This window comes from Platichthys flesus, chromosome 18, assembly GCF_949316205.1.
Source record: "Platichthys flesus chromosome 18, fPlaFle2.1, whole genome shotgun sequence".
NCBI lineage: Eukaryota > Metazoa > Chordata > Actinopteri > Pleuronectiformes > Pleuronectidae > Platichthys > Platichthys flesus.
Window position 1 is genome coordinate 1,009,856 of NC_084962.1, and position 71,650 is coordinate 1,081,505.

At 40.7% G+C, this 71,650-nt stretch overlaps 1 protein-coding gene across 1 annotated transcript; it reads right to left on the reverse strand.

Moving 5' to 3' along the window:
• Positions 1 to 29,074: 29,074 nt before the first annotated feature.
• On the reverse strand, positions 29,075 to 52,692 carry meis2b (Meis homeobox 2b). Its single transcript, XM_062410769.1, has 13 exons — positions 52,681 to 52,692; positions 52,140 to 52,366; positions 51,278 to 51,419; positions 51,086 to 51,136; positions 50,822 to 50,872; positions 50,577 to 50,723; positions 45,685 to 45,799; positions 37,969 to 38,108; positions 35,495 to 35,571; positions 33,860 to 33,918; positions 33,585 to 33,674; positions 32,715 to 32,811; positions 29,075 to 30,013 (listed from the first exon to the last, which is right to left on the reverse strand). The coding sequence occupies exons 1-12, from the start codon at positions 52,690 to 52,692 to the stop codon at positions 32,753 to 32,755; spliced, it is 1,170 nt and encodes a 389-aa protein (XP_062266753.1). The 3' UTR covers positions 29,075 to 30,013; positions 32,715 to 32,752.
• Positions 52,693 to 71,650: the final 18,958 nt, after the last annotated feature.

A 71,650-nucleotide genomic window follows, 5' to 3' on the forward strand; every position in this document is an offset into this window, starting at 1 on the left:
CCCACATTAGTGAGATGTCGGACCCCGATGGGTAGCACACAACTTATCTAACCTTGGATGGATGGAAGTTGTCAGGCTGAGGTTTAAATTAGCCTCTCAATGTGTTGGATGCATGTTAATGTGTATTTAAAGACATTTATATTTGTGTAAGAAAAAATTGGTTCGAAAAAAAATCAAAAATTATAAAAAATATAAAAAATTGTCTAATCAACCAAACATTTCAAGACCCCCCTGCAGTACCTCTGCGGACCCCATAGGGGTCGCGGACCCCCTGTTGAAGAACTCTGCTCTACACATTCTTTAAATCAATGTTCCTATTGGCCTTTTTGGAATTGGAATTCTATGCTGCTTAAGGATCAATGTTTCTACCCTCAACTGCCCTAGATATTGACATGTGACAATATCTGAAATATCCATTCAGCTCTCAACTGCAGCAAAATCAACCTGATGGTTTGACCGTAACTCATCTCCCTATTTCATTTTGACTTATTTTTTGCTCAAATGCACCAATACGAGAGTAAACCTAGCCTAATGGCCCTCAAACTTTTTACACCATCTATCAATCAATCAATCAAATTTTATTTGTATAGCCCATATTCACAAATTACAATTCATCTCATAGGGCTTTAACAGGGTGTGACATCCTCTGTCCTTAACCCTCAGCAAGAGTAAGGAAAAACTACAAAAAAACCTTTTAACAGGGTAAAAATATGTAGAAACCTCAGAGAGAGCCACATGTGAGGGATCCCTCTCCCAGGACGGACAGAAGTGCAATAGATGCCACGTGCAGGACAACATCATCAATAATCAAAGTCTCTAGCAGCATTGATGAAGCACAGTCCATGCTCAGCAACCATCTAGACCACAATCCACCATCCAGACCAGACGCCACTCCAGTCCTCAGTCACCGTCCACCGCCGCCCACCAGGAGGACCCATCACAAGCCACCACCGCGGTCCTGGTCCACCGCCCGTGCCCAATGCCAACGCGACACAGGGTCCGCCACCAGCACCACGATCAGCCCACATGACTCAGAATCCGCCACACTGGATTCAACACCGTGACCCCCGGTGCGCGATCCACAAACCGTAATCCATGGTGCGGCCACAGAGGCCCTGGATCTGCGGGTGATAAAGCAAAGGGATTCAGGGGAAGGGGGATAGGGATGGAGAAGAGGAAGGAGAAGCTGGAAAGAGAAGCTCCGTGTGTCATGTGTCATAAAATAGAACAAGTAACGTTCTGGTGCACTAATTAGCTCTAACTATAAGCTTTATCAAAAAGGAAGGTTTTGAGCCTACTTTTAAACGAACAGATGGTGACTGCCTCCCGAACTGAAAGTGGTAGATTATTCCACAGCCGAGGGGCTTGATGGCTAAAAGCTCTGGCTCCTACTCTACTTTAAGAGACTTTAGGGACGACAAGTAGGCTTGAATTCTGGGAGCGGAGTGCTCTAGTGGGTTTATAAGGTATTAACAGCTCTTTAAGGTATAAAGGCGTTATATTATTAAGGGCCTTGAATGTGAGGAGGAGAATTTTAAATTCTATTCTAGATTTAACTGGAAGCCAGTGTAGCGATGCTAATATTGGAGAAATGTGCTCTCTTCTCTTTGTTCTCGTCAGGACACATGCTGCGGCATTTTGGACAAGCTGTAGAGTCTTTAACGACTTCCTGCTGGAGCCTGATAATAATGAATTACAATAGTCCAGTCTCGATGTAACAAAGGCGTGGACTAGTTTTTCTGCATCTTTTTGTGAAAGGACATGTCTAATTTTTGAAATATTACGCAAGTGGAAAAAAGCGGTCCTAGAAATTTGTTTTAAGTGACTATTAAAGGATAAATCAGGATCGAAGATCACTCCCAAGTTCCTGACTGTTTCATTGGAAGCAAGGGCAATGTCGTCTAGCGCAGCTATATCATTAGATAATGCATCTCTAAGGTGTTTGGGGCCAAGTATTATAACCTCTGTTTTGTCTGAGTTTAATAAGAGAAAATTGCGGGTCATCCAGGTTTTTATGTCCTTGAGACATGTTCGAAGTTTAGTTAATTGATTGATTACTTTGTTACCACCTCAGAAAATATTAGTACCACCGGTGTGACCAACTTGAATTAAATACAGTAGCGTATAGGCCTAACCTATTCAGCTACAGACAGTTCATGCAAGAGGAAGGTTTATTCCTAATAAGACAATTATTTATTTTTGACTGTTGTGAGCCCGGCCACGCTGTACAAAGGTGTAGAACTAGAAATGGCAATTTTCCACACACACTACTCGGGTAAAGATATAGACACAGCTCTGTAAAATCTCAATAAACTTCAACTAAACTCTACTGTGGAAACTTCTTTTGATCACGTTTGTCCCGAGTTAAATTCATAAATATTGGCACGTTATAACATAAAAGAATTGTGAAGCTCAGAATGATCCCAGAACCTCCGGGTAACCTGAAGTATCAGCACAGATACACACACACACTGAATTTTCTGCTCTGGATGTGTGTGCGTGTCTCTCTCCCTCTCTCAGCTGACGTCTCAAGACTCGCCACAGTTAAGATGTTTATTTGTTTGTCGCCACAATATCAACACTGATCATCACATAATAATGAATAATTTTATTAATGAGTTAAATTGATAAGACGCCTCTGCAAAATATTATGATGGCCATCAGTGCCCTAGCATGAGAGGGATTATTTTTGCTTCTATCAATCCAAACATGCTAACACGAGTAGAAAAACGTGTTAAATATAGACGCAGTCACAACCACCGCAATTATTTTCAGGCTATGTAAATCACATTGCGTGTTACTTGAAGCATTTGCATCTACTCCTCCCAATATTTTGCGCAGTTGGGTAGAAATGCCCGATAGTATATATTCATTAAGTCATGGGTACTAAATGTAGAGCGCGTGTTATTCTGAACGAAATCCTCAGTGCACACTGTTAGTAGATCACTTGCATGTTTCTTTTGCTGGTGAAATCAAGTTTGCACACGTTTTTACACTCGCAAACATTTAGTAGAGATCAGGCCTCAAGAGTGTCAGAGACATTTGGGAAAGATATATTTAAAAGTTATTTTCTGACACACTTGATTGAATGAGCCGTTTCACATATGCATTTGGGCTTGACTGGGACTAATTGGGACTGCAGCCAGTCAATGCTTTTGATTGGGTGAATGGTAAATCTGCTACAAATTAAGCTCTTTTTTTTTTCCGACCATGCTCATACTCCAATCCACGTTTTTTTAATTGGATTTTATTTTATTCGATTATTCTTCACTACAAGAAGAGAGTTACGGTAAGGTGATATGATTATGTGTGGTACCTACACATTAGACATATCTGTCCATACAGATCTGTCCGTACAGACAGCAACTGCAACCGCGGAAGGCCACGCAGTTGCATCGACGGACTCATTTTGGTTTATGCTTCTCTAACGTGTTGCGCGTGTTGCAATGCAATTCACCGCCAGAACACTAGGCGGAGTAACGTTTTTTTTCGAAGCCAAAACACACAAAGAAGAGACGTCTTCTTCTTCTTCGACTGTTTATTTACATGGCCACTCCGGCTCGTCATAGCCTATTTCTGGCGGACAAATCGGCCAGTCAGTGACGGGTTATACAAGTGGTCATACTATAATTCGGCCTTAACGTACAACTCGCACGTGCACTTGTGAGAGAGCTTATGTGCAGTTTGTGTGGTGTTTCCAGTGTGTGCGTGCAAAGTGAACATTTAGGCTAAAACATGGTGTAAATTTACCTGTTTCCAGTCGAATTTGAATGTCTTGGCTTCCGGCAACAGCACCACACGAGCAGTATGGAGACATGTAATTGCGTCTAAAGGTGTGAGGGAGGTGATATGAGGTGAAGTTTAGTGAGTGCCATGATCTACAGCAGAGGTCTTCAACAGGGGGTCGGTGACCGCGGAGGTACTGCAGGGGTTGTGAAATCTTTGGTTGATTAGACAATTTTTTAAATTTTTTATTCTCTAACCAATTTTTTTTCCACAAATTTTCATTTCTTTAAATACACATTTACGTGCATCCAACATATTGTGAGGCTGATTTGACCCTCTGCCTGACAACCTCCATCCGTCCAAGATTAGATAAGTTGTGTGTTACCCATCAGGGTCCGACATCTCACTAATGTGGGAGCATGTGTGGCATCCACAGATGGCTTGAGGATTCACTGTCTCTTCTACATGCATGTTTAAAATAAACACATGAATCTGTGAATTACTTTAATAGCTCAGTGTTGTATGCAAGATGTATGTTTATAAATGGCAGTGGCATGGCCACCCTGTACCTTGCATATATGAATAAATGAACCCGTGTAATATTTGATAAGCTTAGTATTGATTGCACAATAACATGGTAGCTGTGATTATACATGGCACTAGGCCCATTTTAATATAAAACACAATTATATACAATATATATATATATATATAGTAGGGGGTCCCTGCTCCATCTCTCCACCAGTTTGGGGGTCCTTGGCCTGAAAAACGTTGAAGACCCCTGATCTACAGTTAGCCCAGGGGGGGAAAAATCTTTGTCTTTCAGTATTCAAGTGCAACTTATTTAGTGACAAGACACTTTTCAACAACACCACCAGATGGCAGTGTTATTTTGGGGTACCTCTGTGACTGCAGCAGAGATAGGGGTACAGCTGACTCAGAGAGGGGCAGCCATTTTGTTTTGCTGCAGTGGAGTGTGCGTTTTTTTCCACGACAATACCAGCTGTTATCTGAAGGTAAACATCCTGTAGTGTGACTTTTGTACTAAAAAGGAAGTGCTGGTTATTTGAAAGTGTTGGATACGATGATACTAAAAGGCCTTGTCCTGTCAGTTGCAATGTGGACTGCCCCGACCGTCCAATTTTTGTATTTTGTCGGTGGATTAATACCACCATTCTCTTGATTTCTCTGTACAGTTGTCATAAACAGTTTCTATATAATTTAGTTTTTTGGAGTAATAAAGATTAGTAGGCTGGAGAAGGCGTAAGTGTTGGAGGATCAATGCAACAGATCGTACTGATTCATTATTTAACTGGCAAAAATACCAGTATTCATACCTGATTCAGCTTCATAGTGCCTGCTGCTTAATATTTAGTTAGGATATTAAAGTAGAACAGCATATCATGTTAATCCACCGTTATAAGCAGACTTCAATCAATCAACCAATCACAACCCCTTAATCACAAATCACAATTTGTCTCTGAACAAGGTGCAACACTCTACACTAAGCCGTCAGGGTGTTCATTGATGATATATGTAAATGTACTCCTTTTACATATTAAGAAAGTAAAGAAATTGGTTTTTTGAAAGATTATGTTAAATCTTTAATGATCGATATTTATCATGTGTGTATTCTATCTAAATTGCTCACAAATTAAATACAGAAAATTTATTTCAAAGGGTTGGACAAAAGCTAGACTCTGAGCTGTTTTACAATTAACCTTACAAGGCAGGACTGGAATTACATACCCTCCCTTTTCTCCCATTATGGTCACACCACTAGCAAAAAGAAGAAAAAAAATATATACCAAAGATATACCAAAGATACGCATGGGTCCCTAAAATACATGTCTGTGTTTGTAAGATGAAATGACTGCGATGGGATTCCTTTGTTTGTACATCATAGGTGTTTGACAGCATGCAGCCCCCTCTCACACTCAACACAACAGATTTGTGATGTTCATGAGAGTTTGCTAAAAATTCTACAGGAAGAAACTCAAATATTTTTGTCTTGTCACAAATGGTAAGGAACCGTCAGGATGGAGCAGCAGTGATCTTCTTCTCTGAGAAATTTAAAGTGATATTTTGGTTTACAATGGAGGAAAAAAGATCCTTCCACACTCTCTGCAAACTGCCCTGGGACATGACAACTCCTGGACACATCACTGGCTACAGCTCCATCTCTGTGGAACGATGAAACTGATGACAAATTCCTTCATCCCTCATCACACGTGTGCAGCTAATCGGTGTAACACACAGGGATGTACACGCTTGGCACTTGGCTGAGGGAATGAGCTGCCTGAGTGAATCATTCAGAAGTGGCCTGTTATCAGAGTGCTGTCAGGCCGCTAAGCGCTTTCCTCTGGCCAGGGTCTACAATCACTTGTTTTCAGAAGAAGTGCTCTGCTGCTTACATTATTCCCATTTATCACAGGGTGAGCTTGTCAATTCCATTCAGATCCTACATGTGTCAATGTTTGGTAGAGGACTGTGCATTTCATATTTCTGTGGCTGGAAGATGTCTGATGGAAGATGTCACTTTTGTGTCCCTAACCCCCAAAATATCACTTTATTACTCCCATATCTATGTCTACATTGATGCTTTCATACCTCCTGTTATCATAATTACACCAGTCGACTTAAATTAATTTCATGACATTATTATTTTAACTTTGGAATAATTTGTCACGGTTCTTGTCTAGTTCAGTTTTGAATACTCCTGTAATCTTGTCACAGATAGTAACAAGCACAAACAGCTTTACAAATGCGAAGAGACCTAGAGTTCCTCCATCCTCAAATTTCTAAATGAAGCTGCTTATGACCAAGTAATAACATTATAGATGCTGTATTCAACACAGGAGCTTCACCTGGTAAATCGTGTTTAAATCATCACAGGTCCTCCAATTGAACTGATCATAGAGGTGTTCTTCTCTACCCTGTACGACAGACAGCATGAGATGTTGCAGATACACTGTTGAAAATCACTGGCGAGAAAAAAAAGTCCTTACCTTTTTTTTCTCGCCAGTGAACACCAGGTCAAAGGAAAAATCCCAGATGGGTCTTTCCTCAGACAGAGAATGTACACAACCTGGATCTCTGCTATGAACGGTCGGCTAAGTCAGAGGCAGTTACAGTCTTTCATACATACTGGTGTTCAGCTTGACCCAAAGCCCTTTCCTGCTCTATGGATCTAAAGCCATCAAACTAAAGACCTCCACAACATCTCCATTTAAAATGATATTATGTATCTCTTTGAGACTGCCTTGCTTAACATAGACAGTGCTAACCTGTAATTTTCAATAAATAATCACAAACAGAAATATTGCAACAGTGATTAACTTAACATTTTCAGCATAATCGCTCAGAGTAAATTCAAGAGTTATTCATGTATACTGGTCATGCATGTGCCAGTGTAAACAGGAAGTAGATGTGCTACTCTATTGGTTGCTTAGTTGCAGAAAATACTACAAATGAGGCACAGCAATGATGAAAAGTAAGAGCAGGGATTTTTTTTTTTGACTGACACCAAGGTGGAATTGACACATTAAGCAACAGTTTACATTCACCACTAAGTGAGTAGTGACAGAAGCAGACAAAACATCTCTGTTTCTGCAAAATCAGACTGAAATGCAACCCTGGAGTTTTCAAACTGAAATTAGGCTAGCAGCATTTTCAAAGTTCTCCATTGAATTAAATGTAGCAGCAGTGATGCATTTTATAAATAAAACATAATGATGTTGAAGTAGCCTTGGGGGCTTAACCAGGGGCGGAGCTAAGTGTGGAATTTTCTTGTTTTTATTAAAGCCAAAATTGTAAACAATACACACATACATATTACGCCAAAAGGCAAGACGAGAAGTCAAGACGAGAAGTCAACCTCAGAAGCTGCCATTCATTTCAGCAGCAACGGCCTGTGTACCACTGATAGATGTTGTTTCAGGTTTTCAGAATCCACATGGCCAGAAAAGCCTGCAGCTCACTTACAAAACAAGACATCAGAAGACATTCCATCCCTCGGTATGGGTTTGGTAACATAACTCGGTCTAATTAGCATAGCATAGCACAGCTGCACAGGCCAATTTAGGCTTTTTCCAGTATATCTCAAATTATTTGGATTTGATGTATTCACTGGGTTGTTAAAACATTGGTTCATAATTAAAATAAAAATAAATTGGAATGTTAACCCACATAATTGTTGTACAACCAGTACTCAGTATTCCACGTAACTAATCTGGCACCTTTATCCTACATGAATCATCTTAACTATAAAACCCTGAAACAATTTGGTCACATTGGCCATCTTGGAGTCTGTCATCTTTTACTTGCTCTATTTAATGAAATATATAGACAAACATTTTATATATTGACATCATGATGGTAGATTTGTTTTAAAATAACATCTAGAGAGCCAATTAGCAATATTTTTGTGTAATGGGTATAGGAGCTTTTGAGAGTCAGACATTCAGCAAAAGATTGAAAAGCTGATATACTGGAAATCTAGACTAATTTGTACACATTCCATTCTCTAACCATTAGTGATGGATTATATGAAAATTATTATTTAAATCAATATCATTTTATCTCTTGAATTAATTTCAATTATATGTGTATATATCAATGATTAATTCATTTGATATTCAGTAATACTGTAAATAGGCTATAGATTAATAGAAAAATATGACTTTGATAATTCTCACACTAACATGTGTCGTGGCGAGATTTCTCACCAGAGGGCAGTAGAATGTCACTGGGCGCTGCCTGGTCTAAATCCATCTTCAATAAATCCCACACAAAAACGTGTCATCGTTTAGGTTGGTGGAGTAGCAAAGCAAAAGTCTCAGTACTTTACTACCTGATATAAAGCCTAACTAGAAACATTTACATAATTTATTGTCCTATTAAAAAGATTTATGCCATTTACAAAAGGAATTAACAGTGACTATAAAACGTTTTTCACGATTGCTTTACTACCTTAAAAACATCCAAAACACTTCTCCACCCTATCACCTCTCTCTTGTCCTTCCAATTAATTCCTAGCCATGACTAGTCTCATCTCCTCCGACATGGCAGGACAGGGCCGGCCATGAGGGATGTGACATTAACGGGAAATGAAGCTGGGGAGATGCGACGCCCCAGTCCAATAGTGGCACATGTCACTGCCCTGGTCATGCAGATTGGGCCAGCCTTGCCCGCTGACTAAGATTAATGATAACGGTGGTCCTGTCTTTGTCTCCCTGTGTGGCTTCTCCAAGCACGGCACAGTCTCCAAACATGACCTGTCTCACATTAACCCCACACAGATCGGGGACACAACATGCACCCTAACATGTAAATATGGGTTCCTATCTCATTACTTTCTTTCATATTTATTGTTGCTGAATAGTGAAATGGATATGTTGGTTCTAATGAATTCATGATTGAATGAGGTAATTATGATATACTAAGAGTAAAACACTGGCAAATTATTTAAAGATGTTTGATGAAGTGGATTGTGAGTATTTGGACTGGTGTACAATATACTGGGAGGACCACATCCTGGCCTTTTAATAAAGAAATGGAATAACCTTAAGCATCATGCATGGCTGCACAGCAAATGTTTTTTCCCTGACAGATGAGGTAGCTGGGGCAGGCTCAGATGGATGGGGAATTGGTCTGGTTGTATAAGACTACAGGGATGCAGCACATTCCCCAGGTCATCCATCATTCGCTGACACATCCACTTATATCCGCACCACACATACATACAGATGTAATCCTCCGTTTGATCAGCAATCTGGCAATTCCTACACAGCACACGTTCAACCCTGGTCTATCCCTGCCTCTCTGTGTTCTTTGTGGGCATACATTGATGATTTCATAGAAATTAAAGCATTAAAACAGAACAACTTTAATAATAATAATAATAATAATAATAGACATTGATAAAATCAATCTTTCTGTATGGAGTTTGCAAGTTTTCCCTGTGTATGCGTGGGTTTTCTCAAGATACTTCAGCTTCCTCCCCAGTCCAAAGATGATAAAAAAAATGTTCAGACGATTGAACTCTTTCTGGGGGTTTTAGTTGGTTGCTATGCAATCAATCTTTGAAATGAATTTGTATATGCATATGTATGCCACAGGAAAACATAACCATATGTCTTGTATAGATTTAACGAGGGACTCTTGTTAATTATATTATTTAATTGTTTGCCAAGTCATAAATAAATTGATCAGCATGCGGTGCGAGTGTACAGACACATTACATTACATTACATTACATTTCATTTAGCTGACGCTTTTATCCAAAGCGACTTACAATAAGTGCATTCAAACCCGAGGGTACATACCAAGGACGACAAGAATCAAGAAAGTACAATTTCTTCAAATAAAGCAAAACTACAAAGTGCTATAAGTAAGTGCCATTTAAGTGCTACTAAAGTGTTAGTTTCAAAAAGTTGTTAGTGTTTTTTTTTTTGTTTTTTTTTTTTTTATTCAAGGTAAAGTCGGAAGAGGTATGTTTTTAGTTTTCGGCGGAAGATGTGTAGACTTTCTGATGTCCGGATGTCAATGGGGAGCTCATTCCACCATTTAGGAGCCAGGACGGAAAACAGTCGTGTTTTTGATGAGTGTTTAGCTCGCAGTGAGGGAGCAACGAGCTGATTGGCCGAAGCAACTTGGCCGACACTACTTGAGTTCAGAAACAATTCTCACAAGAAAGCATGTGTACACTGCATGCCGTATATACAGAGACAGTGATGGCCAGTATTTGTTATACATGTATTTAAAATGCATATTTGAAATACAAAATAGTATTTTGTCATTTGGATTCGATATTTCTGATGAAAATCTATTCATATTTTGTGTTATGTGAGGCATCTACGTGATGAAACTCACAAAAATGAAAATCTATGCACGCAGCCTGTTTGGTGTCTACTCAGTTATTTGTTCATGTTTGTTCAGATCAGAGCATTGAGGTTAAAAAAAAAAGTTTGATCCAACACAAAGCCAGACCTAAAGAAACAAGCACAAGATGAGAAATGTGTTGGTATCAGCTCCCCATAGATTTTTAACATAAATTGCTACAATTCTCAACAGTTACTGTTAGGTCTGGGTGTTTGTTTTAGTATCCATGACAAAATCAAATGTAGGTGTTCCAACTAAATATTTAAGCTACATAACGTTAGCAACCCTCACAGTTAATGTTAGCGTGCTCCTTCAGCCTATGTGAAGTTTTTGTCGATTGTGCACAGGAAAAGTGTTTAAGAGTTGTTCTACAACATTACTTTATAATGCCACGAGAAGGTTTAATCAAGGAAACACACACATGGGTTTTGGGCCTTATTGTCAGGCTACTTTGTGCTGCAAAGCCAAGAAACCACAGGTTGTTAACCTGATCACCACTGCCTTTTGTTGTTGCTCACAACTTCTCTTAGTCAAAGTGTGTAACTTAGTGTTTCGTGTTTCGTGAGAACTGGAATTTTAATAAATATTCTAACAAGAATAGGAGGAAATTCTGACCACTGAAGATCCAGTGGTCAGAATTTGGTTTGTTGGCTACTCCTTAATAAGGTCACTTACTACTTTCTGATTACATTTCGCAACCGATTGATCATGATAAGGTGCTCAAATGTTTGTTTACAACTTTCAAATAGGTTTCCAATGGTTGCTAACTTAATAATTGATTTCTAAATGACCATACCCTTATTTATTTGGATCATGCATATGCATAACATTGCATCATTATTGTTGTCGTTCATTTTGAAAAAATACAGTTGTATGTATATTTGCCCATCGATATATCACTGGGTGAGGGTCAAGAGCAGGATGGGTCGTAGCAGGGGGAGATAAGCTACTCTGGAGATCAATGATGTGATGGTTGAAATCAGCTCCCTTTCTATGCACAAATCAATGTGTTGTTTAATGTGTTATTGAGAAGAGTCATAAATGAACGTCATACTAACAGAAAAAAGCTAAATAAGCCATTTAGCTCTAAAAGCTCTGGAGTAATATGAGATATTTTTTTATCTTTATTAGTTTTCTCATAACCACACCTCACTCAAAAGTGCCATGTCAGCACTTAAAAATGGTTTGGCTGCACCCACCATAATTTTGCTAAATCCATTCATATTTCTATAACCAGTCCCCATCATTCCGAGGCACACCAAACCCATAATGCAGCGACTGATTAAGCCCATCATAGCAGATGCGGGTAGTCAGACCAATGTGTTGGCAGCATATAGACTTGCTGTTCCTCACAGCGGGGGATTTATGCAGGGCAGATGACGCCTCAGCATCTGGGATGTGGCTGGACACATGCATGAGAGGTTTGCCAATATGCATGAATGATAATAAGTTAGTCGTCAATGCAGCAGTAGTGAGGGCTCCACCCTCCTCTACATCACTGGAAAAAACTCTGAAAGTATCTTCTGTGAACATTGGTCCCGGAAAGACGAATATTTGGATGGAGAGATGGGAGATAATGTGTTCTTTGTAACAAAGTATATTTTCACAACATTTTGCATTGGCGAATACTTAATTTACTTAATACATTTTGATGCTGTGGATTTATTCAGTTTTTCATTTTTATTAATATAATTTATAAGAATATTTATAGGAAAAAGAAGAATACAGAGAAGAAAAAGAATCACCACACACAGGAAATGTTCAGACCATACTTTAGTAATGAATCATTTCATTTACTGTCTAGTTCTGTTTTGTCAATGTAATATTGTGTTTGCTTTAAAAAATATAACTGACATTTTCTATTATGTAATTTATTTCTAATATATATGTGGAGGGAATTTGTATTTAATTCCCTGGTGAGGAAATAAACAATCAGACTGAGTGATCAATTCAATGATATCAAAGTATTTAATTAATGGTTGAGAAACAATTTACAGAGAATAGATTTGAACACAAAAAGTTATAAAGCAACCACTTAGCGGGGACAGAATCCTCAAAACCACTGCAGGTTTCAAGGATCTGACAAATGGCAGGTGAGATGTGCCAGCTTTTATGCACAATTCAAGGGGCTCCACGTCATCCTTCGATATCATGCAGGCAGGACGTGTCCAGTGCTCAGACATTGGCAGAGAATGGGCAAAATGCCCTCCTCTCTCCTGACTGGGCAGAAAATCAAATAGTCACAGGGATGTTTAGGTTCAAACCAACTAACATTTCCTGGTACCAGGGAGATGCAAACATTAAGTAGAATTTATATAATGACGTTTTCAGGTCAATCCAACTGAACTTTGAGCATATCTATATCAGGACAGGAGGATTTGTTAATTTAAACAGGAAAGTTAGATTCAATAATTTCAATAATGACAATATACATATATTATACCAATTAAATGAATGTTTCCTTGTACATCACATTATTCCGTGTGTTGTATTCCATGTCACTAAAAACTATTCACTGAACCTATAAATAATACCCAAGTATCATCAGCTAAATGAGCACAAAGTACAATATAAAAAATATTCAAGCATCAAATGGCTCCTGTGAGTGACATATTGTACATTAAGGTTTGAGATTTTGTCATGGTCACATGAAATTGTACTGTTGGGTGTGTGGTTTGATTTGCAGCAGTGTCACATTGTAAATTCCAAGCTAATGTTCAAATTGCCACTGAAACATTGTGGAACAGTAGAAACTAGAAAATGAATGTGTTTTTAGGGCTAGACAAAATGCTGCAAAGCTTCTTAAGATTGGCTGTTGCCATGGTAATCACCCTGCAAAGTAGGATTTAAAAGTTGAATTTCTTCTTAGTTATTTTCTTGCTCACAAGTAACGCAAATGACTTGGGAGAATGGACCGTCCTCTCACTTATTTAGTTAGCAACCATTGGAAACCTATTTAAAAGTTGTAAACAAACATTTGCTAGGCAGAACGATCTTGAAGCCTAACTTTTTTATTATCGTGCAGTTATTTGAGAACAATTCTCATAAATCCCAAAACAGCCTCCATTAAGTTACACACTTAGACTTAGCAAAGTTGTGAGGCCACAACAAACACCAGTGGTGGATGGGATACAACTTGTTTTTTTATGGCTTTGCAGGACAAAGTTGTTTATGACAACATGTGTGTGTTTACTAAATTAAACCATCTTGTGGCATTATAAAGTAATGTTGTACAACAACTCTGAAACTCTTTATAGTTTTTTCTCCAAGCACAATCAACGACAACTTAACATAGGCTGAAAGTATAAAGCTAACATTATCAACGTTACTCTGGTTAATATTTAGTTGGATCATGTACATTTGATTTATCCTTTGATACTAAAAAGTACACCAAGACCTAACAGACATGGTAAGTTTTGTTTATTCTTTAGGTCTACAGCAAGTCATTTGATACAAAATATGAATCCATTTTCAGCAAACCTATCAAATACAAATTACAAAATAGTATTTTGTAGTTTAAAAAAAACATTTTTTAAATACATATATCATAAATACTTCCAATGTCTGGGGACGGATATGGTAGTGAGAGGAAGAGCCAAAAGAAGTCAGTCAGGGCTGTTGGTGTACTATTCCTGATCCCTTTGTGGCAGGTGGATCAATCTTTTGCTCCTCAACCAACATTCCCTTGTGCGGTTAATTTGGCCACACCATGTGCAGCGCAGGACCCACCATCTCCAGTGGAGTTTAGGCGAAGGTAAACAGTGACGCCTGCCAAGAGGGCCCAGGGGACGGATCAAATGTGGCCAGGGTGGTAGAGCAGTGAGTTCCTGCTCCATCCCCAGGGGATATGAATGTTGATTAAACATGTGCTCAGCCTTGGATATTGAGTAATTGGACGTAGATCAAATGTCAAGCGTTTGTTAATTTCAGCGTGATGTAGTGGTTTATAGTCTGTGATCAGTGGAGGGAGCCGGGCTAAGAGCTGATGAGGCGTGACCAGGAAGTTGAGGGTTGAGGGGGCTGACAAACACACCCTCGCCTTTAATAAGCAAATTGCTGTGTCCTTGGTCATTAAAAATGCAATATTAGTGCAACGATACTCTATGAATAAGAAGTACTTGGTGTGCCTCTATCCGCTGCACCTTCATGACCCAGCAGAACAGTTCAGAGAGGATCAATACCAATATCAATTTCAAGTCTGTCCATACTGTTGGACTTTTTTTTAATTTAAATTTGTACTTGAGGAAGAGACTTGATGAAAAGTCTGGCTGTCATTCATCCATCACCACCACTTGGTAATTAGGAAGGTATCGTGGTTGAGGTTTAAATAATTTAAATTTGACAGCCATATATGTTTGCCTTCAGTGTAATAGACACATGACGTTCTCTGTCTGTGGATCTGTAACATCGTAATATTTCGCTGATGTCACACAGTCCCTAGAGGTGCTGTTGTTTGCTCTTGAGAGGATATTTCCCCCTGGCTCTATTGTGAAACATATGTAAAACCAACAGCAAAAAAAGCTGCAAAACCAAACTATTCCTAAAACCACAATGACTCAATTTCAGCATCATTGGTAGTGTTGCTCTTGTGATGACAATATTTGTTCAAGACTATAATATCTCAGCCAATATTACAATTTAAGATATGCAATGTCTCTGTACACTTTGTACATTGCTGTCTGTGGAACAGGAGATAGAACGGGGCATCTACAAACCGTAAGGTTGGAGGTTCGATCCCCATCTCCTCCCTTCCGCATGCTGAAGTGTCCTTGGGCAGTGTATGATTAATGCATGATGAACAAAGTATGAATGAGTTTGTGAATGGGTGGATGTCAAGAGTGTACTGTAAAGAGGTCATCGCGACTAGCAAAGCGCTATATAAGTTCAGCTCATTAGGTATTTACTTTGTACACCCATCCATGTTGGTCAGACAGTGAATGTTAATAACTTTAGGAATCACTAATCTATCGAGCACTGTCAGCCACTCAGACTTTTCACTTATATCTAGCGAATGGATTTGCAGTACAAATGGTGCCGATTTAAATGATTCCCACATAATGAATCCGGAAGTGTCTTTCATTCTGTGTGTGTTAAAGACACAAGGTAAAAAGATGGCTTTGCACTTTATTTTCACTTTGTTTCATTCCGTTGAAAGTCAACCCTATATTGATCCTTTACCTTAAATCGAGGTGATCATATATCTGTCAAGTTCTGTCAATACTTCCCTCTGCTACAAAAGTTACATACAACAAGAAAATAAATGCTCTGCTCCTAACTTACAGAACTGCACAAACCTCACATGTCCATCCTTTGTATTGTTTGTGTGCTCTAAATGTGAACCCTGGGCTTGTTTTATTTCTCCCAGTCCAATCTAATGAGTATCATCTCTGTCTAGGGATTCTGGCTGAGGCTCTCCAGTCTTCTTTGTGTGGCTGGACAGGTGTCTAACCGGATGATGAATGACCCTGTTTCTCCCCACATAATTGGCTCCTCGCTGTTCGGCATCAAGCTACATGTCTGCTGGGCAGCCACCTCCATCTGTCAATCACCAACCTGCTGCTGCCTGGCTGGACCTCTGATAGCTATGCTAATGTACAGTCCTCGCACCCCATTGGCTTAACCTGCACTGGTCCAAGCTAATCCATTAAAGCTGTGACAGTAATAATCTCCCCCCAAACACAGGGTTCCAAGTGTGCTAAACGTTATTTGACCGTTCCTGTCATGTTGGCGCTGCCAGGCAAACCGGCAAGGTGATGGATGAGCCCGGCCCAAGCCTGCTCATTCATCACCTGCTGACTTCTGTTTCTGTGCTGTTTCAATAATTTAAAGCTTTCTGTGATTTTTGATTAGTTTCCATAAAGATGTGTCCTCCTGCCTTCATGGTAACTGTGAAGTAATTTTACTGGTGAAAGCCATTTCTTTCTTCAAAAAAAGGTAAGACTCATACATTGTAGGAACATTTTTTTTGATAGGAGGAGATGTTTATGTGATGCAATGATGCCAAGTGGACTGGCTGATGTGTTTATTTTTAGAAGTAATTGTGCTGGCTCACTGTGATAGATCTAATCAGCATCAAACAGCCTCATCTGACCAAATACACAGCCTGTGCACTCTGGAGCTCCCCCATTAACTCCACTGGTTTATTTTGCTTTAAATTTCAGCAGTTGTGGATGGGCAGTTACGCTCTTCTCTTCACAGATTTGAAGGCAGCCTCCCCTTTAAAGGAATCTCTATACTCACTTAGGGTGCCAGATAGAAAGCTTCTGAACTTGCTAGTTGCTTAATTTTTTTAAATGTACATTTAAAGTGGCTATAGATATTTTTTTGTTTGAACTCATCTTTATGAACTAAATGTTGATTGCACAATGTAAGCTTATGGCACCTTCATTATTTAAATTGGTTTCCTAGAAGCCTCAGTATCACACAATTCTGTCTTTCGTATTCGCAAAAGAATAAAGGCTGGATTTTGTACGGACTATCTGAAAGACAAGGCAGGGTTTTCAGGGCAAACAAAATCAGAACATGACATGAAGAAATAAAGCCCTCAAAAGCATGGTCTTAAATAAAGACAGGAGAGAAGCTAAAGTATTCAGAAGTGATTCTGAGTAACTAGTATATTTGTGTTATGTCAGATCACGTAAGATTTGGCACCTTGATTTAAGAGGTGAAAGCCTTATCAATAAAAAAACAGCATTTCCTTGCAATATTCTTTATTGCACAGATCCAAGTTGCTCATAAATACAATTCACTCACAGCTCAAAACAAAAACATGCCCATTTTTAACTCATGAATCACATTATAATTACCAATGAACCTACATTGTAACACAAGTAGGTTAGCCCTGTTACTTATTTTCTTTCATCTGTTCCTACTAAGACCAAAGTGTAAAAATGTAAAATCATGTTATCACTGCACTGGTTCTTCACACGTCCTCTGGAGCACTTGTAGTGCCCTGGGGAACCTTTTCTCAATAGAGAACCTTGTTTTGCTCTTTGTGATTCTTTGGGGATCTGAATTCAAAAGAAAAGTTCTTCAAAACACACCTAGGTGCACTTTTGGTATTTTGAAGAACCTTTCCATGTTAAACCATCTTTTTGTGGGGCAACAGGAATATAACGTTGCCATTAGGGTTTCCCGCCCCCTGGTCTGGAGCTGGAGATCTAGAGTCATGGTTAATTCAGTCAAACAATGTGATTACATTATCAATCTGTGGTGGAATCTTAGTTAATTGTGATCAAATTTCACACAGAATCACACTTTCACCTCTTTATAATGTTTTTTGTCCTACATCGTTTGGTTAAAGAGCGAACTAAGCATTAAGTTGCTAGTAAGTCTTAGCCGTGTTAGCTACAAATAATAAGTAATAAATAAGCAGCTCACACCAGATTTGTGGACAACAGGAGAAATATCACTAACCTCATCATTTGCACTATTGATCTATGTAGCTTTATAAAAAACTTCAATGTAAAATTGCATATGGAAAAAATAATACTGCGAATTTGAATGTCATTGTGCTCTTGGCTCAGATTCCATTTAGATACAAAACATCTGTGGCCTGGGACTCAGAATACAACACCATGAACAGAAATTGGTTGTGCCTCGGAATTTAACATGGAATTATTGCTCATGTAATTCCCATCGCAGGTATTTTCTGACAATTGGTATACTTCCAACTTGGCAGTAAATAAAAAATAAACATTCGTGCATCAAGTCGGCCAAAGACTGGATTCAAGGTCGTGAATTTAATGTTGACAGTGCTGCATTATTTTAACCCTCATGTGACCTACTTTGCAATTGTACAACAATCTTAAGCTGTTCAACAGTGTGAATCTTCATCTCTACCATAGGATTCATTCCCTGCTATGTGGAGGCAGCATTAACCCAGAAAACTGCCAGTTATATCATAGAACACCTGACCAAGGTGTAATAATGACTACAGCCAATTGTTTCTATCAGTAATGACAACACTGTACTCAAAATAAACTTGAAAAATTACTGCAAGAAGGTCTGATGGGTAAAAATTGTGTAATTATGTGTGTGAGATGTTACTTATACTGATTAACAGAGATCTGGTACCTTCATCAGGAAACAAGAATGACCAAATACTGTTAAAAAGCTGAAGGCAGAATGTGCTTTGTCAAAAGATTCCTGTCTTGTTTTGGTGAGTCGAACTACACCACATTTCTGTGACCAGTCTGTAAGACTTATGTGATGCAAGTGGTCAGGGCTCAAAACCTTCCTTTTTGATAAAGCTTATAGTTAGAGCTAATTAGTGCACCAGAACGTTACTTGTTCTATTTTATGACACATGACACACGGAGCTTCTCTTTCCAGCTTCTCCTTCCTCTTCTCCATCCCTATCCCCCTTCCCCGGAATCCCTTTGCTTTATCACCCGCAGATCCAGGGCCTCTGTGGCCGCACCATGGATTACGGTTTGTGGATCGCGCACCGGGGGTCGCGGTGTTGGATCCAGTGTGGCGGATTCTGAGTCATGTGGGCTGATCGTGGTGCTGGTGGCGGACCCTGTGTCGCGTTGGCATTGGGCACGGGCGGTGGACCAGGACCGCGGTGGTGGCTTGTGATGGGTCCTCCTGGTGGGCGGCGGTGGACGGTGACTGAGGACTGGAGTGGCGTCTGGTCTGGATGGTGGATCGTGGTCTAGATGGTTGCTGAGCATGGACTGTGCTTCATCAATGCTGCTAGAGACTTTGATTATTGATGATGTTCTCCTGCACGTGGCATCTATTGCACTTCTGTCCGTCCTGGGAGAGGGATCCCTCACATGTGGCTCTCTCTGAGGTTTCTACATATTTTTACCCTGTTAAAAGGTTTTTTTTTAGTTTTTCCTTACTCTTGCTGAGGGTTAAGGACAGAGGATGTCACACCCTGTTAAAGCCCTATGAGATGAATTGTAATTTGTGAATATGGGCTATACAAATAAAATTTGATTGATTGATTGACTTTCAGATGACTCTGTTAGGCCTCATCATAGGCAAAGTGCAGAGACATTTGCCATCAGTTAGAGATTCTCACTGAGGAAGTTCATTTATCGAGGGGCCTAATATTTTCCAGTACGACTCCTCCCTTGAATTCACAGGTCACGGCCTGAGCAGCTCTGAGCTGTTTTTCTAGCTGTTCTACATGTCAGACACCGCACATACACAAAAACACCACTAGTTGCACCAGAACCATCTAACATGAAATCTAATAAGATCTTAGGATTTGGTAACACTTCACTTCAGATGCTATCCCTCTTACACCACTGACATGCATGCTGGAAGGTTTTTGACTATAAAATGAACAGTGCAGCAAATGTGAGTATAACATATGAGGAGGTACAGCTGCAAAAAGGGCACAAGTTCCATGTATAAGATCTCTCTATCTATCTCACTCTGGTAAAAAGCATTCTTCAAAATAATAGGATAAAATCCTTGAAAGAGTGACTGGTGTCCTCCACCTTGAACCCTTGAAATATTCCACGGTCTGTTCATCATTGAGCAGGCGACAGTGTACCTAAACAACCCTCACGGTTGAGCCCCTTAGCCTCCCTGTGATTGGCCTGACAGCCTGACTGTTTGTGACACGTGCGGCCAAACACAGCCGTCTGCTAATCAAAGTCGCATGTGTGTTTAAAGAGTTTGGCTTCAACCCTGACCTTTAATTTCTCATTAATTTATGCTGACATACGATATCGCATTTGTCAGTGCTTATTCAGGGCATAGCATTCCACATATGGGATTAAGTAAGTAACATGTTAAATGCAAATTTTCAAACCAATTATAGTTGCAGATTGTATATATTCTTCAAAAGCAGCCTCGGCCACTGAAGTGAAATTGTCTTGTGTTTAAAATAGTATTTGTGAAGTTCAAAATTTGATGTTATTCTGAAATGAATAAGAGGTAGCACGCAGCATCACCAGTTATATGTTGAAATAGCATACTTATTATATCACATCAGAAAACATGGTACGGTGTGTATCAAGTTCTAGTAAAAATCACTGAGCACATGAGCCCCCTAGGTCAGGGGTCTCCTTGTTCAGGCTTAAGGATTCAGCTTCTTCTTATGATCATGTCGACTTAAAGAGTAGCACAAACCTCTAGATGCTGGCTGAGGAAGAACACAGTGTACATGGTCCAGGGTGGAACAGAGTAGATCATCATCACCACCACTGCTGGTGGGAGGCTGGGACTGTGGAGTGAAGATATTCCCTCAGTGGGGCGATTGAAAGCAGGTGGGTCTCGGCTTACCTCCACTCTGCTGTTTCTCTCTGTGTGCAGTCCTGGAGGGTTGGGCTTCCCTGGAGAAGTTCTAAGACTATTGGGCAAATACTGGCACCTCAGATTTACGGTTAAGATTAATATTAAGATGCATTTATTAGTCCCAAACACATGCACAGACATGCAAAGGCACACTCATGCAGGTAGGGAAATTTTATCTCTGCTTTTGACCCATTCTTCACCCATCTATCCTATCGTCTTTCCACTAACTTGGAACTGGTAAAGTTTGCATCACATTTCCATCCTGAAACCTATAGATAATGGGCTTGTAAAAATCAAAGACGGCAACACATGCATTATGGTCAATGGTTGTGACTCAGATTGGGCTGCCATCGAGTTTTTTACTGACTGAGGAACCTGCCACAGCAGGTCCTTGGACTTTCTTAACAAAGTTTTCTGCTGGTATAGTACCGCTCAGTGTTCCCCTACTTTTAAACACGCCTGTTGTTAGAGTAGCACAAGGCCCAGGTTTATCCAAACTTAATTTTATGTGAAGCAATAAAAGATATTTTGAAAATAAATTCTGAGATGTGGTCTTTGCTTTTTGATGACTTGATGTACATTTGACCTTAAAATAACATTAAATCACTGTATTTATTGGACTATATATTATATTAGCAACAAGACTGGCACTCAATAAAAGCTTACTTCAGAAGAAAGTCCGGTTTTGATAATTGTGTAATACTTTTGATTGTAGTGTTTATGCAAACGAAAAAAAACTGTAATAAATATGCTAAATTAAGGATGAAACATTTTGAAATTATTTATTTGGTTTTACTTCAGAACCTGATTAACTGATAATCACAGATTTTTTTTTACCTGTCCTTCTATTTGCCTTTCTCTGTGAGTAAATACATGGGCTGCTTCCTGCCTCTACAGAGCTAACCTGGGGGAAGAAAAGTGAACGGAAGGATGAAAGGATAAACACTTCCGAATTGGAATTCAATTTACATCTTTAGTTAGTTTGCAGACTGCCCAGTAAAGAAAACAACTATTTTTGAATTTCTTCACATGAGGAAGAAGGAGGTTTCAATTGGTGGGTAGGGGCAGCAGGGTCAGGGGTTGCAGAGATGTGCCTACTGTAGTGAGGGGCAGGCTGGACAGCAGTGGCAACAGAAATGTCAGGTGAAGGACTGGGTCAGACATGTGTCACTTTGATTCCAGAGCAGAGGCCAGTGGTGCAAGTTCAGTGTCCAGTGTGTCTGTCCAGATCCTCCTCTGCACCCACGTAATCTGAAGAAAAACACTTTCTATACATCTAGAGTCAGATGGAAAGAGCTGCAGGGGAATTGGGGCCTGGCTGACAGAAAACACTGATTTATTTTTACAACTAAGAGAGTGGGACACGGATGGACTATGTCTGGCAATAATAACTTCTACTGTGAGAGCATTGCTTCCGGAGATAACTATTCACTCCCAGTGCTTGAGACGGTTCAGAATGAACAGAGGAGACTGAAGGTCTGACTGTCTTTACTTACTTATTATTGCTTGAGAAAGGTCCTGTTGCCAATGGTCTAATCTAATCCCTTTGAGGGATGTTCAAAGATATATTGAAAAAAATTCAAGTAGAAATCCGACATCACAGCTGCTCCTTTGTTAAAAAAAACCCCATCTTTTAAACTTTAACTAACTAACTGGATACTCTCTGTGTGGGTATCTCCGATTCCAGAGCTGCTGGATATTACACTATCCAATTATAATAACAATTAGTTTGGTTTGGTCCTAACCATTTCCTGATCATATTCTCAGGAAATCTGGCTTCTAAATGGTCTACTATGTTTTCCACTGCTCTCGAACTGTGTCTGTCTGCAGTTTCCTTCTGAGCAGCGAGTGGAGAGTGGATCTTCTCTAAACAGCAGCTAAAGGCAGGTTTATAGGAAAATAATCTTCGGGTCAGAAAACCTGAACAAGTGAGAAAGCTAAGAGGATCTGTGGATGCAGTGATCTTCCTCTGCTCATTATTCAGACATATTATTTCATTCATTATTTCTATGTAAAAATATTTTATTAACAATTGATTATTAGTTAAACTGACTTGCCGATGAATGCAAGATGAAAGGTCAGGGTTTGGAGTAAGCAGGATTTATTGTCAGAGGGGTAAGTATATTAAGTAAAATGGTCAATGTGTCATAGGATAATCACATGATGATTTGTATGCACTGTCTCTGATTGAGGCCACACTGTGGTGGAAACATTTGCAATTACTAGTCAATAAAAACATAGGGCCTTATCTTTGCACACCATGAAGCACCGTGCAAAGTCTAGTTAAAGCCCAGTGCACAGAGCCTGACTGTGGGCATTTGGTAGTATTGTGGTGAGGGGATGTGCCTAGCGCATCTGGAAACAGGGAGACCTTCAGAAATATTCAAGATGTTTAGTGTTTTATGCTCTTCAAGTAAAATGATTGGATAGATGTGATCCAACTTGAGTGGTTGTGTGTTTTTAACCTTTTGGGGCCTGATGTGTGTTTTATTCTTGATCAATGTGTATCAGACTTCTAAATATTTTTTGAAGATTAGAATGTGTTTTGTTTACAGTTTGGCCAACAATGTGATTAGTTCGATAGAAGTTTTGCCAGTTGACAGTTTTGCTCCGGCGCTTGGCTGTTCACACCGGACGCTGAAGCGACGCTGAAGCGCTGGGCAGCACTAATACATTTTGATAAAGCTTATAGTTGGAGCTAATTAGTGCGGCAGAACGTTACTTGTTCTATTTATGACACATGACACATGGAGCTTCTCTTTCCAGCTTCTCCTTCCTCTTCTCCATCCCTATCCCCTTCCCCGGAATCCCTTTGCTTTATCACCCGCAGATCCAGGGCCTCTGTGGCCGCACCATGGATTGCCGTTTGTGGATCACACACCGGGGGTCGCGGTGTTGGATCCAGTGTGGCGGATTTTGAGTCATGTGGGCTGATCGTGGTGCTGGTGGCAGCCCTGTGTCGCGTTGGCATTTGGTACGGGCGGTGGACCAGGACTGTGTTGGTGGCTCGTGCTGGGTCCTGTTGGGCGGCGGTGGACGGTGACTGAGGTCTGGAGTGGCGTCTGGTCTGGATGGTGGATCGTGGTCTTGCTGGTTGCTGACCATGGACTGTGATTGCAGTGGGACTGTTTGGCATGTCATGTTGGGGTTGTCCTTCGGGATGTCTACCCTCATCAAATGCTGCTAGAGACTTTGATTATTGATGATGTTCTCCTACACGTGGCATCTATTGCACTTCTGTCTGTCCTGGGAGAGGGATCCCTCACATGTGGCTCTCTCTGAGGTTTCTACGTATTTTTACCCTGTTAAAAGGGTTTTTAGTAGTTTTTCCTTACTCTTGCTGAGGGTTAAGGACAGTGGATGTCACATCCTATTAAAGCCCTATGAGACAAATTGTAATTTGTGAATATGGGCTATACAAATAAAATTTGATTGATTGATTGATTGATAATAATATCACCCGTTGATCCAGTAGTATAAAAGTATATACTTACACATTTGTCTGTTTTGGTGTTGTCTTTATACAACATGTTCCGAGGATCATACAACTCACTGTACTTCTCCACTTCAATTATTAATTTAATGTCATCCATGTTGAAGAACTTCTCCGCTGTTTGCTCCGTTAAATTTTGGGTGTCGAGGGTAAATTACGTATTCTCCACTCAAGCCTATGTGGAGAATATGTAGCCCCCCCCCCACCCCCCCTCTCTTTTTATCTCTATGACTACTTGTGTGGCTGTAGGAGATGGGCAGAGGGGGACATTTATTAATGTCATTTGTAAAATTGGTAAAATTAAAACTCCAGGACAACAGAAGGTGAATTCAAAGTATGGGATGCATATTGCGTTACGTTGGCTTGAAAAACATCGGAGCCCAGCATGTCCCTCCACCATTTTTCAGTAGCCAGGATTCCGGGCTTCAGAAAAGGAGCTGGCAACGACCGCTGGTAATGTCCACCTCGTCGTGCACGCCGAGTTCCATCGCCGTGATGCCCATTTCTTTGGTGACGTGGTTGATTATGTTACTGTTGATCATCTGTCCATCATCGTATAAAGCCCACCCCCGACAATTTGATTGGTCCGAACAGCTTCTGTTCGGGCATAGTTTCTCCCCAACGGAGCAATGCCAGACCTAACTTCCCGACCTCAAATGTTGTGGGCGGGGCTTATTTCGTCTGGCATCCAGGCTAGGATTTAGTGTTAAGGCAATTCAGAAAAACTGAATGCCAAATCAGAAGTATTTTAGCAAGCACAACGAAAATGTATTTATTCATCAGACCCAAAGAATCCCATTTTGACATAGCTCACGTGTATCCCTATAACTCTCAGTAGGGACAACTTAATTTCGACCTTCTTCCTTCAACCATCTTTAAACACAGCCACCTAAGACAAAATTGTTCATCATCAACTTGTCTTTCAGACGTCATTACAACTAAGCTGCTCAAGAAAGTTTTACTCTTGGTCAGCAGCAATCTATCTTTATGTATCTTCGTCCTTTAGCTGGGATTAAACCTCTTTTTACTGTAAAAGGCAAAATGTTTACACCAGATATTTTAGCAGAGTGTTAACCAATCTCCAAATTTCCCATTCACTCTAAAGTCTTCTAGAAAGAAGCAAACTCTTTGTCATGGAAGGAAACTATACCAAATTGTACTGTAAATAAAGCAAGAGGGATTCACTTCGAGCTTATCTCAAGCACATAAAGACCTGAAGCTGGCCTGTAATATTCTGCCATTACAGTAAACTCAGACAAAATTGTAGTTATTAAAGTCGTTGCCCAAAACTGCTTAGCCATATTACAGGATCACTGTGATGTTGTATTATGTCTTCGCTCTCTGACTTGGCCTCCCTCTCTGAGTTTGGTTCTGTTCAAGGTTTGGTCCTGTCGCAGTAAAAGGGACTTTCTTATTTTCCCTCTCACATGTACTTGCTCATTGGAGAATGTTGGGTCTCTGTTACTGCCACCATAGTATTTGGTTTCATATTATCAAAAGTGACTTTAGTTTCTTTAGATTCATGTTTTGAATGCAAAAGTTTGGCTGTGAAACCTGGTAAACAGATGACAGGCAGCAGACTGACGTTAAAATTATAAATTGCTGTAATAGATTAAGTTGGAAATGGTTGTCTTTGTAAAGATGTTTTTGGAGGGTTGTACCGAGCTTAACGTATAAATTCTGACATGGTGGTTACAGATTGCATATACAGTGTTTTCATAGTATCTACTGTCAAAATGGTCATCTATGTGCAGAACCAAATTGGGGTTCAGTATCTTGCCCAAGGACACTTCGGCATGAGGACTTGGAAAGACTAGGTTTGAATCACTGACCCTCTAGTTACAGGATGATCACTCTAAACCTAGAACCCCACACCACTGAACCCCCCAGACGAGAAGAGAAGAGAAGAGAAGAGAAGAGAAGAGAAGAGAAGAGAAGAGAAGAGAAGAGAAGAGAAGAGAAGAGAAGAGAAGAGAAGAGAAGAGAAGAGGAGAGGAGAGGAGAGGAGAGGAGAAGTGGTGGTGGTGAACACACAGCATGTATTAGGTCATGTGTGGTGGTGATGTCAGCAGTTAATATCTGGGACAGGGGCTGTGCCCTGTTGACAAGATGAAGACAGGATGAAGACATGATTGAGAAGATGAGTGTTCTGTTGGAGGACTGACCAGCATCCCCATCAGTCTATCTCGCTGCCCCTCTGAGGACACCAGCTCTACATGGCTTGAATTGAAAGCAATGACTTGGGCTGTACATTCTACTATTTTATTTTAATATAAGCTGCTATCACTAATGAAATAATTATATCTATAAATATCTCTCTTATTATATAATATCTATAAATATCACTCTTATTAGTTTCATGACGATCTTAACTATGACAGTTACACAACTATGGAGTTTTTTTCTCTCTCCACAATCTTCAATGCTGCCGGAGAAGCAAATTGTCTAATGCATCGTGCAGTTCTATACACTAGATTATGAATTTTAGTTTGCATATTGTTGAGTATAAATTCACATTATTGTATCTGCATTACAATACTAATATCAATTCCTTATTGGATTTTTTATTTATTTTGATTGTTCTTTTTGATGTATGTCTAGGCTAGATGTGGGTTGTACGAAAGTGAATAATAACATTACAAATAATATTACCAATGTGAAATGAAAAATGAAACAAAATTTTCAGGACTCAAGCTATGTTGTTTTTCTGTGTTTGATCATTCATATCACAGTTGTATTTATGTTTAAGATTTCAAATATTCCGATGACGTGACTGTGGCCCTGTGACATTTTATTAATGTGGAGATTTTTTAGTGACTCAGTTTTTCATATTAGCCTGTCTCTGTAATATACTGCATGTTGTATTACAGTAGGCTTATGAGTTCACAGTGACCTACATCTACACATTGTCACGATGCCATCAGAGACCCAGTGTATTTTAATGCAGTGTGCTTTGTTTTTCTCTCTCTGCTGTACACCTTCTATCACACACTGCTGCTGTCGTTAGGCGGCACTGGGAGTAAAAAGCAGACTTTGTGCATCATGTAATGCAGCTTTCTGCAGGAGCTCTGACCCATATTTCATACGGATACGCGCCTGTTTCCGGCAGCCTTCAAAACGGATTTGTGTCCAGCGCAGGCGGCGGGGCTGAATGAATTAGGCCTGTTAGAGCTGAGGTCCAGAATCATCCCTCTCCCTCTGCAGTCGTCTTTGCTGCTACACGGGCTTCCTACTCAGGAGAGCAAACGTTCGTTATAGTTGCAACACAGTCTGTGAGTGTTTTATCCACAGGAATAAGAGAGAGTTTTGCAATAATTATAAAGTGGGAAACAGACCAACGTCAATCACACAACACTCTGTGATGGATTTAATTTTTTTTTTTAGACTAGAGTTGATTCACTGGTCAGTGCGCTGTTTTATTCGATTACATTAGTCTCGGCCTGTACGCTGTCACTTTTTTTAAATGATTTTCTATTTCTATTTATATTTCAATTAAAATAATCATATTGCACTTTTATGCGGAGCGAACATACCTGAGGCCAAAGGCCTCGCAGCAGGTCGCACTGATGTGGCTTGCGCGCTTCCCTTTAAGCAACAAAGATTTATATAATGGCATCAAATAACAGCTCGCTCCAGGTGATAAATACAAATAGGAGTTTGGAGGAAAAAAGGCTCTGTTTGTTTTATTTGAAGACAGTGAGACAGAGGGGGTCGGGAAAAACGGATTGATCCTCATCCTCTGTAAAACTCCGTTCACACTCATTAATAACAAGAAGAAGAACCTGATCATCATCATAATAATAATAATAATATTTATAACATTGATGATAATAACAATATCAACAACAACCGTAATAATGATAATAATAATAATAATAATAATGATAATAATGTTGATGATAATCATAATATAAACAATTAAAAGAAATAACAATAATGATAATAATAATGATGATAAATAAATAATGATAATAACGGTGTTATTGTTATAATTTGACCCCTATAGATCGTATTAATTGTCGGATTTTGAAGTAACGGAGCGCCTGTTGCTGCTGATGAAAATGAATATTCATCGATAGTAATGATGAAGGTTGGTTTCGACCTCGTCCAGCTCTGTGTGTACTGCCGCCGCTCGTCAATACATAGCGCAGAGGATCGTTACAGACTGACAGTGATAAATGAGCTCCTTGGGGCCTTATATTATTTATTTTTTTCTACATTCTGTGTTTATTTGGTTTAAAAATCATCTGTGTTCCAATGAGAACAAACAGGTGTATATAGCCTATATACACCTGTTTGTCTAAGGTGTATATAGACTATATATATGTATAGCCTATAGCCTATATACACCTGTTTCTCTCATATATATACGAGAGAATATATATAAACAGGCTTTATAGAATATATATATATATATATATTCTTTAATATTCTATAATATATATAGTCTATAATATATATATATAATCAACGGGACTTGAACACCGCTGTAACTTCTTTTTACTTCTGTACATTTCTGTACATTTCAGTACATTTCTGTCAGTCGCGCACACACACGCGCGCGCACCCCCCCCCCCCCCCCCCCCACAAACACACACACACACACACACACTGTACAGGCTTTATAAACAACAGCAGTGAGTAAAAGCTGCCGCCGTTGCAGACTGGGCTGATTTTGTAGAATTCGGCGCACGGTCATCCATCATCCCTGTCACCATCAATCCAATAACAGCAGACAACTGCAACCCCATCCCATATCGAACCAGAGCTGGATACGTGACCTGCTCCAGCAAACTGATGTTGCTGCTTAAACCACCGTGTCTGACGCCAACACACAGAAGCACATTCACATAAAAACACGCCGATGCTTCCTCAGTCAAGTCTTTATTTTGGTTTTAGTGCAGACTCCTTCTCCGTGTTTTTGTGCTATACGAAACTATGTAAAACATTGTCAAAAAATGACCAGAGTCCGTCGCCTGGTCCTGCTCTCACAGAAAAGTATTTTCAGTACCAGTTTTTAACACACGTGGGATGAGAACAGCAGGGATGCAGTGCATGGAGAACAGAAACTAAACATTCACATTTTTCTTTCCTTGGCCACAGTCTTTTTTCGTCTTTCTTTTTTTTTAACATGAAAGCTCACTCTATCTTCTAATGGTCACAAGCGCAAACATGGACAGAAATAAAGAGCACACATCTACACAGCACAACAGCGATTCCTCTTACATCGAAGAGTTATTCCACAGTGTTTCTCTCTTCTGGCCTTTGGAGGAGAGGGCGGGGATGATGGGCACGTTTAGGGGCAAAGCTTTACTTTAAGAAGGAGGAGAAACGTCGTCGTCCCGTGGTTGTAGAAAAATAAATAAATAATTTAAGAGGAGATGGACGAGTGTCACTCTGCTTCTCTGCACTGTGGAGTCCTCCCTCGTCTCTTTTTTTCCGTGCAGCAACGAAGCTCCTCGCCTCGCAAGAGTCTCTTCACTTTCAAGTCCAAATCTGTGAGGTGAGGCGTTTCCATGGTGATCCTGTACACGCGTGCACCGTGCGGGCTCCGGCAAGGTGAGGTGGGAGTGATCAGGTGGGTGTGAAGTGGCGACTGCGGCTGAGCTCCACTGCCAGATGGAGGAAGATCCCTGAGCCAACCATGGAGGCCTGGACACAGAGGGGACAGAGGGCAGAGGGTTAGAGGACGCACAAATCCAGGCTTACCCACCCACGCAACAACAATACCACTAAATTACATTTGGTTGGAAGAAAAGTGGACCCAGAGTTCAGGAATTAGTTAACAATGAGAATATATGTCAAATGACTTCACAACGTTCAGAGCTCACACACATGCGGCCAATGTCTAATAGCTGAACCCTGCTTAGATGTAGCGCCTCCTGTAAGCCCTGTTGTGGAATCCAGTCTGTTAAATCTCTCTTGTGTTCCAAAGACCTCCCCCCATTTTAACTATGGGCCTTTGTGAACGTCAGTTCTACAATCAATATGTAAAGGCAAAATATCTGGTCCTCATGAGCCCTTTGATATCTGTATATAGACCCCCGAACTCAAGGTCCACCATGCATGTGCGCAATCACATCTTGCCATCTTCTGTTCAAATGTAATCAGCTGACCTGCTGTAAAAATGTAACTTAAAATAGGAGTATAATGCAATAATTCTGCTGTTGAGATCATGCAGTTGAAATCTCTGCAATTTAAATTTTATAATTCAATGTTCCTCCTTTATCTCAGAATAGATTAATGTCAGGAACAATGTGGTTTTGGTCTCGCTGCACTTCCATCATATAGAATTCTGAAATTGACTCTTACACATCCTATTTGACAAAAATTTGAAGTCTAGATAATACAACATATGGTGGAGCAAGCTGTGCTGTGCAGCAGAGAGGGTAAAGTAGTACCGATTCAGTCATGTATTCGATAATGGCTAAATGTTATGGCTCGGGCTTTATCGGGCCTGTAGAAGCCTTGCATGACTCTAAACCTGGCCCACATCTATCCTGCAGTCCTGGGGGAGATTTACTGCCACTGTCAGCATACGCTCTCACCACAGATCAAATTAGGGGAGGCAAAAACACCCATCTCTACTGAGCTATCACTGTGACTAGTCAATGATCATTAAATGAGAAATAATTAGATTAAACACCCTGAAAAAACATATAGGCAGCTTGTATTCAGATTGAGAGCCTTGTTTGTCTGTGCAGATATACATGTATTTATTTTGTTATTTCTTAGATCAAGCATCACTATCTTCTCTTTGGACTTCCTTAGCAAAGCTGAGGGGATTATTAGACAGGGAGGAGGGGGTTACGTTACCTAAAATTGGCCCTGTTGAAAAAAAATGAAGCAAATGCGGCTCCTATTTACATATAAAGAGCTCTATTAATCAAGGTAAGTGTCATTACAGCGAGGCTCATTGAGCAGTGGAGAGTGGGTGTTAAATAAAATTCTCTGTGCTCTGGTGCCTCCGGCAGGCGATACGTCTTGATTTGAGAACTGTCAGCAGTGGTGGGGAGCTGATAGAGGCGGAGGTGGGGGTGGGGGGGAGTATTACCCGGATTCTTAATCAGATTGCAGGTGGAGAAGAGATGGAGGAGAAGAAAAATGGAGATAGAGGATGTAAGAGTGATGGAGAGGAAAAGAGGAGGTGGTATGAGAGATAAATATGTTGCCCACTCACTGACTTTGTTTAAGTCGACCGACACAGACAGATTTACCACCCACCTCACAGTTGCCTATAATCTTAACAAAAAACATCACATGTAAAGTGTGTTTTAGTGCCCTGGCCCATTTGGAGATCTGTGGTCTTGTTTTAGACATGGCGTCTTCTATATAGCTACTGCCAGACATGAACTCCACAGAATAAGATAAGATAAGATAATCCTTTATTGGTCCTGCTACGGGGAAATTTGCAATATCCCACAGCGAGAGTCAAAAATAGTATCCGTAAGAAATAATAAGTTACATACAATACTCAAGTGTAAGAATAATAATACTTAAGTGTAAGGAAATATAGAACATTTAAATAAATATAAATATAATAAAAACTAATATATACAGTGGGAAAAAAGAAAAGAAAATATGTAGTGTGAGAATATGAATAGGGAATGGATTGCACATGAACCATTGTATTGAACAGACAGAATTGATATTGCACAGTTAAGAGAGTTAAGCTAGAGTTCAAGTGCAGTCCATAATGGTGTTGTTCTACTGGGAGCAGAGCTGTTTGAACATGTGTTACAGCTGAATGTCCTGATAAACAATGCTTACATTATAGATTAAAACCCTCTCTGAATTCAGACTAAATATGTGTCGGGGCAATAATGAATCATTTACCTATTTCTCTAATTTGATGGCCACTTCTAAAAATCTTAAAAACCTTAAAAACCTAAAAATAAAGAAATGGTTTAGACCCTAGAACCTATCCAGGTTATGGTAAAACATCCAAAGTCCCAGAGAAAGAGGCAGAAAAGAGAAGAGAGGACAGAGAGGCCTCAGTGTCTCAGACTCCTGTGTCCAGATTTCTGTGACTTTGCTTTGTCAATTGCTCCCCTGCACCTAACATTACAGGAGATATCTAAAAACACAGCATTTACAAAACTTTCTATTTTAGCTTTTGAAGAAGTGGAGCCTCACTGTGTCCCAGTGATCTGACAAGTGGATATGCAAATCATTCTGCTTGTTTTAATCAATCAATCAATCAAATTGTATTTGTATAGCCCATATTCACAAATCACAATTTGTCTCATAGGGCTTTAACATGGTGTGACATCCTCTGTCCTTAACCATGTGAATGATTGGCTTGGTGAGAAGGAAAAGTACTGAGCAGAGGTTCTGAGAAAAGACTACTCACTTCAACCTGTTGTTCAGGCTTGCCTCAGTGGAGTGGTTTTACATGTAGTGCCACTGCCCGTCCATGCCCATGTTCATACCCATGCCACCCATGGGACCTGAGAATGAAGAGAACACACACTTTTAAACACCAACAACATGACAGACCACTTAGACAGCACTGCTCTTTGACATCACTGCTGTAGCTTCAGCTTTGATGTAAACACAACCAAAGGCCAGCCACACAAGTGTAAAGACGCAGAAGCACATTCTCATCGCAAAATATCACTGAAAAGATCATGTGAATCACAGTCCTCTCATCTGAGTCCAAGTCACACAGGTCCTTTGAATTGAGCTGTGGCGTCAGCGACAAGTAATACAGGTACAAAAAACACCCACTGAACTTATTTGACACAGTGTTTTTTGTTCTGCATTGTAATGTTCAACAAAATTCTAATGTTTATATAATACCATATTAATTAATTGATTAACATCAAATTGGAAGCTGCCATAGGACTAATACTGTATTATATTCCATGTAAGAGTATAATAATCATAATCAGCTTTCACAGAACATTTCATCGCTATATCATCATATTGACACAAGTAATTGACAAACGTAATATGTAATTTCCTGCAAATGTAATAGCTATTATTTTCAGGAAATTACATATTGCCTTTGTAATAGGCAGCTGATATTATGTATGTAGGATTATTACATTGAAAGCTGCAGATTTGCATTATGTTTTTGGCTTATTGTGCTTGTGGGCTGTTATTACATTGGCGCGTGTTATAGCGTTTACTTTTGGACTGGTTGGAGACTCAGCTAAACAAAAGCAGAAGGGCATACTGCACATTTTGTCCTTGGTGGTTTGATACATGTAGGTCTTACCTCCAGGTCGGAGACCCATGTGTTGCTGCCCATCAAGAACAAAGCCTCCCATTGGCTGGCCATCTGGACTGTAAGCTGTACCCTGATTCACTGAAAGAGGAGAAACCCGACTGTCAGACTTCCTTGATAACCAAACATTGTGCACACAAAGCTATCAACCTGCACATCCACTATGTAAAGTATCTTTCTCTTTTTGCACACGGTCTCTAGCTGCACCTGAACAGTAAAGAAATAATTATTTAGTACACTGAACAGTGAATGAAGTGTAGTTTTACCTGCTCTGTTGGACTGGTCAATCATAGGTTGGACTATTCTCCTCCTTGCATTAATAAACCTGGAAAAAAGAAAATATCATGTGAATTCGGAGTTAAGAAAAATAACTGTTAAAATAAAAATGTGTTTTTTTCGAACACTGGTACGTGATAAAGTCCAGGGTCTTATTATAGTTTATTTTCTAGGCTTTTCTCAGGTGCCACCATGTAACAGAGGATTTCCAGTGACAAGAAAACATTCATTCAAGAAGGCCATTAGAAATGGTCAAAAGCCTAAAGATCTAGTAAGTATACTTTAATTGTCTTGTTATTAGTTGTCTGGATGAGTGTAGATTTCTAAAGTCTTAAATCTATGTTGTCTAGGTCATGTTAAAAGGAATCAGTTCATTTCAAAAATAAGGAAAACAAATATTATGTTTGCCTTCTTAAAGTTGAAAAGTTTATTTTCAAATGTGTGACTTTGCTTTGTCAATTGCTCCCCTGCACCTAACATTACAGGAGTTATCTAAAAACACAACATTTACAAAACTTTCTATTTTAGCTTTTGAAGAAGTGGAGCCTCACTGTGTCCCCAGGGATCTGACAAATAATCTACTTTATTCCTATTGACATATTGTTGGGTATTAAGAGAAAGTCACATAGCTGGAAAAACCTATTGATCTGGGTTAAGCCATGTAGCCTCAGGCTGTGATGGGGCTAACTGCTCTGCCAATGCTTTGCCATTGATACATCTAGCAAACAGAACAGGGATTTAGCATGCTTTGATATCTTTATTGGATGGAGCCTTGACTAAAGACCTGCAAATGTTGGTCTGCATAAACAGGTAGGTGGTTATGGAAGTTGGTCTGTCGGAAACATGATACACTTACATCGTACTGGTGGATTTTATAGGAGGTTTATCAGCTGGAATGAATCTGATGGTCAACAGAGATGCATCCACTATTGATCAATACATATATTTTGTATTCATATTCAAGCTACACCATTGTGTGCTCTCATTGTGTTCGGCTATGCAACAGGAAATCCTCAACATACCAATTAAGTAACATTATCTCAAAGCATCCCAATTTGAGCAGCAGACACACAACGCTACATTGTTTCAAAATATCTCCAGAGTTTGTGATTTTTTTATTGGACCTGTCTCTAGCTAAGATGTTGAAAGATAAAATGGTTGTGAGGTAGACGAATTCCCTGTTTTAACAGGGCTATGGTCACTACATGTCTTAACCACTTCTGCCTGGACTATTATTTATTAATGTTTTCTAGACATGTTATGTGTATTTTAAATGGCATTATTTGGCATGTCAGTGGCACTGTACAGAGATAATGGATGTTGAGTTTAGGTTTTATACAATAAAAATTGCCAGCAATGGATGAATCGATGCCAAATCGATGCCAAACACTAACATCACTTTGATGAAAAAAATGCTGCATGTGATGATCATGAGCCAAAGTTATACTGAGCAGATCACATTGAATACAGCAAGATGAATGTGTTGTGTGTATTGGTTATGACTATATAAACTCTACAGTTAAGTCGCATATTTTTTTTTAAACTGTGTATGAATGTGTGACTGAATCTGATATTGAGATCAGTCGCATGTTATGTGACAATGCAGATGCTCAGATCTGACTTACCAGTTGTTCACTTGAAGGATGGTGAGGCCTGTGTCTTGTGCTAGCTGCTTTTTCTGTTCCTCTGAGGGGTACGGGTGCTGTGAGCCACAAAAACGTTACACAATCAAATAATACAACGAGAAAAATGTAAAAAAAAATGTCATTCATTTTGAGGTCTCCACATGTAGGATGTCAGGAATCTTCACACTCAGGAGGTGCATGTCCCTTCCACGAGCAGTAATTCCTACAAGTGAGTGAACAAGTCAACTCTGGAAAATGGAAGCTGACCACAGTTGAGCCCCAAACACTACAGGGTGAAAGCGCGTGCCATTGTGTGACAGTATTTGACATTGGTTGACAAACGATCGGGTGGGATATAAAAAGGCACAATGGTGGCTATTGTTTTGGGCCCCAATAAGGCCAGGCCCCATGTCACCTACAACCCCTCCCCACCTTGCTCCATCCCTGTCTCTGTCCTGGTCCCTGCGCTTACTCTGTGTATGAGACAGTGGGAAGGGGTGGCAGATGGCAAACAGAGGTGACCTGTACACTGAGAGCAGGGTCGTGCGCCAGTCCCCATTCTACTGCTGTCAGATCAGCAGCCGCCTCCTGTGGTCATCAGTGAAGGATGAGCTTCAAAGCACTTCATTGTTATATTCAAACACACACACACACACACACACACACACACACACACACACACACACACACACACACACACACACACACACACACACACACACACACACACACACACACACACACACACACACACACACACACACACACACACACACAGACGTCTCATAAACACTGAGATATTTATATTCTTTAATTTTTTCCCTTCTATAATTTTTGCATAATCAACACACCCACTCGCTCATGGTGAATCCTGAGGAAGATCTCCTGCTATGTTCTCACATGGGCTCATTCGAACATTGTGCTTACAAGGGGGCTGACGGGAAAAACAATTAACCATTAGTAGCTATTAATATGAATGGACAGAGACCACAATGTTCCTGCCAGGAATAAAAGGACCACACTGTATTGTTGGCAAATGTATTGATATATAAATGGTTAAATGTTTTCTTTTGGAATGAAAAACGTTTTTGGGTGGAGTGCATAGTTTTGTTAGGCAAATAAGATGAATGCATAATTTTTACATGATTAAGGCTTTATAGATGCACAAACATCACTATATCTCCACTCAGAGAACAATCAAAATCCAGCTGACTCTGCCAGGATACTTGTGACCTTTAGTGGATTCCAGGTTTCCTAAAACTCAAACTTTGGCATCAGTCTTTCAGTGTGGGTTGCATGGAAACCAACAGTTGCGACCAGGCTAATGGGCCAATAATGAATAATATAATGAATTGAAACCTTTCACAGCTGCCTTCTTTGTAGCTTCCTCAGAAGGGGATATTTTAAGGGTTTTCAGAATAGACGACAAAAGCAGGAGGCTACAGCTAGCTGCCCCCCCCCCCACACACACACACATACACACACACTACACACGCACACATGGCCCCCCATAGAATAACAAAGTGCTGCGATTAGATGCACTGTATGAATGTGTGTGTGAATGGGTGAATGTAAAACTGTACTGTAAAGCGCTTTGAGTGGTCATCAAGACTAGAAAAGCGCTATATAAATACAAAACCATTTACCATTTACATACAGACCCCCCAACACACACAGCCCACTGCGGGCCTCACGCTGAAATATCTGACAAAACATAATCCCGCTCCTTTCACACCGTTAACGCCTGATGAATGCTTGATCGCCTGGGTGTTGCAACAGGCCTTTCAGAGGCCAAAGTCCCCATGCACACTTTTCATAGGTACATCCTGCCTTGGCAAACACTTGTGCTGAACAAATGAAGCCTGTAAGGGGATGAGGAACAGCGAGGGGATAATTCAATTATCCTCCTTTTTTATCTGGAAAATCTAAAGGTGGCCTTTGGAAAGGAAGGAATTACCCCAAGTACAGGACCTGTGTGGGCCTTTTACAAACCAAACATCTCAGCGGTTATACGACATCTAAGAGCAGCAGAGAAAAGCTGAGGAGGAAGCAGTGGTGGCATCTTTTGGACCTTGGATAATAGGTAGAGCTCTCATCATATTCTTGTATTGAGCTCCAACACACTGCTTCTGCTTCTGAAATGGAATGCTTCTGATGTGGATTTCAGTATAAACGCTGTACGAGCCCCAGACTGGTATTTCAGAAAGCCTTTACAGTTCCTCTTTGCTTTGGTCTCTTACAATGGAACAAAGACAAAGCTTATTATTGGCCAAAGAGGCATAATTTCAAACAAATGTTGCTTGATGTAGGGCCTAGGGTTAGACAACATCGATTTCTATCATTATGTGAAATTGGCGTTGAGTTTTGTTAGACAGAAGACAACAAATCCTGTGTTTTGAATCTACAAAAGGCGACAGCTGGATTTGGTTTGTGTGGAAAAGGAACTCATCAGGATTCAGAATAGATTTCCTTACCGTAAGGTGCTGGAAGAGCCATGCTCTCATAATATTTGTGGCCACTTTGGGGAAGATGCCTCGTTTCTTCTGCCTCTTCTTGTCCTGGTCATCCTCATCTCCTGTGCCTGGGGATGCCAGGCTGTTGTCGAGGCCGTCTCCTGCGATCAGAGACAACAGTAGACACGTTACGAGAAAGCATTAATTTGGTCCTGTCGCATTCTTCCTCCTCCGCAAAATTGTGCAGTGAAAAGGCAGACAGAGGAAAATTGCACTCCTCTGTATCACGGCACCACAAGATTTTTTATCTCTCACCTCTGCCTGACTCCCTGGCCACTGGGTAATGAGGAGGAGTTTGGAGTGTGCAAGCTCAATAAAACCAAGAGCTATTAATTCAATCTGAGCCATGCGTTTGACATGAGGTAATGACTGCAGGAGCTGTGTGCCTGTCATGAAATAATGAACGTTCAAACTGCAGTCAGACTCACTAATATGTAGTCTACACTTATTCATATGTGACCTCTGTTTGAGATAAGACTAATGATATCATTATACACAAAGGGAGGAAAAAACAACAAAAGTATAGCCTGTGAATGGAGTATAAACCCAGGAACATCAAACTCAGTGTTGTTTGAAGTTGGAAGCTAGATTTTCGATTGGGGTACTGAAGCAGAATGAGGGGGGTGTGGGAGGCTGAGTCTGTAGGACATGAAGCCATCACCCTTGTGTTCTAACGTCTCCACTGACCGACCCTCTCCAACCCCTACACTCACGACAGCGTCCGTGTTGGATTGTCTGCAGCGCTGCATCCTCTGGATCCTGCCATTAGTAGCAGCCCTGTTTGCTTTCAGAAGAAAGCAGGCTTCCTTTAAGCTGGGATTTCCGCCCCTGCTAGCTAACTCACTCCAATTCGTAACACAAGGGGCACACCACTCCTTCTCCCCCTCTGCCATTAATTGTGCATCAGCCGAGATGATTTACTTTTAACAGTGGTGGTTATTTTTCTTGCCCTCGGGGCAGAGAAGCCTTGAAAGCCTGCCTGGAGGGCATGTGAATAATGCATCTGAGAGACTCCTCCCCCAAGGCAGGACAGGAACCCTACTTTTCTTAAGATTTGCCCTGGCATGTCTTTTTGTTTTTAGAGATGCATCAATCAAGCGCGCCTATATGAACCATATTCATACATGAATATTTCAGCTAATGAATATTGACATTAAAAAGGATGTGATCTGGATTCGGCGGCTGTGGGGGTTGTGGGAGTTTTGACTGATGGTGTCCAGCTCTGAGACACAGACAGGGTATAGAGTTCACACTGCCCCTGCCTTCCACCTCTTTCACAGCTTGTTGGTTAAGTTATGTCCTTAAGAGCGCAGGTTCCCTCAGGTGCTGCTGGGGGTGTGAGTGAGTTTTCCTTTTTTCTTTTAATAAAATCATCTAATTCCACACTTGTTCCAGCTTTCAGTGAGAGCTACTGTATATGATCACAGAGTGAAAAATTCTAACTCAAGATTGCGGCTTGTATCTTTACTGACTGGGATCTCAAAAGGTACCAACTACAAAGTTTAGCTTTACTTACAACTGTTACCAGAAGTGGACGGTTTGAGCACTGCGATCAGTATGTTTAAGTGGTGTCATTCGACATAAAAAGTATACATATATATATATATATGATCAGAAAGAATAAATATCTTTCTTTCTGCTCATATATGGGGGTGTGAGCTAACAATATTCTCATCATCTCTGCACTGCCCACATCAATGTAATATATTGCAACGGGATAATGGATGAGGGGTGTTGGGCAAAGTAGAAGAGAACAAAAAAATGAAATAGCAGTTAAGTCTGAGGCTTCTTGCAAAATTAACACATAAAAGTCAGAGGACATTTAATTTTTTCCAAATATATTCTTCAAGACCTGCTTGATGTAACTGATCAGAATGGTGTTGAAGAAGAAATGAAGTTTATTCAGCATAGCTATAATTGCATATATCAAAGAGTGGATGCAATAATATATAGTGTGCTAATGATGGCTTGCATGGTACTGTAGTGTGATTCATCATCAGATCACAAAGCTATACTCTGTGCAAAGAAAGAAAGAAAGAAAGAAAGAAAGAAAGAAAGAAAGACGTGCACAGCCTAATTTTATTTAAGGAATAGAATATGTCTAAGGAAAGCATGTTGTTCTCCATCTCTACCCCCCACCCTCAACACCCCATCCTGGTCCACCTCCTCTCCTCATCCCTCTTTCTTCTGCACCAGAGAGAGAGAGCCGCAGGGCACATCCTCTGCTACACTAATCGCTTCTGACTGTTCCCCGGCAACTCGGCCAATCTAACCAGTGTGTGACGGTGCAGTCTCAAAGTCATACACCCATGCAACTCTCTCATGCCCCCTTCACCTCCGCCTGCTCTTCTCTCTCCACATCCCCCTCTCCTGCTCCACCCTGCCTGCCAGTGTCTGCACGCAGGACAGTGGAGGGGGTGTGGTGGAGGGTGGGGAGGTGGGCATTACCGCAGGGATGGCAAGAGTATTGCCCTGGGGCTAAGAGCAAAGCCTACAACTATCTCTTACTCAAAAGAAATGACTGATAAACAAATGAGAAATTATTGTTCTATCTCTTCTATGTCCAATGTTTCTATTTCTTTATTAAGTAATCTATTACATGCTTATTGATGTACTTTTTGTTTTTCAATGAATTTGGCACAAATAAACAATCGTTTTATGTCTTGCTCTTCAATGAAGATGTTATGTCAGTTTAAATGGATTAGAAATGGGTCGATTAACCTGAGGTCTATTTGCAATTGGATGTGTACAGTTTCTCAACATGTTATTGTATTAAATTCATGTAAACTCTTGTGTGACAAGGTTTTTAAAGATAAAATAAAGAGATATTCATTGTAAGTATGCAAGGTCTGCTTGCTCAGTGAGATCATTTCAACTGAGTCTTAGAAGACTCTTATTCGTTTGAATAAAGTTTGTGAAGCAAATTTTCTTGAATTCAGTAATAGTAGGGGCTCAGTAATATAATCTATTATTAGACAGGATTTTAAAAAGTTTTCAGTTTAAATTGTGGTTATTTTTCATCAGCAAACTGCTTCATCTTCTTTTTTGTTTTCTTGTTATAGTTTAAAACCACGACATGCAAGATCATGAATATATTTCCAAATGTACTATTTTCTTATCAGTCGCTGGGCCAGGCAGTCAGTGGATGACGTATAAAGCGTCTGGCAAAAACTGATTGCCGCACCCCCATCTGCAGCAGTGATGCAAAGCTGTTGCTGCTTAATGAGCTCAGAGGGGCCCTGATCCATCATCAGTGACACCTTGTGGCTCCTCCCATTATTAGACATGATACAAGACTCTAAATGTAGTGGTCCTAAAAACTTCCAAAACATGGGGAATCCTCTGTGTGAAAAGGTGAACGTAATGAATAGAAGCTGTTGATGGGGAAATGCAACAGTGTGTGTGTGTGTGTGTGTGTGTGTGTAGAAATAACATTGCTATGCAAATTACAACTAGAAAATAAAACACAATTTCCACTTAAATCTGAACTTTGTTTATGCACTGAAAATCTAATCCAAAATAGTGTCCATTCATATGCATTGTTGCTATAGTTTTATACTATGGACAAAAGGATAATCTGGAACTGGATGCACTTATAAATAATTTTGCACGCCATTTGGTGCCACTCAAAAATCTGATTTTATTTAGAAATGTAGGTCCCAAGTTAAAGGTAACACCTAAAAAGCAGTATCAAGATATTTTTTTTCCTGTTGTGTGTGTTTACCAAATGAACACAACCTCAAAGTAAAACCCAGAGAATTGGGTCCGGAGTTTACCCAGAGTCCCCCTTTCACACATGCCCAACGCAGCGGGAGGTTTTTCTGCACAGACTTGCTCACAACAGCATCAAATCCTCCACATTATTCAATTGAGAGGTGAGGTAGTCAGATGCAGCAGTGGCAGAAAAGTTACGTATTAACTCTACTGTATAAATCATGTAATTTTGTTCCCTCAATCAATCAATCAATCAATCAAATGTTATTTGTTTAGCCCATATTCACAAATCACAATTTGTCTCATAGGGCTTTAACAAGGTGTGACATCCTCTGCACTTAACCTTCAACACGAGTAAGAACTAATACTACCAAAAAAAAGCTTTTGACAGGGCAAAAAGAACATAGAAACCTCAGAGAGAGCCACATGTGCCACAGCACCCCAACACTGTCCTCAGCTCTTATCACCACAAACTCTCTTGACATCTTTGTCTGTGTCTTCTACATGTGTGTCAGTTCAACTCAATTATGGTGGGGGTGAAACCAAATATGCTTTTTGTGATTTGGGGGAAACTTACCCTTTACTAGTAAGTATGCAGTTCTAAAAAAAATCTTCTTTTCTCTGAGAATGAACGCAACTATTTGCTCTACACAGCCAGCACTGATCTCTATTACCCCAGCTTCTCCCTCCCTTTTTAAGTCTGAGATCAACAGCATGACAGATGCTATAGCCACATGAGCCTGCACTCTGTATGATGCTGTGATGTCATTGGCATGTCAGCACCTACACTGGGCCTCATTCCTTCCCCCTTACTGCAGCCTCGGGAGGTGACAAAAAAGATGCAACACATCCTGCTCCTCACATTCCATTTCTACACACCAGTGTTCAGGATCTTTTTTGAGTCATTCCCATTGCCTTTTGTTTTATTTGGCCCTTTGTGATGGACATTTCAAGCCTTCCCCTCGTCCTCCCCCAGACCCCTTCCAAGCATTCCTGGGAGAGCTCAGCCCCTGTAGCTGTGGTCACCAGCAGTCACCCTGGGGGTTGAGCTATCAAAGAAAAACCTCTCTGCATATCACACAGCTTACAAGGCAACAACCAGAACCCAAGAGCTCACAGGGGAGTAGGCAGCCATGAGTCAAACCACCAGCCACATACTAGATGGATCATCTAGCTGTGGTAAGCCTGGCCTGGAAGCCACAGCACCACCATGTTATCGCTCTTAAATGACAGTGGATTTAAAAAGGTTTCCTCAGACCATAGAAGCATGACAAATTCAACCTACTATAGCAAAATGTCATTACATTTTCAAACATTCATAATCATTCTGCCGAAAGACAAACCTATAATTCAGTTTGATCCCTTCGACAGTTCCCCAACTTGTTTTTCCTACAATGATTGGGTCTGTGGCTTTAAAGTTGGATGTGGTACACTTTCATTCCCGTCTTCGCTTTACATTACATTACATTTCATTTTAGCTGACGCTCTTCTCAAAGGCGACTTACATTTTTAGTACACTCAACATTTATGAGGGGCCATTTAGGGGTTCAGTATCTTGCCAAGGACACCTCGGCATGCAGATGGGTAAGAGTGAGGATTGAAACGGCAACCTTCATGTAGGAGAACACCCACTCTACCCCCTTGCCCCCCCAGGCTTTACATGCCTTGCTACATACCAGCTACATCCAATACCGCCGCTGAACGATGCAATCTGGTCCAACTTCAGTGTAATTCCTTTCATTGCTGACTTAGAGCATGAGCATTCGACTTACACCACAGTCTTTCGTTAACGTCGACCAAAGGTTTCAGTCGAAAAAATACAGTATTCTGACCATCAGTCCAGTATAACAGTTTTCATGACCTCCAGAGGATTTTGTCCCTACTTTCTACAGAGACTCTGCTCAGACTTGTTCCCAACAACAAAGAAATCAGGTGAGGTGTGGTGCAGCAGGCAGAGGTTGTAACGTGTTAATGCGGCTGAAGAGATCACGTGTCTTTCTTTACAACACATCAATACCAGCTCTCTTTATCTCATCATCAGTGTCTTCTACATGTATGGTATCCTGAGATATATTTTTTTTTCACATCCGCTCCTTCGGCCATTATGTGGACATTCGATGGACATTCGATGGACATTCTGCAGTCTTATTACTAGGGGGCTGGTCACATAAATTACAAAGCGAATTCTCAATCGTACATTTGCAATCAACATCAAATATCCTGAAAAAAAAAACACTGCTGGGGGTATATCCAGGAAGCAATTGTGCTTTCTGCAACAGGTTTTAGCCTGGTAGATGATACAACAAGTATGAAGGCAGTGCATCTGTGCATAAAATGACAAGGAAGTGACACCAACCTGGCAAGCTAGTGCTGAAAGTAAATCTTAAGGCCATCTATTCATTATCTGTAAACACTGATGCAGAATGGGTAGTGACTAGATGTGATGTTTCCAGATAAAATTACGAAAATATGCTCACATGAGCATACACCATTGAATAAGGTGAGCGTCTAGTTCTGAACCCACCATAAATGTCATGATATCTGTAGGCCAACAAAATGCAACTCTGTGTAGGCCATCTACAAGCTCCAAATGAGATTAGCATGATATGCCTGTGACTGTCCTTTTAGGTTGTGAGTTTGACTTTACCCTAGCATGAGAATAGGGTGGAAACAAGGCGGTGAGGCCCAGGGAGAAGCAGCAGGAAGCATGCAGCAGATCCTGCTGCAGCAACCGAAGCTCTGATCATTCTGCCCTCATCTCTCCTTTTGTTCCTGATACATAAAGTGCTCTGTCCTTACATCCCTACAGGGGGCATTCTGCACCCCCATCCTCTATGCATTCTCTCCCAGGTCAAAAGGGCATGGACCTTGGGTTTTCCCCCCACTGTTGTTTAAAAAAAGCCTAAAGGAAAGAAGCTATTCACACTTTGGTCATTCTTGGCTTCAATATAGACTTTGGGGCCAAATAAAAAAGTATACATCACATTCAGTTTTTTCTTAGGTGAAGTTGATAAGCTAAGATGAGTTTGAAAAGCAGATCCAGATCACTAGGTCTGTTTCTGATAGTCTCTTAATCTCTTGTCTTGCAAAGCATCCTCCTATTGTTCTTGTCAATGTTCTGCTCACTGATGCCTGATGGGCAGAGGGTGGAAAGTTGCTTTAAAGTCCATGCTATTTTTACTGTGGCCAGAGGGGAGAAAAACAAAAACAAGCCATAAAACCCTTATAGCCTCTAATTATCACATCAGAATTCACATTAAGTGCAGGAACACCACAACAACACAAGAAGGAGCAGGGCTGGAGAACATGAGAAGGAAAAGAGAATACTGAGATAGGACTGAGTGCACACATTGACTGCTAAAGTGAGGTAGTAACAGTTACTTGTGCGCGTGTGATCTTCTTACTTGAAGTCAAAGATTGGATCATTCACATCTGTGTAATTTCCCCCAAAAAATGGCATCCATGCATAAATCAGCACAGTTATGAACAAATCTATTGGATACATATTGTGTATCTTGTAAATTTGTCTCACTATACTGAGTATATAAATACAATCTTGGGTTATTATGTTTTCTGTAAACAAATAACATTGACAAAAATCGAAACACTCTTTCAACAGCTGCTCTGCACTTTGCCAGCACTAAATTCAGGCTAGAAAGATGTGAATCCTTTTTCTGTTTCTGAATCCTTCATCATTTAACATGTCAGGCAGTCGGTACACTGTACGTAAAATAACTTAATACTTTTTAAATATAAAACAGAGTTAAAATAAAAGCAGGACAAAACTTGTGTTTATGTGTTTAGATCAGTGTAGATAAAAGGAAGATGATTCCTCTGATAAGATGTGGTAAGCACATACACTTTCCTGAAAGGATCCCCCAGCAGCCAGGCCACCAGGCAGCAGGGCGCAGAAAGAGGTCATAGGAAAGTCAAAGCTTTGATATGGACACAGGAGGCTCTTACCGAGTTCACTTGTGTTATCTCCACTCTGGGAAACATGTCCCCCACTGGACGGTCCCGGGGTGCCCACGGAGGGCGTGGAGTGGGCGTCATCCAGGTCTCTCCAGGATGCAGGATTCTGTGAGGTCAGGGAGAGGTCCACACACCAGGGGACAGGAGATAAGGAAACAGAGGAGAGAAGAGAGGAAAGGGGAGAAATAGTTGAGGAAGGTCCAGTAAGTCCAGTATGAGGTCCATAGCAGTTTTCCAAAGAAAACAAAGAAAGCAACATTGCAAGTTTTGCATAGTAAGGCAGGAACTATAGGTTTAGAAGAACAACATTACCATTCTTTTCAACGGGGACGTTTCAGTCTAGTTGCAGAAGGAACTCAGAAGTTTACAGTCAAGCAGCCCTGCAGCATGTGGACCCTCCTGTATCTGTGCTGTGTCTGTGACCAGTGTTGGGAAGGAAGCCTGTTTTTATCAGGCCGACTGGGCTGGCCACTCAGACTTTTATAAACCCAAAGCAAACAGCAGATCTCCCTCTTCAGCCTCTTGGCGTCAGCTGTTTGCCGGATGGTGATCAGATGAAGAGCTCGGCAGATGACAACAAGGAGTTTGGGGACAAAGGCGCAGCGTGAATGAGGGCCCCTCTCACTGATGGCCCCTCTTTTCTTATCCAGCCACACAATAATTACAACTCCTCAGTACACACAGCTACTCAAAGAGGCACCATGTGTTTGTATGTTTATCAGGCAAATGAAGGTCTTACTTCCTCACAGCCCATCTGTTCAAACCAAGTAAACAGGAATGTATGTGTTTAATTCTACCAAACATTAATGCTCATTGCATATTTTTCCTAACACTGTTATCCAGATGACCCAAGCTGCCTTCAGACATGGACTGAACTCCAGAGATCCTCCTGAGTTTTTCTGCAGGGGCTGTGTGTTTGAACGCAAACGTCAGACTGAGAGTTTCCAGAGTTGCTGCATACTGTCACCCTCCGGCCCCTTAGTTTAAAGTCTGTAGAAAACCCAAATGAATCGATGTGAGAACTCAGCAGGAAATCCTCTTCAGGTTTCACTGCGAGTGAGTGGGAGGGGTTGATGACGTTTCTAAAAAGTGACAGGTGAAAAAATAAAAAACAAATATCTCTGGATTAAAAAAGGGAAGCCAAACAAGGGAAGAAGCCGACGAAGATGTCAACAGAGCTGTTGGTGATAAGGGCCGACACTTGTGTCGATGTGTTGTACAAAAACACCTGATCCCTGCAGCGGAACTAATATGTTACGTCCTCCCTCACCTGAATCCTGCGGAGGATTTGCTGTTGTTGTGAATCCATCGGAAAAGGGAATCTCTGGCTGTGTTGGTCATGTGTGAACGGAAACCTCTAGAGAGGGTCCAAACCCAATTCTCTGGAGTTCCTCCACAGGTCATGTCTGAAAACAGCTCTACAGGCATATTATATAACTGCTGCAGTGAACGGTCAACATATGCACACGCTCTATGTTTTTAATGGCAAAGAATGGGAATGAGGGGGTGTTTGTTCAGCACAATCAGGTGAAACTGGGCTGTATTACATTCAATTATTAATCTGCCAGTTGTGGTACTGTAACAAATGTGACACGAATGTCCTACAGACCTGTAACTCACCTCAAGGTTTGAAACTAAATCTTACAGGCAGATTTTCTTGTTATGAGAATATGAATTACCAGCGGTCAACAGAGACAATTTTCAAACTGGGATTTTTATTTGCAATAAGTTGTATCAGGCCTCCCAGTCTGAGGTTTCATCCATACTACTATGTTTTTATTTAAAAAATGCTTCAACTCTACCTGCAACCATATACAGTAAGTCTGACATTTTAGAGCCACTAAAAATGTGAAGTTTGGAAACGAGACATTTCAGTGTGAAAAAAAAGGAAGCGGCATTAACAAGCTCACAACACAGTAAGTTCACTTAATTTCTGCTCATGGATCAAAAGTGAGCAGTGGATACCACTTCAATGCATGGAAGTGGATGCCACTTACACTTAACACAAAACGGTTAACACCATTAAGTGGACAATTCACAAAATAAAAGTTTTTACATCTACCTAAAACAGGACACTAGCACAGCTGACCAACACAAAAGTGGGGTGCAACAGCCCAAAACTAAAAGGGTCACAAGTAGACCACCTACAAAGTTGCTGCCAAGTACAAACAGCAGATCACAAAGAACCAACAATTATTTTCAGTCATGACGTAGCTTTTGCTGATTTGTCAGGATCCAATCACATGACCCTCTGCTAGAAGAAAACAACCGGTTAGCCTCAGCTACCTATGTAGAATGGAACATGAAAAAAAAACATTTCTATGAGCTCAGACGCTGTAGCCTGACAAAGACCCCCCCTCCTCTCAAGTTGTATTAATCCTGTTGGTTGAGAAACAGCTGACTGAGAGAGCTGAAGCTCAACAGCAAACACAACGCTAGCAGCTGCACTCTGGAGAGGATCATCATCATACTTTACTTACAAAATTACTGATCAGATGGCATTTGCTAGAGTTAATGTAAATACACATGTATTTGTGGCTGTAGTTCACCAGTAACCATAGTATGCATGTTTTAGCCAGGAAACAACAATGGTTAACATTTGCAAGTCATAGGAAGTGCTCTGAGACGTCTGAGTATTCATGTAGGTTGATGTAAGTATCTTTAACCATTAACTGATAATTGTGTGTGAATGCCGACAGCAGACATTATAATAAGAATAAATAGTTTTCATTCTTTTTCTATATGATTTTCCATCACCAATCACCTCCACATACATCAAACCTTTTAAAGATTCTAATGACAATAAACAATAAAAAATGTTCGGCTTTTATTTGATATCTTCCCCTAAGTTACCTGGTATGAGAGCTGATATTCTAAATGCCCAAGGTGGCTCACTGAGTGTTGACACCATTGCCATCCAGGACCACAGTGATGGAAAAGTCCCCCATCACTTTGATGCCCTGAGCGTGAAACCCCTCAGCAATTGGAGGCTGTTGAGCCACAAGCTTGAGGTGGTGGAGCTCGCCCTGGACCAGTGTGACCCATCCGCCGAGAGGAATAATGCCTTTAATTACAAGAACGATGACCTTTACTTGACTTCTGTGTGTCATCTTGGACAACATCCCCAAATCTGCTAAATTGGCAGCCTGGTCCAGGGTAAGGCATTGAATGATACCGCTAACATCCTGTGTTGGATCCAAGACGAGCAGATCACAGTGTGGAACGTAAGTGTTGTCTTCACTAACAAGGAGCTGCTGCCAAAAACAATGGCCCTGTACACACAATGGCCCTGTTCACACCTGTTATTAACACATTTTTGTGATCCGATCACAAGTGGACAGCTGTAAGTACAGGAAGTAACCGGTGTGAAGGCACACAGTTCAGATGGTGATCTGATCACGCCAGAACACATTCGGAGGTGGGCCCCATGTGTCCAAATTTCTTTTAGCAGTGTTCACGAAAATCTGTCCTGGGCCACATATGTAGGACCTCCTACTCAACTGAGGTCCTCCGACCTGCTGCCCTATGAATCGTACAGATATTTTCTCTTTTCATGAATGGTCACCACAAAATGATTGATACTTTCATTAAATTGGTAAAATCTTTCTTCACAGCTGCAGGAGATTCATTCAGCCTCTCCTGACTCGTCTCTCTACCTTTCTTTCCCTTGCTCACCCCGAAACACACACACACACAGTGACATTGGTCTCATCTTTAAACTCAGACATGGTTTGGTCTTCACTAACACAAATCTCGTATGTGATCATTTGTATGTAGAGCAGGCAAGTGAGATCCAATCAAAAGTGGTCACAGGAGAACAATTCAGGACACACTTTAATGCCAGGTGTGAACACACATACTTAATGCTGGTCTCTTGTGATCTGATCTCTCAGGACAAATGTTGACATCAGGTGTGTATGCGGCGAATGTATACAAAGGACTGCAGTGAGTTCAGCCAAGCCTAAAAAATTCTGAGCTACGTTGACACCGAAGGTGACATTACACCAAGGAGACAGTTCACTGGTGTATAGTTGTTTACCACCTAGCCTTTCTCCAAAAATACAGTGCCTCTTGACCCATGTTTGTGGGCATGTCTGGCAAACATGGGGCTTACGACAGCAGAGATAGCCAATGCTGCCATTGGAGATTAACAAGGATATTCCTGCAGTATGCTGGAGGTTAGTAGATGTAATCTGGTAAAAAATTCAGACATAAATATAAATTTTCCAATGAAAGAGAGAAAGCTGCGAGGAGCAGTGTGGGTGCTCAACGCTAATGTCTCTCTCTCTCTCTCTCTCTTTGCTCTTAATGCTTAATGATATTTAAATGGCAAATAAAGAAAGTTACAAACTACGATTTAAACAACAAATATCCTCTTTCCACAGTGGGGACATTTTCCTCAGTATAAATGACAGACTCACTACCTCCTAGGAAAGAGTAGCAGCCCTCCCGCCAAAAAATCACAAAACTCAACAAACTGCTTTATAGGTTTAATCGATGAAATCCTAAAGGAAGCCAACTCTAACATCCTGTCGGATTCAGTAAAAACAGAGAGCACCCGAAGAGATGGGCTGCTGGTGTATTGTCTTCAATGGTGGTTCATGAACTCTCATAAGGCAGCTATGTCTTCTTGTGTCTCCAATCACACTTTACAAATATTTATAAATTGTGAGAATATTCCCTATTCTGGATTATTACTCTATTATTTTTAGAAACATGAGTGTGTGTGTGTGTGTGTGTGTGTGTGTGTGTGTGTGTGTGTGTGTGTGTGTGTGTGTGTCTGTGCATGTATGTCTGTGTGTTGGTAATAGCAGTAAACGCCGCTCTACGACGAAGATCTGCGCAAGGCTGCGCTTTGCTTTGGATTCGGTTGTTTGACTCACATGATCGGCGAGGTTGGTAGAGGATCCTGAGAGGTCGTCGAAGTCCGACTTGCACACATCTCGATCCTCTATGACCAGGTCGATGGGCATTTTGCCTTTCAGACAGCTGATGTACCGGTGGCAGAAGTTATCACAGAGCTCGTGAACCTGCGGAATTGAGAATGTCATATAGTTTAAGTCCCAGAAAAAAAAACGATGTGATTGGTGTCACTAGTGGACTGAGTTCATCAGAGAGAACATTTTACCTTCTCTAATTCCAGGAGGTGAAATCGAAGGACTTGAATCGCTTGAATCATCTGAAAATATAACACTTACAAATTAGTGTCATCCTTACTATGTCAAGTGCCTCGATATGTATGTATGTATGATTTGATGCTAAACAAATAGAATAGACTCAAATTAATTTAAAAAGCTTAACATTTTTCCTTTATAACAAACAAAAATGTGTCCTGAATATCCGCTGCGCGCACAAAACACAGTCAGCCACCGAAAGAGTACGAAGCGCTCACCAAGTTATCAAGCTCCGGGTTGGACGAAAATAAAGGTTTCTCTGCGCGGATCTGAACAGAGACAAGGAACAAGTGGTGCTTTAGTTTGTGTTCCACAGAATAAGCCACAAGCCTTCACCTGGCCCCAGGAAACATAGAGCTGGAATTTGAGTCTTCCATCCCTGACCAACGGAGCACCTGAGTCGATCCTACCTGTTTGGCAAACACGGCGATGTCTTCATTGAAGGAGTCGGAGGAGCAGACGTCTCCTCCGGCCACCCCGGGTTCTCTGGGCGTGCAGGTCGCCAGCTCACACTTCTCGAACACCAGAGCCAGCAGAGGGAAGAGAGGGTGTCTGCAACACAGCGGAGAGTGGCCCGTGGATTACGGTCATTGTTGGGCCTGGACAAAAACTACAGCCCGGTGGATAACATGTCACATGAGGCAAAGCGACTTCATCAACGAAAACACAATAAAAGTAAAAATAAATCGTCCCTTCAAACGGACGCATAAACAATGCAATCCTCCTTAAGTAATAGCATCATTGCGCCTATAATCTTGTTGCAGCAAAGCAGCACAATTTAAATCAAATTAGAAATGCATGGGAAATTATGGCCTATAATTCATAATTTTCATGGTCAGAATATATCATTAATTATAATGTAAAAGGATAAAATATATGTAATTTATGTGAAATGTATTTCACCTCTTTGCTTCACATATGAAATTAAATGCGTTTTGTGACTGTTAAATAATGACAACAACCAAAGACGTGTAAAACAACGATAGATTATGACAACAGCTACTGCAACAACAATAACAAATAATAATAATCATTATTATTATTATTATATGAAAGACTCAAATGTGTATATATAAATATATATATATTTTATGTAGATATATATGTATATAATATCCTATTAATACATTGCTTGAAATGTAATATTTGATTTATCTATTTTTATTACGAATTATGTTTATTTACTTGTTTGTGCAATTAAATTGTTATACAGGTTATTGTTGTTGCTATATGGCTGTTAGTGATTTTATCGGGATGCTATTGATTCCACACCCATAGATTTGGTCCTTGTCTCTCTTCAGTGCGTCGTTGACGGCGCTGCCCATGCTACTGGGCATGATGTTGTGAGGTGCATGGGCTCCGTAGTGCTGGGCCGGGGGCGGCCCGTGGTTCAGGTGGTGGACCTGGGGCAGGGGCCGGGGGGCGTGCGGGTCTCCATACATGGAGGTGGGGACTCCGACTCCGTCCATCGCGCCACCGTAATGAGCCAGCTCATCGTACTGGGGTGAGAGTTGCAGATGACATTCAGACATGAACAGGTGGCGGGAAACAAACGTCTCCTTCGTAATAAATAAGAGCAGAACGTGGGTTTAGCCACAGGATCAAGAGTATTCCTACGTTTACTGGATTCACTAAAGGCATCACACCTGGATCCCATACAGACATAGAGGGTTACAGTATAAATCACTGTCTGAAATTTGTATTTGTCAAACATGTTTTTATACTTAATGCTACTTGAATCATTTTTAAAGATGTTGGACTAAATCGCGGAAATTTGGGGAATTAAATAAAATCTGAATGAAAGAAGACGTACCCTCTGCGCCATCTCCGCGCGCGGTTTCCAGCAGGAGAAGTTCAGTGATGATGAGAAGCGAAGTTGATCAATTGGAGCCAGTTAAATCCAAGAGGGATTATAATCCGCTCCTATATTGTGTGGCTGGAGCAAATCAATGCAAAGGGATGTAACGCGGGTCCTTGCGCTCGTGAGCCTAAACGCGCACTGTTGACTGAGTTCCTTAAACGAGAGGATCAGTTGTAATCTGCCTCGTGAGAATGTGTGATGTCAGTAACACCGCGCGTACTCTCACTGCGTCCCCGTGTGCATGCCTGTGCGCGCCGACACGCTCACTGTTCGCAGGTCTGCTGTGATGCCACTTATAGGAGCTGCGGGACGCGCTGATGACGGAGGGTGGAGGGGTTCTTTTGGGTGGGGGGTTGTCCAGCCCCTGACTGCTGACACGTTACCGTGTTTTGATAATCGGGGGTTCGGTCATTGCTTTAAAAACAAACCCACACCATTCTGCCTCTCTTGCTCCTTTTGCGAAATATGGATAATTTCTGCAAGACATTGCATGTGTAAATAACATTATACAAATGATTTTTAAATGGAAGCAGGTCCAGTGTTTGAATATTCAATAGGTCATAGGGTTAGGGTTATAGCCGGGATCTCAGCCCACTTCCTGACAACTTTTCAACTGTCGGTGTTGTGTAAACGGAAAATACAGGAATATTTTGGAAACTTTTGCAGTTGAATGGGAGGCACATTTATAATTTTCATTTTTAGAAAAGGGGATGTGTTTAAATGAGCACTATGGAAACCTGTACAGTTAAACTAGATCTGTCAATGGTAAGATTTCCCAAACTTCCCATGCCTTATTTTAGCTCAGAGGAAGTGTGTGTGTGTGTGTGTGTGTGTGTGTGTGTGTGTGTGTACGAGCTTGAGCTGAGCTGGCCATGTTGCTCCACATGAGGTTCCCCACAGTTTGATAGATGTTTATGTAGAGGCTAGAAAGAAACTCAAATGCTTCCAAGTGTTTTCATGTAGTGTCATTGAGAATTATTGTCTGTTCTTTCTATTTCTGGAAAGTGTGGTTAGCAGCACTGATGTAGCCTGTTTATTTTATTCTCAAATTGCAAACAAAATAGAGAATACAACTGTTTTTACATCTGAATGAGGTGAAAAGCCTAAAAAAGCTGCAAATTATGCAATGACTATATGATTAATGACCATGCATATATTCATACTATTTATTTATATATGTGTTAATTTACAGCTATTGCTGCTTTTGGATGTAAGCTGTGACAGTCCCTGTCTGAAGTCAGTGTTCCCTCGGAATATACTAACGGACATTCATCTAGTCTTCCTGCCTGAATACTGATAGTGTTTATTGTGTTATAGTTTCTGTCACTGAAGTGCATGTATGATGTTTGTCTGTCTGAGGTGTTGCTTACAAACAAGAGGGAGATTACATTATTTTAATCAGTGCTTGAATTTGGATAAGAAAAGAAAATCACTGTAATGACATTATTAGGGCCCCTGTACATAGTGTGTAGGCCTACATTTGGAAAAAAGCCTTCATCTGAAGTGTGTATTTTATCTGAAAATGAAATTTAAGGGTATTAATTATGGTAATTATTGGTATGGTTGTGTAAATGAAGGGTTATATGTCAGTGAACATCATGATAAACATCCTGCTGACTGCTTCAAGGACCAGATCTTAGGTTTACCATGAATGTGTAACAAGCGGTTAAGTTAAGCTGTGTGTGTGCATGTGTGTATGTGTGTGAGTGACCATGTAGATGAAAGAGGGTCCGGAAACTGTGATGAACCAAAGGCTTGCTTCTCAGTTCTCATTGGCTAAGACGCTATGTGATGCAGGAGAAACTGACGAAATATGTGAATGTAATAAATAAATAATGGGAAAGCTTAGAGTCTAACTTGTTTGTGTTTATTACTGTTTGCATGGTGGTGGTGCTCAGTTTTTTGTACAGACAGTGCCCACAGGAAACTTTTGCTTCTGCGATTTGTTTTCTATTTTCTTTTCTTTTGACATCCATGAAATTACATTTTACTTGAATAGCTATACAGTTCATATTGTTTATGCGCATTGACATCATTGACCTATGATGTACCTGAGTGCTGCATAGTTAATGACTGCTGCCTCCAATGTATTCATCCCTCACAGATGAAAGTCTCGGTTTAGGAAGATTGGTAAGAGGTTTTGTTCATATAGTAAGTGTGCTTACGAAGAACCAACTAGTGGAGAGAAAACTATGCTTGATATCAAGGGTATGAAATAAATGCATCTCTTTTCGTTGTAAATGTTCAGTGTGTAAGATGTACACACTGTATGTACATCCTTTTTAATGTAACAAATTTATGAACTTAAGAATTCTTTAAATCTTATGAGTGAGGTGTAAGACAAGTCTCAACTCTAAAGCTCTCAATAAACACAATAGCCAACAGCTTTACATTTTTTACCGAATACTTTATTTCTCCAGCAAATTATATATTGTCTAATCTTCAATAATGATATGAATAAGCCCCATTTTTATTTATATTTATTTGGTCATTATTAAACAAGAATAATTAAAAAAGGCTAAACTCCTGGTTAGGACTACTGTAAACACATGTATTTCTACTTGAACAAAAGAGAGAATGAAGTTGTAATTTACCCAGATAAAAGTTTCTTCACGATCGACAAAGGTTCTTACTAAATCTTTTCAAAGTTTTAATAGTTATGATAATGCAATATGTCAAAACATTGTATGTCATCTGTGCATATCTGTGAAACTAATACTAAAGTGTAACTTGATGAGATGCTCCGCATTCCTCATTCAAACGCAGGGAGCCGGCTGATTTAAAAATCAATTCAGACCTAATTCGTGAAATCTTAGATATTTGCTATTCCTTTAAAGGACCCTAATACTCGTAGTATTTTTTTCACACAGCATTTTCTTGCATAAAATATTAACGTGGGAAAAAAAATCATTAATAAAATCATCCAGTTATGTTAATTATGTAAATTATTTGATTCTCAGTCCAGTGACAGCGTCACGGTTGGCTCCTCTTTTCATCCAACCCCTCTCCCTAATCTTGGGTCCTTCCTTTACCTCTTCAAATCGGCCATTTTCAATCCCTCTACCAGATGTCTCCAGACTTTATAGACTCTCTTATACCCAGATACTCACTCGGTTACACTTAACAATCACCTGAGGTTTGCATCCCACTCACATACCTTTCCTCTGGTTTAGAATGTATAATAAACCTGGTTTCCCAAGTGCTACTGCCAGATTATCTGTTTCTGTTCCTGTTTTTCCTGTGTATTGGCCAGTGTTCTTGCATCCTGTTATTCCATTCCTGTTTGCTTGTACTGGTCTGTTTGCATGCTCATCCACAAATCTGCCAACCAGTTGCAGATTAGTTACTGTAAACTTCCTTCACAGCATCATTCGTTTCTTGTTATTCTGAGTTTGGCTCCTCCCTGTCTGCCATCATACCCGTCATAAGTGTCTTGATCACCTGTCTCTTTTTCTTCCTTAGTCACACTGATGAAGCATCTGCATGAAGCGTGAAATTTCTCCATCAGGTTACGTTTTTGATCAGAAATATCATATGCACTTTCCTTTCATATATCTCATATTGAATTATTAAAGGCATATATTTGAATTATAAATACACTAACTATAGGGAAACAGGCAAAACATGCACCATGCCCCAGGCTACATCTCTCAGTAATGCATATCATTTCCATGTAGTCTCCCTCTGTTTCCTTCTCTCCTTGCCTTCTCCTCCTTTGTGTTTACCCCTACCCCTCACCCCCACCCCTCCTGAGCACACACCCGAGCACACACCCTCCCACCACTCCGGCTAGCCAATGTGATCTGAATGGAGGCTGATTTAGGCTGTCAGGCCCTGTCTTAAATGTAATAAATTACCATCCAGCCAAGGAACGGTGCATCCCTCCTGACACATTACCAGGGAAGGGGCCTGTGCACCACCATCCTTGACCTCTTCTTCTTCCCCTCACCCACCTACCACAAACACAAAAAACACACACACACACACACACACACACACACACACACACACACACACACACACACACACACACACACACACACACACACACACACACACACACACACACACACACACACACACACACACACACACACACACACACACACACACACACACACACACACACACACACACACACACACACACACACACACACACACACACACACACACACACACACAACCCTTCCTTCAGCCAGCCAGCCAGCCCTGGTCTGGCTGGCTCTGTCACCTGTCATCCTGTGCCCCAGTGAGAGTCATTAGCATTATCGTAACTGGCTAGGAAAGGAGGTCAGCAGAGACCTGGGTGGAGTCAGTGTGTATGTGTGTATGTGTGTGTGTGTGTGTATTGGTGTGTGATATACATGCAAAAGAGGGTGGGCTGATCAATGTTAAATATCTTGCATTTGTTTTTCATCTCTGCATTCGCCTGAGCGGTGAGCTGTGTGAGCTAAGCTTTGTTGCTGAAAGGTGCAGAAATGGTGTTTGGGTAAATCATCAAGAGCACAGCTTGAGTTTTGACTGATGATAAGATCAATGTGATTTTAAGGAAAAAAAAGGACTGTTTTCTCTTCAAGTTAGTACATTTTGTTACATTTTGTCTGTCCTCAATGATTATTGTTAAGAACAGAAAGCATGGTAACATCACTACTGTGATGTTAATCACAGTAGAGCTCGTTAGGTGTATGTGACCGATAATATATTCTATCTAATCAGCTAAGTAGGTTCCAATTCAACTCATTAGCTGTGGGAATATGTTCAAATTACTTGTACCCAGTGTTAACAAAGCAGAAATTTCAAATGTGGGTTGTGGAAAGGTGTGTACACATCCAGAGTTTTCTCAATGAAATCATCATAGAAGAAAGAAATGGTCCTCCGCAAGATAGGAATTGTTCCATATATGTATTTTAGTTTACATTCATCGTCCAGGTCAACTATCAATGACAAAAGGTACTGATGCAGCTTTTACTAAAAGTTTGACAGGAACAATTTGGCTTGAGGAATAATGTGAATGGTGTAATTGAGGTGGCTAGGATGGGCCAGTAATTACAGTTTGATGCCTCCAACTGCCAGGAGATTTGACACATTGACAGGAGCAGAGATTTGCTTTGTATTTCTATTAGGAAATTGAATCGAGAGTAACTCCTACCTTAGTAACTTAACAGCAGTGATAGGCTCTTAAGACTCCACTAACCAGAAGGTTGGTGGTTCGATCAAACTGTCCCCAATTCAAAAATCTGTGTATAAGCCTGTATGGTATAGAAAATACTGCAGTGAAACTCCTGGCCTAGGACGTTTAGTAACATTTAGTTGTAAACATTTTTATAAAATGCTGCACATTGATGTACTGTATGAATGTGTGTTTGATTGGGAAAAGTGTCCTGTGAAGCGCTTTGAGTGGTCATCAAGATAAATCTCCGAATAAGTACAGACCATTTGGTTAGGATCTAACTCAGCCAGGATCCCAGCCTTGCTTCCTTGGGGGGTAAGAAGTAATGAAAGAAAAAGGGAAAGAGAAGTACAGCAGTAGATGGCGGTAACGAACTTTGACGTTGGTTGACAGCCGCCAATAAACCAAACAAAGAAGAAGGAGAAGGATCCAACACAGCCTAAAGAGAGTCAAAGTAGAAAGCCAAGCTCTGTGATCAACCGAATGGATTAAGGTGATGGCACGGCATGATGATGTGCGTTTCATAGAAAACTTTGGACTAGGAATGGTACTTTTAGTGCTTGGATTGTGTGAGGTACTTAGGTGAGACCAGGTCCTGTTGCCACATCATGGATTGCGAAAGTGGATAGTAGATCATGAATCGTCACTGTGAAAGTGGATAGTAGATCATGACCATGGTGGTGGACTATATTTTTTATCATCATTGTTGTAAATACAGCGGATGTTACACCTTGTTAATCCCTATGAGACAAACTGTGATTTGTGAATTTGTGCTATACAAATAAAATTGTATTGATTGAAGTGTGGGAGGTTTTGGACAGTGCTTCTATACCTGGATGGCACACAATGTGGTAAACCACTGAAAAGAAAGTCAACAAAATGTCTATCTGAAAGATTGTGTAGAGCACTGGCAAGGAAAACCACCAAATGGATGTGACCAAGGGCTGTTGAGTGTTGAGTTTTGGGGGCAGCCATTTCTGGCACGAGCGCCTACACAGAAGGATCAGACGTGCAGGAGGGAATTCAAAAAATTGCAGCACAGGTGGTTGAAGTTGTTTGTTGCACCTTCCTGCCTTCCTGGTCTAGCACATGATAAATGGCTTCAGACTTCGGTTGTGCATCAGGAAGAAGGACATGGTAGAGCACTGACTGTGCATGCAGTGGCAGAAATGGGAGAAGGGAGATGTATCAACAAAGAGGGCTGAGATGTTGGTTTAATTTTTCAATTTAATTTAATTTGTATACCTCCAAATCATAATATACATTATTGCAAGGCACTTTACATAGCAAGGTCGAAACCTTATAAATGAAACAATTCTCACAATAAGATAGCACTTTGGCAAATGTGGAGAGAAAAAACTCTCCCCCATTAACTTAAAGAAACTTCTAGCAGAATCCAGATTAATGTGCGCTACCATCTGCTTCAACCAGTTGGGATGAGCTGAGAAAAATGGAGAAGAAAGGAGAGGTGGGTGGAAAAGAGGGGAGCGAAACGAGAGAGACGAAGTAATTTAAGTATAGTTGTTGGGAAGGGAGAGAGGAAGCATAGGATAGTTCAGTTGGAAACAAAGCTGGTCTCAGGTCTCACTTATAAATGTCCACTTTGACCTTTCTCCAGTCCTCCTTTGACTCCTGTTCTAGAACCCTAGACCTCTTCCATTACATTTTTTGACTTGGTCTGGTGTTTACAGACAGCTGATGTTGTCTCTTTCTGTTGTCCGGGGTCCTCACCATTTCACTGATTTCATGTTCGCCACATATGCCATGATGATGTCACTCACCACCAGCAATAATTACAAGGTGCCACATGGTTTGTAGGAAGTGTTGATTTGAAATCTCTGACTAGAAGGGTAACAAATTCTAGATCCGCCCCTTAATCATATGCACCCCAAAATATGTGCATGCCCTTACCAGGTTTCAAGAAAATCAGTAAAGCATTTTTTGTGGGATCCTGCTGAGACACAAATAGACAAACAAACAAACAGCAATGTGCAATAACTCCGCCAGTTTCTCCGGTGTTTCTTCTTTGTTTGTTTTGAATTGAGCCGTGTGCTGTTTTTGCCTATGCTACCACCTATTAGCATTATCGTGCACTGCACCATAGGTGAAGTTTCGTTTTCAAGACGGCCGTCACAGCATTTGATGCCGTATCGATACAGTAGCATCTGCATCGATGCGCGCATCGGCATGACGACGTCACGATATATCGCCATATCGATTGTTTGAGCACAGCCCTAGTGTCCGTACAGATCAACAGTCCAGCTATGCTTCTCCCATGAACAGTTATATTTGCATTTATGCAAATATAACACAATATTTTGTGTATTAATGACTCCCTGATGTAAAGGTTTGATGCATTAGAGTCTTCAGATCATTGTATAAGTATGATGGGTTGGGTTGAATAAACTGAATGATCTCATCACCAATCCAGAGCTTCAGTGTCCATTGCTCTAATACATTCTTGAAATGTGTGTCCAGTGACTACCCCAGTGATTTATCTCTACACTGAAGGCCAATGTATGCTTCTCCGTTTTGACGGACACGTACAGATAGGACTGCCTTCTTTGCCATGGAACGCCTTCTCCGGGCTCCACAGAGAGCTTTTCGTGCAGCTCAGATTTTTCTAACTACGCGTCGGCATGGCGGAGAGCCTAGCGGGCTAGCCACCATGCTAACTGCGGGGGTAACAGAGTAAAAACCCGCTGGCAAAACTTTAATTCCACGGCTATCATGACACTGTTTCTCAAATACAGCTTAAAAGCAAACAATTTGGTATTAGTTATTGTGTGTGGAACCTGACGGAGGAAGCTAGCTGCCTCTGTTAAGCTTCAAGCTCTTGAAGCAAAAACTGTCGCGTCATCAACAGCCTTTGTCTGTTAGTTGCCACCGTTCACTGTGTGTGAGGAGCCGGGAGGATGTAAATAAACAAGCGTTGACTTCTTCTACATGCTTCATGAGGTAGACTCCTCTAAGCTCGTCTTCCGTTGCGCCATATACTGTTCTGGCGGTGAATTGTTTTCAGCACAAACTGCTCGTAGAACCATGAATGAAAAAAGGGCCGGTCCAATCCGTCTGCGCGTAACGGACCTGGAGAAGCATACATTAGCCTTTACTCTAAGTTGGAGGACTAGCCAGGCTATGCTGATATTTATTCCCTAACAGGTCATAAAACAGGATGTGTCACACGCTTTAGCCGTGTGACACACACTTTTGCATGTTGGTGGTTGACTAAGACACAATTTTTTTTTAAAACATCATCTGATCAGAGATCAGCCCCTCAGCTTCTCGATCAGAGCAGAAGCTGCAGTTGGTTTCTATCGAGCTTCAGTATCTGTGTTCGCCTCCAGTCGGACCTGCTCACGCTTTTCGTTTTAATATTTCGCCAACTAAAATATATATTTTTATAGGCTGCAGCTATATGTTTTTATTTATTTCAAAATAGGGTACTTCTTATTTCATACATTTTCCACAAATATGGGGAGGACTCAAATAGCCCTACACAGTTCTGTGTTTAATTTGGTTCAAAGTAGGCCGACACTTGCCTGTGTATTTTGTTTGTTTGTTATTTTGTTGCTTGTCTATTTGATAGGCCTGACTGCTATGTTCACAGCAAACTTGAAAAAAAGAAAATATTAAGCCATGGTTTAACTGCACTGTAGGCTACAGTCCTTGTTTACCTGAAATGTGCACTTTATAATTTTATTTTGTACCGCCCTGTTTGGCAATGTTGTTTTTCATTAAAATAAAACATTTGCATAAAGCAAGCCAATCCACTTTCCATGTTGATAGAGCATTAAAACCCCAAAAAAATTATGGAGAAAAAATTAATGAAGGCATATTAAGAATAGATACAAATTTGCGATTAATCGCGATTAATTTTGAGTTAACGACATAATTGCGATTAATTGCGATTGAATATTTTATTCGTTTGACAGCACCAAAATAAATACAAATATAAAAAAGGTTGAGGTGATGCGTCAGCTTTTATCTAAATCTATCACTTGCCAGTTTCGACTTTGAGCATAATTTACTATCCCACTGTCTTTTTCATATTACGTTCCTGAGTTGAAATATATTTCCTGTATCTCTATTAGGGCCAGTTGAGTGTAAAACCTATAGATTTAAGCATGGTATGTAGTTTGTACACAAGTGTAATTATCAATATCCACCCTCTTATGAGATAAAAAAAAAAGATTATAACTCATTTTAAAGCCTGTGACGGGAGTCAGAGAAGGTGAGGAGTCACACGATGTGCAGAGGTTTTTATTTAGTGCTTCAGTTAGAGCCTGTGATTACTTTGTCTTGCACCTATGCTGTGGGGGCAGAGTCATGAGAGGAGACCCACATTGAGCCTGTGTGTCTTCTCCTCTAATGATTAGCCTGTCATTGTTCAGTGGTGCGCCAAGGTGGCAGACCAGAGAGCCTAAATCCCATGCTGTGTGTGTGTGAGTGTGTGTGTGTGCGTGTCAGTGTGTGTGCATGTTGGTGTGTGTGTGTGTGCGTGTGGGTGTGTGTATGGGTGTGTGGGTGTGCGCGTGTATTCATGTGGGTGTGTGGCTGCATGAGAATGAGATGCCAAGCCTTGTGTGTGCATGTGTATATTCTTCCCCCAGTCTGAGCGTCAGTATTAATGAGCCCAGATTTAATTTCCGATGAGCGATTATTTGACTGTTCATTTGGCTAAGATTTATGATGAGGCCCTATATCTGTAGCCTGCAGCACTGCTCTAGTCTTTAATAATGGGAAATGAACACATTAATCACCCTGTAGCAGTCAGCCACAGAAAGCACAGGAGCACCATCCAATCTGCATCACCAAACGAGAGAGAATATCACCTCATATCCATTCAAAAGGCTTATCTAGTACATGGCATCATTGTATATGATTTAGCATCCTAAAGATTGGACAAGAGTCACACACACACACACACACACACACACCCACACACACACACACACACACACGGTCCTGCTCTGATCAAAGATTTGTTTGCCTGGTCAGTTAATCAGCGGAGGAGCGATAAACATGCTAACCACAAAAAACCTACAGGATTTACCCCCAGTGGAGCAAGGCTGCTGACCACAGGACCCCATTAGTCACTGGGCTCCCTTTCACTTACCACAATTGACACTGGGCCGCAGCTCTGAAAAGTGAACAAAAGATCACAGGCAGCACTACCTTTTAACTGCTCTCACCTCGGGAGCTACAGCAACACTCACACAACTGAGCGACTTCACCTTACATGAACTGGCAGTACTATACAGCTGATCTGATTGTAAACATGTGCGACACCCTCTTACAATTCAAATTGCATCGGGTCATTTATGTGGGTAAAAGCGTATTCCAAGAGTACTGGTTGGTCAGTGGGTGGTGCTTTTATATATGCTGATCTGGTCTCTCAGCTCTGGAGCCGGTTAGAGGTGCAAGTTACCATGGAGATTTAGGCCTGTAAGAAATTAACCACTTACTTAACCCTGAAAACCGAGAGTTAAACCTGAAATGACCTCGCTAAATATCCTGCACCTCCACCTCATTACATGTTAACAGGATACAACACTTCCTGCTCTGACACTGTACATTAGCACTAGGTATAAATTGTTGGTTACAGATTCATCCAAAATGAACTTTATTGAGCCCTAAATGCAGCAAAACATGATTGCAGCATAAGGTCCTGCTACCCTTGCCGAACCTGACAGACAACGTTGTCCTGTAAACCCCAGGGCTTATAAGACATAGTTGTATCCTTATCAATCATGGATGTTAAAAATTCTATTTTACCTTCAAACTATAGAACTCATAATATGAATTACATAAAATATCTTGTTTTTGTCTTTCATTAGTTTGGGGCCTGCTCCTCTGCTTTGTACTGTCACTAAAGATCTGGTTGGTCATTAACCATTCAAACCATTGAAGTGTATGTGTGTGTGTGTGTGTGTGTGTGTGTGTGTGTGTGTGTGTGTGTGTGTCAGTGTATGGTGTGTGTGTATAGTGTGTGTGTGTGTGCGTGTGTGTGTGTGTTTCTTTTTTACGTTCCCTTGGGCATTGTGGACAAAAGCCAGCTAGCTCATTATGTCTCCTTTGGAGGATTTTAATTGTTAATTCTGAGCAAACATTTGGCTCAGTGACAACTTTTGTACAACATCACATTGTGTGTGTATGTGTGTGTGTGTGTGTGTGTGTGTCTGCGCGCATGAACAATAACATACATATATACTGTATATAATCTGTGTTATTACCTTGATTTATTTGTTATGCTCATATTACCTCATTTATTGTTGGTGGAAAAAATGTAGTGTGTTATGTCTTATGTTACTCATAGAATATTATTTACAGAGTGGAAGGTTTCAAATATAACTGTAATTCTTTGTTCAATACTAATGATCCAAGCTGCTCTATACTCTCCCCATGCTGTAAAATGACTCTGTTATCACTGACTCACCAGTTTACTTTGGACAATTTGATGACTTAGGATGACAGCGCTATGAATTGTGTTAAAACAATGGGATGATCAGTCCTTGGATGAGTAATATATTTTAGACTGGTCAATCATACTGTTAAAAACAAGAGCAGTAAATGTCATCGACACAACGAAACATACTTAAAAAAATCATAATTGTTTTCCAGCCCCTGGCACAGAAAAGGACATAAATTTAGTGCTATCACAACCTGACTTGTGCCTTGCATTTTGATGAGTTTTTGCCTTATGTGTGAGTGCAGCTCTATTGCTCGCTGTGTTTGCCCCCTACTGGCTCAGCTACAAACCAACATTTTCTGATTATTAAGCTGAACATTACCATCTACTGGACGTATACCAGTAACACTAGTGTTGATGTATGAGGCTCTGCTGCTGCTCGAGAGTGTAGGCTTACTCAAGAATCAAACGCGACCATTTCAAATTGTAACATTGGATGAGTTGGAAAGAAACATTTGTTTGCTCAAGATGTATTTTAGCTGAGAAAATTGGGTTCATACATCTGCGAACAGAAGACATTCTGTATGATTGTGGTTCACTATCATTTGTTTACGCATGTGCTTCAGTGCAAGAATATATAGTTAACAGGTGGAAAACTCAGTCACCACAATTTTTCACCAAAGCACAGGTTATGATGTCTGTTCAATATTTTAAATCAGGAGTTGAATCAGCTCTAATAAACCAAGTCACACTACATTTTTACATGTGGACATTGAATGACATCTACCATTAAATTATGAACTCAACACAGATACTTGGTATTTCCTTCCTCTCCTCTCAAATGGCCCCATCATGTCATTAATTCCAAAAGATGTTGGAAACTTTCTTTTGACATCATGCTCCAAAGCATTCTGAGCCGAACATCTGAAACCTTAGGAGAAATCCAGATACACAAGAATCAACTGTTCAGTGTGGAAGCAGTCTGTGTCCAAAGCACTTTCAGAGTTCTGTACCCTAACAGAATTGGAACCTGGCTTAGTATTTTTGCTGTGTAGGCTATCCACCTCAAGCCTCATTCAGAGATGCTTCCCTGCTTACCACTGTGAGTGTGATTATTTAAGTTATCTGAGCCTTTTTGTCAGCTCCAATGAATCGGACCTGTCTTCTTATCAACACAGAACTTCTCACTGGGTGGTTTTTGTGTTGGGCTCCATTTTAAGTAAAAACCTTTGAAAAAAGTGTGTGAAGATTTACTTGTGTAAATTGGTTCCAAACCCTTCTGCTGTGTACCCTCTGAACACCACCAGTCTTAACATCTTCCTACTTATTTCCAAAATGTCTTTCTGTCTATCAGTATTAATGGGAATGCATAACTCTCAAACAATTCAACTTCCAAACACTTCCTGTTTGGCACTTTGTCTTTAAAGTTAGAGCACAATGATCGTTACGTTGCTGCAAAGCTTTATACTGAGTATTTTGAAAAGTTGTGAACTTGGGTCTGAAGATTGTGTTGTTTGATAAACAGACTGCTGAAATAGCCGACGTGGAACATATGATTCACAATTCAACTTCATCAGTTCAGAATAAGAAGTAAAGCAAATTCAATTTCACTGCAGATAAAAGGTAAGATGAAAGAAAGGTTTTCTAACACCATAAATTGCAGACAATATCCAGCAAACAAACAATAAAAAGTTACCGCATATTGTAGAACGATATGAGAAAGACTAACTCTGAAGAAGCTCCAGAGCATTACCACAGGCCCAGCAAACAGCCCATTCCAAATAGGCAGCTTTAGAACAGGCACTGAAGTAGTTCAATGCAATTGGCAATTTATTTGACCACCCGGGGTTCATGGTCATGATAACAGCTTTTAAATGGAGTGGAAAACCATGTGATAATTGATACGCCCCGACCTATCTCATGCAAAGCCATATTTAATAGTGAATAAGGTAAAACGTTCATACCTTATTTCACTGACAAACCCACACCCCACACTTTACGAGTGGGAAAGTGTTTTGTTAGCCGCAATAGGTCAAGACATCTAAAAGTTCATGTAAATACATTGTTTTGATGCCAGGAGAGTTTGACAAGAAATCTAGGGTTGAAGTGTTTTAAGGAAACATCAGCAATGACCTCCATTGTGACAAAATAAATACACCCTTAAATAACGCCTTTGTCTTGCATAACTCTTTATATCTTTGCTCTCAAGTGTGACATTTGTAAGTATGTGATGGATCTGCCTTGTGGCGACGAGTCTCTGCTGATACCAGTGGGAATGATCCAGATGTGTGTAACTGTGGTGCCATTGAGGGAGGCCTACAGGCTCATGCTGCTGCCTCACTGCTTATGGTAGTGACACTTGGCCTGATTAGGTAAATAGGGAGCACAGTGTCACTGTCCTGTCATGTTTCACTTTCTGAAGGACTGCAAATGATCTGCATGTGTTAATGTGACAACCTGCCTTCAGCTATTGGTTTCAGTGCATGCATGTATGGGACTTGTGTTTGTCTATGTGTGTGTAGAAGAATTGTCTTTGCTGTTTGTCAATGTATTTGTAATAAGTATTTTTTTTTATAACTTATTTCCCCTTGTTTAGTCTGTTTTTTTTTTCATAAAGGTAACTTTTCAAATAATTATCCCAAAGGAGTAAATATCTTTATGCCACCTCTAGTGGAAACAGATTTCCTCTCATTTGCTAATTTACAATATCAAGTTGCTGAGTTGAATGATCTCTGCAAAAGCATTTTAATGCTTTTGCAGAGCATTACAATGCACAAGGACTGGTTCATTTAAATCAGGGGTCCTCAAGTTTTTCAGTTCAAGGACCCCCAAACTGATGGAGAGATGGAGCAGGGACCCCCTACTATATACACACGCATACAAAATTGTTGGTACCCTCCCGTTAAAGAAAGAAAAAACCACAATGGTGACTGAAATAACTTGAAACTGACAAAAGTAATAATAAATCAAAATTTACTGAAAATTACCTAATGAAAATCAGACATTGCTTTTGAATTGTAGTTGAGCAGAATCATTTAAAAAAACACTAACTAATGAAAATGGCCTGGACAAAAATGATGGTACCCTTAGAAAAGATTGAAAATAATTTGACCATGGGGACATGTTAAACTAAGGTGTGTCCTCTAACTTGTAATCAGTCAGTCTGCCTATTTAAAGGGTGAAAAGTAGTCACTGTGCTGTTTGGTATCATAGTGTGTACCACACTGAACATGGACCACAGAAAGTTAAGGACAGAGTTGTCTCAGGAGAATAGAAAGAAAATTATAGACAAGCATTTTAAAGGTGAAGGCTATAAGACTATCTCCAATCAGCTGGATGTTCATGTGACTGCAGCTGCACATATTATTCAGGAGATTAAGGTCCACAGGACTGTAGCCAATCTCCCTGGAAGTGGCCGCATGAAGAAAATTGATGACTAAATGAAGAGACGGATAATATTAATGTTAACCAAAGAGCCCAGAACAACTTCCAAAGAGATTAGAGGTGAACTCCAAGGTCGAGGTCCATCAGTGTCAGATCTCACCATCTGTCGCTGTTTGAGCCAAAGTGGACTTCATGAAAGACGACCGAGGAGGACACCACTGTTGAAAGCCAATAATAAAAAACGAGACTTGACTTTACCAAAATACATATTGACAATATGTATTGTCATTTGAATGTCATTTGTGTTATGGTTTGTGGAAGGAGACGGACCCAGGATGCGGAGGTTGTTAACAAAAAAGGTATTAAAAAAAAAAATGCTTTAAACAAGACAAAAACAAAACAGGAACACTAACAGGTAACACTGGTGACAAAGCGCACGGAGAACATGGAAGCAGGAGAAGCTGGTCAAGACAGCTGGACAAGAAAAAACATATCTCACGACGTGTGGAAACGAGTAAGAGAAACAGCTAACGAACCGACAGAGGACAAAAGGAAACACAGAGGCTTAAATACACAGAGGAAAGGAAGGGACAATTAAGCACAGGTGAAACACATGAGGATTGGGCAGGACAATCAAAGACAGGAAGTGACACACCGAGAAGCTGGAACAAGACACAGGGAAAGCGAGGCTACAAAATAAAACAGGAAACAGAAAACACAAAGAGACAGAAATCCATAAACATAAATGACCGAGCGTCACAATTTGGACAGATCGGACAAAACTGGACTTATTTTGCAAATCACATCAGCTCTATGTTCACAGACGCAAAAATGAAGCATATAAAGAAAATAACACTGTACCTACTACGAAACGTGGAGGAGGCCGGGAGATGTTCTGGGGCTGCTTTGCTGAATCTGGCACAGGGTGTCATGAATCTTTGCAGGGTACTATTAAATCTCAAGACTTTCAAGGCATTCTGTAGCTACATGTGCTTTTATAGGCATTGTATGTATATACACTTTACAGAAGTTGTGTCTGCACCAATTCCGATGTGGATGGTGCAGGCATGGGGAGTACCAAACCAATCCCTCTGGGGTCATCTGGATGAAGGCTTCTACTTCGAAGCGCCCAAACGCCACTTGGGATTCAATTGTATGCATAGCTTTTTTCAGCTGCCTGGTATTTTATTTTGCCTAGCCTGAAACTGAACTCACAGTTTTCAACCATTCAGTATCGGATATGTATTTTAACTGCTTTGAGCGATGATTGTGCATGAATATATTCACAAAATATGGACTAAAAATGTGAGTTTTGAAGTATAAAACGTTAATCCTTGCCTTCTGAAGTTGTCATTGTTGCTCTGTTCTGCTGGACGTTGTAGTCAAGAGAATCAAGAAGCACTCCTGTGGCAGGAGTCCTGCCATATAAACAAGGGGACTGAAAGCATAGCACTTGCTTGCGTACATCAGAATATGATTGTAGGAGGCCTCTAGATCTGCAGTTGATCTGATTGGGACATTAACATCCCGAAAAATGTGAATAAAAACAAATCTAGGTTGACTTAACAGCTACAACTATGATCTTGGGAATGATGAGATTACAATAGGGATAACCCATGACAACTATCTGTAATGATATGATCGTTAAAATATCAGTGTAACCAATCCAAATTGAGATTAGACAACCCCAGGAAGATGTATTTTTACATAAATTAATTCCCCTTAAATATTAATGAATTACAGAGACGTGGATTCTAACTGCTAATGGATACTTATTCAACAATAATGATACTATATATATAAAAAATGGTGAGGGACATAAAAACACACACAAAACCATAAAAACTCAGCCGCGGGGGTCTCCACTGTGTCACAGGGGTCTCTGCGGCGGGGACACAGGGTTCGCCAAGTGATGGGAAAGCAACCCTCAGACAGGCGTAGCCCCGGGAGGAACCCGGGGCTTTTGCCAATTCTTTCCGGGATATTGCCTTCAAATATGAATTCTATCCATTTCGCTCTTGGTCATCTGAGGCTGGGACGTTACATACAGATCTGTGTGTATCTGTGCAGCCGACCACAGCGCATCTTGAGTGCTTCATGTGCTTTATGCTGCTAGCTTCACTTCCGAGGTGAAGCTAGCAGCTGTTTTCACAGCTTCATCAATAAGGGCCTGGTTCATCTCCAGGGCTCTCCTGTCGGTTACCATCGTCACCTGTTTCCCTAGACACAACAGCATAGTTGCCATTGCAATAGCTCCAGGTGCTAGCTTCACTAGCACAAAGCTGCCTAGCACAAAGCTGCTAGCAGCTTTGTGCTAGCAGCTTCACTTCACTTTGCCAAAGCACGAAGTGAAGTGCTTTGGCAAATATCGTGTCTATAATGAGTGTAGGGGGGCGGGAGGATGAGATGGGGAGGCCAAGGCCATGTTACAGAGAGTCCCATTTCATTGTGACGAGAGAATGATACGGAAGCTCAAGCAAGACGTTTCTGACTTAGAGGAACCATAACAAAGCGCGGGAGTTGTTTTTTCCAGAGTTTTTGGGTCAGTAGACATGCCAGATACTCAAATTAACGTGTAGAAGCACTACAAAAGTGGAATTTTCATAATATGTCCCCTTTAAGATCAAGGGAGACAGGTGAGAGGCTTACCGGAACACTACCAGTGCACGTGGGCCATACATTACCCATGTTATTTCATGCATGGCTCTGCTTTATCTTTGAAATAAATGTATTTTATAACTTCATGTTCTAGTTAAGTGGATTTCCACAAATCAGTATTTTAATTACTTTATTTCTACATCAATTTTACGTACATGGGTCAAAAATGACCCATACAGTCTGTATTCACTACAGAACACCTGCCATACATTTCACACAGCTGCTGTGGCTTTCTTGAACTTCCCTAAGTGGAGGGACGCTCGTTCTAGTAAGACCCATTTTACTCAATCTATTGGACTGGGTCTGAGTTTCCTCTTCAGAGAACATCAGATGAATCTTCTATGTCATCAAAGGAGCCTTCTTCATTTTGGCGAGCGGAATTCCAAGACACACCCACAACTCCAGCTTGATCCTGTGGAACATAGTATAGGTCAACACCATCAGAGATTTTAGACACAGCATCAAGACCAGGAATTTGATCCTCATTTTCCTTATCATGTTCGTCAATTTCGACCATCCATACTAACATTCTGAATAAAGAATATAAAAAGCCAAGAGTATTTTCAAATGCACATATCAGTCTATTTAGTATGTACTGTTCTATTCCGAGTTTTACTTTTCAGATTTTTTATATGGTTAGCTAGCTATAAAAGACTAGTAACAGTATTGGTAAGTCAAATAACAGTTATCAATCAATCAATCAATCAAATTTTATTTGTATAGCCCATATTCACAAATTACAATTCATCTCATAGGGCTTTAACAGGGTGTGACATCCTCTGTCCTTAAACCTCAGCAAGAGTAAGGAAAAACTACAAAAAACCCTTTTAACAGGGTAAAAATATGTAGAAACCTCAGAGAGACCCACATGTGAGGGATCCCTCTACCAGGACGGACAGAAGTGCAATAGATGCCACGTGCAGGACAACATCGTCAATAATCAAAGTCTCTAGCAGCATTGATGAAGCACAGTCCATGCTCAGCAACCATCTAGACCACGATCCACCATCCAGACCAGACGCCACTCCAGTCCTCAGTCACCTTCCACCGCCGCCCACCAGGAGGACCCATCACAAGCCACCACCGCGGTCTTGGTCCACCGCCCGTGCCCAATGCCAACGCGACACAGGGTCCGCCACCAGCACCACGATCAGCCCACATGACTCAGAATCCGCCACACTGGATCCAACACCGCGACCCCCGGTGCGCGATCCACAAACCGTAATCCATGGTGCGGCCACAGAGGCCCTGGATCTGCGGGTGATAAAGCAAAGGGAGTTAGCTAGTATTGTATAT

Coding starts and splice junctions, on each gene's coding strand:
- meis2b (XM_062410769.1), bottom strand. Junction 51,137..51,277: donor TCGCCGTGTTTGCCAAACAG/GTAGGATCGACT, acceptor GTCTCTGTTCAG/ATCCGCGCAGAGAAACCTTT. Junction 38,109..45,684: donor AGATAACACAAGTGAACTCG/GTAAGAGCCTCC, acceptor CTCTGATCGCAG/GAGACGGCCTCGACAACAGC.